General features: G+C 39.8%; 1 protein-coding gene and 1 non-coding gene across 2 annotated transcripts; one reads left to right on the plus strand and one right to left on the minus strand.

Moving 5' to 3' along the window:
• Positions 1–14,489: 14,489 nt before the first annotated feature.
• LOC124802486 (protein DEK-like) lies at positions 14,490–52,366 on the minus strand. The gene is made up of 9 exons (XM_047263297.1): positions 52,221–52,366; positions 51,297–51,513; positions 51,013–51,179; positions 46,394–46,548; positions 46,077–46,262; positions 22,067–22,286; positions 18,499–18,693; positions 18,185–18,337; positions 14,490–18,099 (listed from the first exon to the last, which is right to left on the minus strand). The coding sequence occupies exons 1-9, from the start codon at positions 52,296–52,298 to the stop codon at positions 18,085–18,087; spliced, it is 1,386 nt and encodes a 461-aa protein (XP_047119253.1). The 5' UTR covers positions 52,299–52,366; the 3' UTR covers positions 14,490–18,084.
• On the plus strand, positions 44,509–44,583 carry Trnat-ugu. Its single transcript has one exon. It is a non-coding gene; the product is annotated as a tRNA-Thr (tRNA).
• Positions 52,367–72,089: the final 19,723 nt, after the last annotated feature.

Raw genomic sequence — 72,089 nt, forward strand, 5'->3', positions numbered from 1 at the left:
GCAAAACTTTCAGTGTGATTCCTCTCACTGTCCAAAAGTTCTGATGTGACTCTTTATGAGGTTTTTTTTTTTTGTTTTGTTTTGTTTTGGGATCCAAAAACAACTAAAGTCATACACGCCCATGACGTAACCTTAGAACACAAATACAAAAAAGGAGTTAAAGGCGGACTACACGTTACGTCCAAGCAATGGAAGGAAAGAGAGCTAAGAACAAGGACTTCCTCTTGAAAAAAGGTCCACAAAATATGCCATAGAGACAATGGAGGTCCCAAAATAAAGATTAAATGTCCTTCACCATATTGCTAGGACAGATAAAAAGTAAAACACGGTCGTTTGCTAAAATGGGCGACAGCGCAGACGGTGAACATGCTTTTGAACATAAATGGTTAAAAAAAAGGGCATTCAGTCAGGAAATGGCAAACTGTCGAAGGTTGATGACGATGAGCACAAAGTGGTGGGGCATCAGCACTTAACAAATGGCAATGGCTAAAACGACAGTGCCGAATAGGCAGACTAGCTAAAATGATCTCCTCATGGTGAGAGAGCTGAGAGGAAATCAGCCAAATTGCTGGGATAGGTTTAATTCCCCTGGGAGCTTGTTCCTATGAAGGGAAGACCAATGGCGATGCTGAAGTGACACCACCTGCTGCCAAACAGCAACATGGAAATCATCGAAAGAAATGGATGAACTAGCGGGTTGAGGAACGAGGACTGCAGCCATGGCAGCAGCGTCTGCAGCCTCATTTCCTGTCAGACCAATGTGACCAGGAGCTCACAGAAACATCAAAGTGGCTCCCTCAAGACTGAGCAAGTGGAAGCTTTCTTGGACCCATTGTACTAAGGGATGGATTGTGTACAGCACAGAGGGGCTCTGAAGGAAATGGAGCAGGTGACACAATTAAAAAGACTGTGTCGCTGGATATACTGCATGGCCTGATACAGGGCGAAGAGCTCTGCTGTAATTACTGAGCAGTGTTCTGGAAACCAATAATGGAAATCGTCAGTGCCAATGACAAAAACATATCTGACACTGTAGTCAGTCTGAGAGCCATCAGTGTAAGCAAAGGTACTATTGCTAAATTCCGTGCCATTGTTGAGAAACTTACAGTGATAGATCAAATCTTGAGTAGCTTCCTTAGAAAGGGAATGAAGTCCATGGTGAACATGCATCTCCGCACAAAGCCAAGGTAACAAAGGCTTCACACCCATCAGGAAAGTAGGAGGTAGTGCGAAGTTAAGTTGCTGGAGCAATGGCCGAAAAAGAACTTCAGGAGATAACAGAGAAGAGGGATGTGCTCCATACTGCCGGTCATAGGAGTCATCAAAGAATGAGTATCTGGGCATGGCAGATAAATGGAACGCGTATCCGCTGAGGAGAACATCATGTCATTACAATGATGATAGTTCAGTGGCTTCTGTGTAGAGATTGTTAACCAGGCTAGTGTGAAAGGCGCCACTGGCCAAACTGATTCCACGATGATGGATTGTGTTCAGACAGCATAAGATGGACGGACGTGCATATGCATAAATGCAGTCTAGTTTCAAACAGACAAGGGGTCCGCACAAATGGAGGAGGGTAGTTTGATCTACTCCCCAGGAAGTAATGCTTAGAGCACATAGGACATTGGGGGACCTGATACAACAGGCAGGCAGGTAAGGCATGTGCGAGGACCAAGGTAATCTTCTATCAAGCACAAGCCCCAGGAATTTCATAGTTTCAGAGAACAGAAGAGCAACATGCCCAAGATGTAAAGGCAGTGGAAGAAACCCATTACATTCCCAGAAATTCATATAAAAGGTTTCATCAGTAGAAAAGCGAAAGCCATTGTTGATGCTCCATGAATCAAGTCAATCAAGACATTGCTGAAGACACTCCTTGAGAAGGGAAGTCCCTGGAGAATGCAATAGATCACAAACTTGTCGACAAAAAGGGAGCCGAAAATGCATGATGGGACAAAGGCAATAATAAGTTTAACAGCTATAGAAAAAGAGGATGACGCTCATGACGGAGCCCTGAGGCACCACATTTTCCTGGATAAAGGTGTCTGACAAGGCAGAACACACACATAGCTCGAATACTCTGTCTTTTAAAAATTCCTGAAGAAAATGGAGCAGGCGGCCTCACAAGCCCCATGTGTAAAAAGTGAGGAGAATACCAGTCCTACAGCAGGCATCATATGCTTTCTCCAAATCATAAAAACACGATCACAGTCTGGTATTTCTGCAGAAAACTGTTCATGACATGGATTGATGAGAGTGATGAGATGGTCAACTGCAGAACGACACACACAAAATCGACATTGTGCAGTGGTTAGTAAATTGCGTGACTTGAACCACCATACCGGCTAGGCATGAATGATATGTTCCATCACTTTGCAAACACAGCTGGTAGGAGAAATGAGGCTGTAGCTAGAACACAGCTGGTGGAAGAAATGAGGCTGTACCAAGAAGGAAGGTGTTCGTCCCTTTACCAGGCTTAGGTATGTGTACAACAGTGGCTTCATGCCATTGTCTGGGAAATGGGTGCCGGCTGTTGCGGCCAAGTGGTTCTAGGCGCTACAGTCTGGAACCACGCGACCGCTACACTCGCAGGTTCGAATCCTGCCTCGGGCATGGATGCATGTGATGACCTTGGGTTAGTTGGGTTTAAGTAGTTCTAAGTTATAGGGGACTGATGACCTCAGACGTTAAGTCCCATATTGCTCAGAGCCATTTGAACCATTTGGGAAATGTGCCATCTGCCCAGAAGCTGTTATATGTATGAATGAGAAAGTGCTTGCCCAGAAGAAGAAGGTGCTGCAACATCTGAATGTGAACATTGTATGGCTCTGGGGTGGAAAGTCGGGATGAAGTTGGAACATGATCTAGCTCCCTCATAGTAAAGGTGGCATTGAAACATTTATGATTCTGAGAGGAGATGTGTATCACCTGAGCCTCCTCCAGTTGTTTCCAATGGAGGATAGTGATAGTTGGTGGAGCTAGAAATATCTATAAAATAGCAGCCTAAGGTGTTGGAGACAGCAGCGGGGTGCACAATGACATCATCTGCTATGGCCAGGCTGAAAACTGGGGGATGGGCCATGGTCCCAGATAGCAATCAAAGGTTGGCCCACACAATGGAAGAGGGAGTGGAATTGTTAACAGAATTAGTCAATGAAATCCAGCTAGCTTTCTTGCTATCCCCAAGAATGCGATGACACTGTGCACACAACTGTTTATAATGAACACAGTTCGCCACCATAGGAGGACGGTTAAAAACTTGGAGAGCACATCTTCAATGCACGAATTTCGTCATGGCGTGCCTCAGTCCCCCCAATGAACAGGAACATGGTGCGGTAAAGATGAAGTGCGAGGAATGAAACTGTCTGTGGTGGTAAGGATAACATTTGTAAGGTATTCTAACTTGTCATCACAACTGGGCAAATGGTGTTCGATGAAGATCGCCATGGAGCATTAGAGACTCCAGTCAGCCTTAGAAAGCTTCCATTTGGGTTTACACGCAGGTGTGGTAGGAGTTAGCAAATGGATAGCACACGGGAAATGGTAGCTCGAAAACTTGTCAGAGAGAACAGATCACTTGAGACAACAGGCTAGCTGGGCTGTGCAGAACAAGAGGTCCAAATGGGAATAGGTCTGCATAGAGTCTGAAACCCCCCATGAACCATGGACCTTGCCGTTGGTGGGGAGGCTTGCGTGCCTCAGCAATACAGATAGCCGTACCGTAGGTACAACGACAACGGAGGGGTATCTGTTGAGAGGCCAGACAAACGTGTGGTTCCTGAAGAGGGGCAGCAGCCTTTTCAGTAGTTGCAGGGGCAACAGTCTGGATGATTGACTGATCTGGCCTTGTAACAATAACCAAAACGGCCTTGCTGTGCTGGTACTGCGAACGGCTGAAAGCAAGGGGAAACTACAGCCGTAATTTTTCCCGAGGGCATGCAGCTTTACTGTATGATTAAATGATGATGGTGTCCTCTTGGGTAAAATATTCCGGAGGTAAAATAGTCTCCCATTCGGATCTCCAGGCAGGGACTACTCAAGAGGATGTTGTTATCAGGAGAAAGAAGACTGGCGTTCTACAGATCGGAGCGTGGAATGTCAGATCCCTTAATCGGGCAGGTAGGTTAGAAAATTTAAAAAGGGAAATGGATAGGTTAAAGTTAGATATAGTAGGAATTAGTGAAGTTCGGTGGCAGGAGGAACAAGACTTCTGGTCAGGTGACTATAGGGTTATAAACACAAAATCAAATAGGGGTAATGCAGGAGTAGGTTTAATAATGAATAGGAAAATAGGAATGCGGGTAAGCTACTACAAACAGCACAGCGAACGCATTGTTGTGGCCAAGATAGATACGAAGCCAACACGTACTACAGTAGTACAAGTTTATATGCCAACTAGCTCTGCAGATGATGAAGAAATTGAAGAAATGTATGATGAAATAAAAGAATTAATCAGATAGTGAAGGGAGACGAAAATTTAATAGTCATGGGTGACTGGAATTCGAGTGTAGGAAAAGGGAGAGAAGGAAATGTAGTAGGTGAATATGGATTGGGGCTAAGAAATGAAAGAGGAAGCCGCCTGGTAGAATTTTGCACAGAGCACAACATAATCATAGCTAACACTTGGTTTAAGAATCATGAAAGAAGGTTGTATACATGGAAGAACCCTGGAGATACTAAAAGGTATCAGATAGATTATATAATGGTAAGACAGAGATTTAGGAACCAGGTTTTAAATTGTAAGACATTTCCAGGGGCAGATGTGGACTCTGACCACAATCTATTGGTTATGAACTGTAGATTAAAACTGAAGAAACTGCAAAAAGTTGGGAATTTAAGGAGATGGGACATGGATAAACTGACTAAACCAGAGGTTGTACAGAGTTTCAGAGAGAGCATAAGGGAACAATTGACAGGAATGGGGGAAAGAAATACAGCAGAAGAAGAATGGGTAGCTTTGACGGATGAAATAGTGAAGGCAGCAGAGGATCAATTAGGTAAAAAGACGAGGGCTAGTAGAAATCGTTGGGTAACAGAGGAAATATTGAATTTAATTGATGAAAGGAGAAAATATAAAAATGCAGTAAATGAAACAGGCAAAAAGGAATACAAACGTCACAAAAATGAGATCGACAGGAAGAGCAAAATGGCTAAGCAGGGATGGCTAGAGGACAAATGTAAGGATGTAGAGGCTTATCTCACTAGGGGTAAGATAGATACTGCCTATAGAAAAATTAAAGAGACCTTTGGAGATAAGAGAACCACTTGTATGAACATCAAGAGCTCAGATGGAAACCCAGTTCTAAGCAAAGAAGGGAAAGCAGAAAGGTGGAAGGAGTATATTGAGGGTCTATACAAGGGCGATGTACTTGAGGACAATATTATGGAAATGGGAGAGGATGTAGATGAAGATGAAATGGGAGATATGATACTGCATGAAGAGTTTGACAGAGCACTGAAAGACCTGAGTCGGAACAAGGCCCCTGGAGTAGACAACATTCCATTGGAACTACTGACGGTCTTGGGAGAGCCAGTCCTGTCAAAATTCTACCATCTGGTGAGCAAGATGTATGAAACAGGCGAAATACCCTCAGACTTCAAGAAGAATATAATAATTCCAATCCCAAAGAAAGCAGGTGTTGACAGATGTGAAAATTACCGAACTATCAGTTTAATAAGCCACAGCTGCAAATTACTAACATGAATTCTTTACAGACAAATGGAAAAACTAGTAGAAGCCGACCTCAGGGAAGATCAGTTTGGATTCCGTAGAAACACTGGAACACGTGAGGCAATACTGACCTTACGACTTATCTTAGAAGAAAGATTAAGGAAAGGCAAACCTACGTTTCTAGCATTTGTAGACTTAGAGAAAGCTTTTGACAATGTTGACTGGAATACTCTCTTTCAAATTCTAAAGGTGGCAGGGGTAAAATACAGGGAGCAAAAGGCTATTTACAATTTGTACAGAAACCAGATGGCAGCTGTAAGAGACAAGGGACACGAAAGGGAAGCAGTGGTTGGGAAGGGAGTAAGACAGGGTTGTAGCCTCTCCCCGATGTTATTCAATCTGTATATTGAGCAAGCAGTAAAGGAAACAAAAGAAAAATTCGGAGTAGGTATTAAAATCTATGGAGAAGAAATAAAAACTTTGAGGTTCGCCGATGACATTGTAATTCTGTCGGAGACAGCAAAGGACTTGGAAGAGCAGTTGAATGGAATGGACAGTGTCTTGAAAGTAGGATATAAGATGAACATCAACAAAAGCAAAACGAGAATAATGGAATGTAGTCGAATTAAGTTGGGTGATGCTGAGGGAATTAAATTAGGAAATGAGACACTTAAAGTAATAAAGGAGTTTTGCTATTTGGGAAGTAAAATAACTGATGATGGTCGAAGTAGAGAGGATATAAAATGTAGACTGGCAATGGCAAGGAAAGCGTTTCTGAAGAAGAGAAATTTGTTAACATCGAGTATAGATTTAAGTGTCAGGAAGTCCTTTCTGAAAGTATTTGTATGGAGTGTAGCCATGTATGGATGTGAAACATGGACGACAACTAGTTTGGACAAGAAGAGAACAGAAGCTTTCGAAATGTGGTGCTACAGAAGAATGCTGAAGATTAGATGGGTAGATCACATAACTAATGAGGAAGTATTGAATGGGATTGGAGAGAAGTTTGTGGCACAACTTGACCAGACGAAGGGATCGGTTGGTAGGACATGTTCTGAGGCATCAAGGGATCACCAATTTAGTATTGGAGGGCAGCGTGGAGGGTAAAAATCGTAGAGGGAGACCAAGAGATGAATACACTAAGCAGATTCAGAAGGATGTAGGTTGCGGTAGGTACAGGGAGATGAAGAAGCTTGCACAGGATAGAGTAGCATGGAGAGCTGCATCAAACCAGTCTCAGGACTGAAGACCACAACAACAACAACAACAACAACAACAACAGAGTCTGAAAGGAATGTGGGTGCTCCAGTGTTAAGGTATATGAGGTAGAGTTGATTGAGGTCAGTCAGTCAGACAGGTTCTGGAAGAGCCCAATGGGGATGGTGCGCATTAAAGTCACCAAGAAGCAAAAAGGAGTGAAGGAATTGATCAGTAAGCTGGAGGAAGTCTGTCCTGATGACACCAAATGATGGAGAGATGTGGATGGTACATAGATAAAAGTGAGGCGAGGAAAGAAAATATGGAGTACAGCAGCTTGCAACCAAGTGTTCAGTGAGATGCTTTGACTTTAAATATCATCCTGGATAAGCTGAATAACCCATGACATGGAATGCTGTCCTGCAGGGAAAGGTCAAAGCTGACTGCAGAGAAATGTGAGAGGTCAAAACGATCGTGAGGATGTAATTTTGTTTCCTGGAAGCAGAAAAAAGTGGTCACTGCAATTCAAAGAGCAACCATAATTTTTCCTTGTTGAATCTCATGCCGTGAACATTCCATTGGAGGAGGTTCATGAGAGGGAAAGGGGACGAGGGAAAAAATGTAAAGTCATCACCTTGGCGGCTGCCGAGTGCCAGCCTTCAACGACCCACAGCTACAGGACCCAGAGGCTGGAGGGTCCTGTTACGTGAGATCTACAGAGGTGTTGGCATTCTTACTAAGTCAACCTGCAGATTCCAGGGCAGAAAAACGGTTGACAGTGCGCACCAGCAACACAGAGGTCGGAGGACACTCCCGAGTCGGCAAAGGTGAAAACCATTTGTCTTTGACTTCTTTGAAGCCTTTGCAGTTGGCAGATGGACTCAGATGTTTGTTGGTTGGAGGGACATTAAAAGTCTTTGCAGGGGCATTCCTTCTGTCCTTTCCGGACTGCCAGTTGTGTAGCAGGTCATTTCACTGCTGTAGGCAAAGATTTGGTGGCAAGTTGCACAGCTGGAGTAGAAGGAGATGGGGATGCTACCGTGATGCTGGGCAATTTGACAACCACACTGCTGAATTCGTGCTCACAAGTCTGCATAGTCGTGTTCTTTGTGGAGCAAGATGTAGTAAGAATGGTACTGTTAAGTGCTAGATGGTAAAACCCAGGGCTTTCGACTAACCAACAACTTGCAAGCAACAGGGTTAAGCACTTTTTCTGTCACCTGGATCTCCTGGGTCATCAAGATATATGGGACATTTTGAGGATTAGGCTGCATGGTCTCCATCGCAATTGATACAGATGGGACAAGGAGACATACAATCGCACTCTTGAGCATCCCTACCACAAGTAACACATTTGGCTGTTTTTACACGATATTTGTATGTGATTGTAGCATTAACACTAGTAGAAGGGCATCGGGTTTGGAATGTATGGTCAGAGGATGGCAGATTCATAGCCTGCTCTTATCTTAGATGGAAGGACTTCTCTGTGAAACATGAGAAAAAGAGTGCGTGTATGCACTAAGGTTGCATCAACCTTCTTCATTACCCGATGGACCACAGTGATGTCCTGATAAGAGTGATAAGTTTGGGTTTCTCCCTCAAACAGGCCAGTGAGCAGCCTAGTGTAAATAACAGCAGGCAAAGAATTCAGCATTCGATGCGCCTCAACATGAACAGGACAGCCGTCGAGGAGCAAAGCTGCAAGCAGTCATTGGACTAGAAAATCACAATTGGTCTCCAAAAGGAAAGTGCTATTACTTAAACGAGAGCAGGATTTCACAGCACCTGCAATTGCATCAACACCTTTCTGAATAATATACGGATTAATGGTAGCAAATCACTGACCTCCTTCAATACATGATATACATGATGCCACAAGGAACTGAGGTGCTGCTGGGAGTGTCTTGGAATCTTTAGCCTCATTCTGTCTACATTTAGTAGATGTAGAATGAGATGGTGATTGGCTCAATGCGAGGAAATACCCCATGATTGCGTGTCTCTGATGGCCAGCTCATCTGCCTTAGCTGACTGTTCACACCTCAGGTCACAAGTCCCAAACTCCTGGCAGAGCGACCAGTTGGCAATGTGGGAAGGTAAAAGCTCAGGCAATCACCCCTCTTTGGGCCTGGCCTGTACCTGGGAGTATGTGTAAACCCTACCTGCCAACCTGGGGCTGGGAATTACGCGTCACCTACTTTGCAGCAGACACATGAGCCAGCCATCAGGAGAGCACAGGAAGGAAGAAGAAGCAAAGAGGAACCTCAGACACTGAAACAGAGGAAGGATAGGAGATGGAGAGCAAAGAAAGAAAGAATGAAAGAAAAAATACCGAGAAGATTGTTTCAATGTCAGGCTGCTAAAACTTCAGAACATATTCCAAAAAATATCCCAGATATGTTCCCCAAGGGTGGGGAAAAGGAATAGCAAGAGGATACACATGCAGCACAGAAGGGAAAAAGTGCTGCATAGGCTGGGGTCCCATGGTAGCCAAGCATAAACTCAAAGAAGAGTGGTGAGCCTCCTGGGGATGACTCTTTATGTGATGGCCCCTTTTGTCTTCTCACCTGGATTTTCAGATGTTCATTGCTTTATCCACAACACATTTACAAATTACAAGCATATTCAAAAACATGGTGTTACAGACTTCTTCAGGGCAAGTAGAAGTGAAGTTTATTTTTTTATTTTTTTTCAATTCTCTCGTGTTTTGGTCTTTTTAATATGTCTACGTTAAACTTTTTTCTCTCATATGTCTGTAATTTATAATATCTTTCAAAATGTTCAGCCTTTCTGCATTTGTAAACTTCTTGTAACACTTCCGTTTTGCAGTTGTCTTTGCATGAATCTTTCATTCAACTCCTTGAACATGTACTTGACTGCATGAAACATAGGATTCTTTGCACTACTGTCTGATTTTGGAAACACTGTCCTGGATGTTTTAATATTTTTCTAGCATTACTTGTTCTTGAAGCTGTTCCTCCCATGCTATCTGAATTCTGTTCTTGAAAGAACTGCACATCAGCAATGTCATCTTTGGTTGTTCTTTCCAATGGCTGCAGTTCTACCTCATTATCATCAGCTAGCTGTAAATTCTTTAGTTTACTATTTGCTCTCCTTTGTAGCTCTTCATCTGATTCGTCATCAAATAATGGTTGATATTCTATAATAGAAGGAGAGAGATCATATGGCGAATCTGAATTAAGAATGTCATCAGTGACAAGCAAAATAGGCAAAGTGGCTGTGTCAGGTGATTTTTCCCTTGTGACATGTAAAGAAACAATGCTAATTACAGAAGAACAGAAATAAGTTTTGGTACACTGTCTATTTTATATTTTAAAAAAATTCTTACTACTCAGCTTACTCAGTAAATCTTCTAGCTTACGGTTATCTCGTTATTGGCATTTCACATTACAGCACAGTTGGACTACTCAAGATATCTATTTGTAGCACAGAAACATTACCCGATTTAATACTCACCTTTTATTCAATTGAGTATTGTATCCAAACAGTAAATCCTGAGAATATCCAGCTGTAATATTGAACAGAGCACATCAAGTATGCAAGAGTCACACAGGTAACTTGAAAGTGCAAAAAATCGGGTTATCTGATTGTTGTACTAACGCAATGATATGTTCTGATCCAAGGAACATCATTCATTCTCATCCTGATGATCTTGCCTGAACGATGAATTAGTAAATATTATATGAAAATATGTGACATAATATATTCAATATCTAGTGCTCCAAAGAACATTTTATTTTTTCCTGTATTAAGTTACTGGCATTAGTATTAAAAACACAGTACCATATTCTACGTAGTGTGTTTCCACATAAAAATTACTGTGTGCAACCTATGCCTTCACAAATGGCAATTTAATACCCTTGCAACTGATGCATAAAGAGTAAAAACTGACCAACAATTAACAACAACCAGATAAATCAGTTACATAGAATATGGTGAGTACATTTTTATATTATTTTTCTCACTAGGATGATTGTTTTTCTCTTGAATTTTGCCTTCCTCATTCCTTTGCCATATATGTTGTGTGTTGCTTGTAGTAAAGTTAAGCAACATTTGTTGCAGGGTTGTTGATTTATTTGTGAGTAATACGTTCAAAGTAGTAGTACTTTTTGTTACGCCACAGTTGCCATTAGGACATGATAGGTTTAGAATCTGCCAATGGGAGAGTAAATGTCTGATGGCAGCAATATTATGGATATTTGTAATGTATTCACATATTGGTGTAGGAATCCTTTCACTGGCGACAATATCTAGCCATTGCGTGATGTTCCACAGTGAGGTTTATAAATGCTGGGAATCATTTGGTGAAGTGCAATTCTGGGAAGAGAAGAGAGACACATGACAGGCATTTGAGAAGGGACAACCGTATTTACCCAATTATAAAATGAAGTTTTTATTTCCAATTGGTCATTCAAAAAATAATGGGCCTCTTATATGCACAAATTAAGCTACTGCTGCCAACAGATGAAATTTTGGCTACTGACATGTCTAGATTTATTTTTAAGAACTCTATTGGGTAGGGCATTTTTAAGAACTCTGTCAGGTAGGGCTGGGCAAATTAGACTCTCCTTCAAACAGGTTCAATTTTCCCGATACGCCGTGGTGTTCGATACAATATCGGTGTTGCTCAATCAATCACGTAGCATTTGATTCACCACTAGTGCAAGACATAAGCAAGAAACAATAAACTAACCAATATAACAATCTATTGCTCTGCTTAAAATTTGACAATTTTGTTTAACACTGGAGGAAACAGCACCAAATTCTATCATCTTACAAACTCTTGTTATGTTTGAAAACATTTGCAATAGAAGTTCTCAGACACATATGGAAACCATGTACAACCATAATGCTGCTTTTTAATTGTATTTCAAAGTAAAAATGTTGTCCAAGAAGTGGTACTTGTTTCTGAAACCAGATCAGCATTTTATTTGATTATGAGAGACTAATGATTTACTAAGTAGGTTGGAACTAAGAAATTCATGCGCTGTTCGTGTATTAGAATACAGGGTAAAAACGTTACCAGCTTTTAATTAGCTTTAGAACAAGATACCGACATTCAGACAAAATGAGGAGGGAAAGTTATTGAGAATGAAATGTCTAACAAACAAAATAAACTGACCGTAGTACTTGTTGCACGAATAAATAACAGTGGCACGACCCGTAGTAGGAGATAGAAACACGTCAGTAGATGGCGGGACGAGAACATATACGCGAATTATATTGAATTGTGACTGATCTTTTATTTACATATTTGTTGTTACATATGAATTGCACACCAGAATTTATTATTGCAGTCCTCGTCTCACAGCTGCTCCAGCTTAGCACTACGAAAAGTTTGGAGGAGGAACAGTGATACCAGATTGGCTGAGGGCAACGAAGTGGGAAGGGGAGTAGTGAGTGGGCAGCAAATTACACTGTCTTACCAGCCACGGTAATGTATACCGTGTCCTACTGCTTTTCAGGAACAGGTAATATTTAAGCTACAGTTTGATTGAATCCATTTGTAGTCTGAATTGAACCGACTTTAAAACTCAAGAGTATGTATTTCTGCAGGTGACGGTAAAAGTCTAGATGAGGGCCAAGTGTACTTCATGCTGCAATGTTCTCAATGCTCAGCATGACATATGGGAAGGAAAGGGAGGTGGTCAACTGCTGGGCAGACACTGTGTTTATAACCAAGAGACATCAATTTCTCACGCTAGTATAGAAGCGAAATCCAATATGTATTTGGGTAAAACCAGCTGTGTTCTCAGGTCCCACCATAATCACCTCAACATATTGTTAAAAAAAAAGGCAAATATTTGTCACAATGAAGATACAAATTTCACAACTGTGAAATGAGGATGATGATGGTGAGTGTGATTAAAAATAGTGATACAACAGACTGCTGCAATTACGTCACTGACCAGAGTTTGATGGCAGGTGCCTCCCATAGCCTGTGGAGACCCCTGTCAACTCAACGTAAGTTCCTAATGAGTTAGGATCTTTGAAGGTAAAAAAACCAGTGCACGGCCCATTTTGAAACACACATCCTAAAGTCCATTAGCCCAACTGACAAGGACAGCCCACTAATCCCACACAAAGGACCTCTATTCTTTGGCGCCAGCACCTTCAGCATATTGTTCACAGCTTACTCTATTACATTAAAGACAGAAGCCCTCCATGGGCACCAGGTAGTTCTTGTCAGTTATAACACCTGGCACGCCTGACCCTCTACACACATGCATCCCCAATTTCCATGGGCAAACTTCCACCAAGCATGATCTCTCAACTCCCAGCTACTCCAAATTCTCCATTTCCTTCTTGGTAACTATTGTCAGTCATGTTCACCTCTAAATGCCAGAAGTTTGAAGGTAACAAAAAAGCCTACAGCACTGTGTTGCCCATTTGAATAGCTGTCCCATGTCTATTTGTGTATTATCAGGTTCTAAGGTACCCACAAACCTGCTCTCTCTTTCAGATACACTGACCTCACAATCTCTAACAATGGCGAAGGAACCACGCATTCACTGCTCTAAAAATCAGCATCTTCCCAATTCATTTCACTTGATTCTCCATGGCACTGCAAAAATATTCCTGTATGACACCAGCCTGCTGGTAGCACCAACCTGTGTTCATATTATATCTAACAATCAAAAAAATAACTCAGCATAACGACGTCCCTCATATGCAGCCTTCCAATCTATAGCTGGCTTATCAAGAAGCCTCTCTCCAGTATACCCAATGGCTTTCGAAGCCCTGCAGAGTATGCTGCCACTTTCTCCAGAAACAATCTTGCATGCATTATTGCCGCAGACCGGCCTACTCAACACTTAAGTGTACAGCCTTTAAGAAGCTTCCATGACCACTACTCAGGAGGGTAACAGTGGAACCACATTCTTCAGCTATCTTCTGTGATGCTCTGAAATAATATTCCCAGGCTCTAAATTGTAATTTTGTTGCCACCCAACCAGAGCAAAGTTATTCTCTGTTTATGACAATGATTCTTCCACCATCATGTTTCACAGGTCACATCTGTGGATGGACCCAAGCATGAGAAGAGCCGTGTATCCACGTTTTCCTGCAGTCACCGACATTTCTTAACCAATCATAAACCTTTGAAACAAACATTATCTACCTGCTCACTGTAATCAATTCATACTTTTCCATATGAGTATGAAACAATTGTCCAGCTGGATATATGGCCACTACCATACTGTGGCCAAATAATGCAACATCAACAGCAGCTTCACAGCCTGTGCCACATGTTTACATGTTCTTTAAATCTCCACTCTTGTTGTCCCTCACAACCACTGAGCTGGAATGCAGGGACAATGAAATAGCACAAAACTGAAAGCATGTGCATCAGCCCAGTCCCAGTAGTGGTGTCTGTCTCAAGTCTTCCACTGAACATTGATCAATTTGGATTGTAAAGCAGATGTACTGATTAATTTTTCCTAAAATTTTGAAATACCCAAAAAATTCATTTCTTTAACATATAAAGTAATTTATCACAACATCCAATGTCAATTTCGAGTTTTCCATCCATTTCCTGATTTATGTCCACGTGTAAATTAGGGATTTTTCTGGCAAAGTTACAACGTACCAGGCAAACACGACATCACTTTCAGTAAAATTAACTTTATTTTTAAAAAAGATATACAGGAAAGGGTTGTGGTCCAAATGTTAACTCTAAAAATACTACCACTTACAGTAAAACTTTTATACAACCCTCAAGTTAGTTTGAAAACTATAGTAACTTCATTTACACTTAAACAGAACTAATTTCTTGTTAAATTTTCCACCACAGTTCACAAACCATAACATTAGGCTTTAATACACTGTAGAGGAGCTTCCTGGCAGGTTTCCTGTGTGCAGATTTTACCTTCAAAACTCATGCCCAAAATGCTATAAAAATTACACTTCACAATTGAAATTTGCCATATTCAAATACACTATACAATTAAAATTCCTTAGACCCCACAATTATATAATTTATCTTACTTAGCATTAATTATATATTGCTTTCAGTATGGGAATGAGACCATTGTCTACAGACTTTGTACTTTAAATTCTCGTTCACACATTTACACACATCGGTTGCTCGTTTAAGAGCTAACAAACAAAAGAACACAAAAAGATTCCCAGCACATTACAGCCAAAACTGAACCACTATGGAGTATAGGGCTTGCATATACCATAAAAGTAATATACAAACAATGGAAAGCCCAGGATGGAATAACAATAATATGGATAGGATAGATGCTAATCACCATGGAGGTGGCACTGAGTCACAGGCAGGCACAATGAAGAAAAGACTGCTAAAATATTCAAACTTCGAGACAAAGTCCTTCTCCCTAAATAGAAAACACACATTCACTATGGCCATGTGTATTAGAGACAAATTTGAGTTTGTGTGATTAAGTTTTTTCTGTTTTCTAAGACCTTTGTCCAAAAGCTTGAATATTTTAGCAGTCCTTTCACTGTGCCTCGGCACCACCTCTACATGAGCGTAGCAATCTACCTTTTCCATAAAAGTAATATACAAGCACACTGTCTCTCAGATTAATTAAAGGCAGCTCGTCTTCATTAAAATAGCCAATTATAATGCAAGTAAAAATATTTTTACACTGTTCAGTGTGGTACATAGATTTCAATTCTAAGATTTTTTTTACGTTACTGTAAACGCAAAGAAAATACCCTTAAAAGGTGGAGGGTGTATCGGGGGAGGGGAATACCATGTGATACACACACAGAATGAATAGTTTAAGGAGGACTGTCTCCATATTAACTACAGTTTTTGTATCAACAGACACTTTCAACCAAAGTCCACTAAACAGTAGTAAAGGAAACAACTGGCAACACAGTAAATGAGTCCCTAATTTCAGTACAAAATTTATTTTAATATTTGCTCCAGGAAAGTTGCAGATAATACTTCATCAAGCAAAAGTATACGTTTAAGAACAATAGGTACCACGATTCCTATTACAAGATACACGTATTTTGCTAAATGCTATTAGCTAGTTATACAAGCATGTCTCAGATGCAACAAAAACCATTACAAGTCCCTTTTACTCAAAGTCAATTTTAAGAGTTTCCTGATAAATTTCAATTTTCACATGCTGAGAAATTGTGAACAAGCTTAATGGATTGGTCATGTGTACACACCATTAATCTCACTTGAATCTGCACATTTTGAAGAAGATCAGCATAGTGCCCTTAAAAATCTGGAATGCTGTATTTCCATTACCTCCAAAATTAATTAGAACCTGGTATGTAGGCATAGGACGATAAGATAGTTATGCCCACAAAATGCCACTATAAAGGATCATAATCTTTCAAGCATCTCACTAGCCAATGTCCCTTTTTACACATTTGCATGAAACACCAAATCATATCACAGAAAAGTAAGAAGTTACCGGCCACTTGGCATTTTTGAGTCAAATGTTACTCCTTCACATGAGTTTATGTGGCAGAAATACACATTACCGGAGTGGATTTTTTAAAACTGCGTGACATTAAAAGGCATCTTATGAAACACTGCAAAGAGATACATACCCTTGAAATCACCAAAGAAATTTAATTCCTTGCACAATTTTCAAAGTGGCTAATCCACGTTCACTTAAAACTTCAGTGTGGCTTCAGGCGTAAGTAATTTATGGTATGAATTTTATCAGTTTATATTTTACTCAAATATTATTCTTTAAGCCACCCATTAAACTGGCAAGTTACGTAAATAAATTACGAAAGTAATCCTATGATAAATAAAACCTTACTTGATAAACAAGATAGAAATGAGCTGTCTGAATAGCAGTCTTACTAGCTTCACCTCTCCCTACATGGTGATACGAGTTAATCACTATGTAATCATTCCATTAACTGTGCAAGTGATACAGGAACAAAGGAAAATTGTACTCTATTTACATGGTTATTCAAATGAATTGGCTTACTTACTTTCCTCTCTCTAAAAGTGCCCAATTTTCATGCATTTATACATAATGAAAATCAGTAAAATTTTAACAATTATAAAGAACAAATCAGATTCAACCATTGCATAAATGAGAACACACTAAATTTACTTAAAAATATTTATTTTCAGTAATCTTCAATATAAAACATATAAAGTAAGAGTAAAATTTCAGACAATCTGCACATTTGAATATCTGTTACATGATTGTGTTTCTCTTTACCAAAAACACAGCACTACAAATGTGATGCATTACTCTAGAACACTTATCAGTCAGACTGTAAAAAGAGTTCTCTTATTGGAGAAGCTGTAGAAACTGTGATAAAATCTGATGTCACAACGAACAGCCAAATCACAATCCTTAAGGCATCCAAACATTTTGCAAGTTGGCTTTCAAATGTCAAGATTTTACAACTCCATATGCCTGCTGGTAATTACTGGAGTAACAAACTACTAGTAGCAACTTGCACACTATTGCTGTGCAGCCAAATCCAACAGCAATTCCAATTTCAAGTTGTCATATAAACTGCCACACTATCATCAGAATCAAGTATAAATCAAAGTAAGAATTATTGTAAAAGACATCACAAAAGCTTATTACCATCTTAGCAACCAAATGTGATACAGACATATAAATTGAAATATAAACTGAACAGAAAATATTTATACAATACAGGACTCAAAGACTGTTTGAAGCGCCACAAAAGTTAAAATACTGCAAGTATGAGTACCAATATTTACAAATGCAGTCATACCTATTATGGTGGGTTGCACAAAGCTCAAGATGAACGGATCAAAATGAACACTGTATTAGCGAGACTATAAAAAAATATCTCAAAGTATGAAACGTCAAGGTCTGAAGAAACTGACAAGATACAACTTCTCTGGAATATTATGTTAATAATAAGCTTCTAAAATTTATCAGTAAAATGAAAAAGCTTTCACTACTGAAGATAATCTAACACTGCTCTTAAAAGTATATGGTTCTATTAATGTAGACTGTTGAAACATTGAAACAAACATGCACACTTCAGTAGACATCTGGACTCATTCCCATGGTATTTCTATTAATGTTTTTTGGTTTTTTTACAACTGCAAGAGATGATTCCTTGTTATTTTATAAACCAAAAAATTAAGTCAAACAACATTCTCTTGATGTGGTCATTTTTATTTAAAATTGCATAGTATTCTGCAAGATGCATGTGAAGTGCAGGTACAATAATCACTAAAACTTGCAGCAGCATATTCTTCATGTAGATATCAACTGAAATAAAACAGGAGACGTTATTAACATCACAGCGCAATTAAATGGAAAAGTAGCAGTGCAAAAGTACCTTTTAGATACTTACTGATTTTACTGTTACTTTAATGAAATCCTTCTTGTGGGCCAGGTCAAAATCTGGATAATGAGCATATACTTGTTTACAAACAGTCTTCATTGTTATTTCTTCGAGGTTAGCTCCTTCCAAAATTTCTTTGACATACGACTTTATCTCTTCATCCTGTACAGATAATTAAAAAAACATCATTCGCATACATTACACAAACAAGCAAAAAGGTCTTCAAAAGGTGAAATACGTAAGAAACAATTTTAAAATTTTGCTAAAAACTGCAGACTACGTTCAGTCTAGGTAAGAATAAAAAACAGCAAAAATTTACTTACTGTGGGTGGTGCTTTTGTCTTTTTTGAGAGGGGTTCATCTTCAGATGAAGACTCGTCATCACTCTTACTAGAGGTTTTCCGTTTTTTAGCTGAAGATTTCTTCTCAGACTTTTTGTTTGGAGTCTTTTTAGCATTCGCTTTCTTGGATGTCTTTTTAGTTTGGCTTCTGCGACCTTTCTTTGATTTTGACTTGGACTAGAAAGAAAAAATAATTTTAAAAATCAGCTGCTAAAAATTAACTACAGAACAAAGTTCAGGTGTATAAATTTAAGAACTGTGAAACAAATATTGGTGAAACAAGGACACATCTATCTCTCTCAGAGCAGCAGTGCTCTGTCCCCTCCTAAACTGTTGGACAAAAATTGCAAGTTGTCATAAATCACAAGCCACCCATGCTTATTCTCGCATATTTTTGGCAGTTTGGACGTTGTTTCTTTTTTTGTGTGTGAAACCAAGTGTCCAGATATATTAACTATTACACCTGTTGGGACTGGTGCTTTGTAATAAGAGGATACCCCCAACAACCTTCAGTGAAGTGGGGTGGCTTCTGTGCCTTATTAATATAGACAGCAGGGTACCACAACAGAGGTATTTCTGGAGGAGCCACATAAACCCGTGGTTCCTGAAGAGGGACAGGGGGCATTCTGGTACCTGCAAGGGGGGGGGGGGGGGGGGGTCATTCATGTGGATGATTCACTGATCTTGGACTTGTAGCACTTAGCCAACAAAGTCTTGCTAGATTGGTACAGCGAAAAGTTGAAAGCAAGGGGCTTATTGCTGTTATTTTCCCCACTAGTGCTTGCAGCTCTACTGTATTCTGTTGGTTCTGGAGATAAAGAGTCCCCTATGCAGATCTACAGGGGAATTTCATCATCAGGGAAAACAAAATTAGTATTCTACAGGTTGGAGCATGGATTGTTGGATTCATTAATCAGGCAGGGAGGTTAAGAATTTAAAAAGAGAAATGTAACAACAGAAACAATTTTTGACAAAATAAGATAATTTGATAAAATCTACTCAACACACAGCAAGAGAACACACACATAAACAATTATAATTAGGCAAGGTTTTGGAGCCAGTGGCTCCTCCAGACAGAAAGGCTGAAGGAGAAGGGTGAGGGATGAAGGGAAAGGACTGGAGATGTCTAGGAAAAGGGGCAGATTTCGGTGAAGTCATCCAGAACCGCAGGTCAGGCGAGACTTGCCGGACAAGATGAAAAGGACATTGGTTTAACACTCATGAAAGAAGATAGTATATGTAGAAAAATCTGCAGACCCCATAAATTTCAAATTGCCTTCAAAATATGTCTTCCCATTATATAATTAGATTTTAAACTGCAGATCATTTCCAAGAGCAGATACTGGCTGATCATAATTTGCTGATTATGGTCATCAGATTATGGAAGAATTCATAAAATTAAGAAGATGGGCTCTGGATAAATTGAAAGAAGCAGGGATGTTAACAGTTTAAAAGGAAGCCTTAGAAAAACTAACACAAACAACAGAAGGAAATACAATAAGAGGAATGGGTAGTGCCAAGAAATGGAAGTGAACACAGCAGAGTATCAAATACGTTAACAACAACAAAAACAAAATAAGGGTAATGGAACATGATCCAATTAAATCAGGCAATGTTCAGAGAATTAAAATTGGGAAATGAGACACTAGAAGAAGTGTTTGCTATCTGGCAGCGAAGTAAATGCTTATGGTTAATTAGGAGAGGATTAAAATGCAGACTGGAAATAGCAACAAAATTATTTTTGGAAAACCAATTCGTTAACACTTTACACTTAAATGCTATGAAGACTTCTCTCAATATTCTTCCGAGTTAGCCTTTTATGTAACTGGTATGTGGACAAACAGTTCAGACAGAAGAGAATATAAGCCTCTGAAATATTTGGCTACAGAAGAATGCTAGAGATTAGTTGGGTATATCAAGTAATGAGGTAGTACTGAATAAAACTTGAGAAAAGGAGACACATCACTGTCTAAAAGAAGGAACCTGTTTAAAGGATACCTTCTTGGGCATCAAATACCGGTAAATTTAGTAATGGAGAAAAGTGTGGAAGGTCAAAACTGTACAGGCTGACACATACATCACAAGTTCAAATGAATGTAGATTCAGTAATTACAACACAGACACAGTGAGGCATACACAGGACAGACTAGCATGGAGTGTTGCATCAAACTGGTCTAACTCTTCCTTTTGACGAGTACTGATAAAAGTAAACACTTCTGCTGACCACACTAAACCCAATGACTGGCCTCTTATAGGCCTGGCTCTTCCCAGTTTTGTTAACTGGTAAGGCACTGCATGCAGAATGTTTTTAAGTCCCACTGTGGCACACCATTTAAACTAGTCGAACTGGTGTTTTAGTACACACTCCACTTAGGAATAAATAGGAGCATAGCCACCTGATATTTTGTTCTTATCCACTCAGGGACTGGATGTTGTGTTGTCCTAATCATCATCATCATCATCATCATTTCACCCCCATCGATGCGCAGGTCGCCGAAGTGGCGTCAAATCAAAAGACTTGCACCAGGCGAGCGGTCTACCTGACGGGAGGGCCTCGTCACACGACATTATTATTATTATTATTATTATTAATATTATTACTACTACTACTACCTGGGATAAGGTGGAGGTGATTATCATCAGTCCAAAGACTGGATTCATGCTACTCTCCACATCAAATCACTATCTTCTGCAAGTCTCACTGCTGTGTTTACTGCACCTTACATTCTTGGAACCTGCTTGTTGTAGTGAAACACTGTAATTTTGACCCTATTTTCTGGTTGCATCAGGATGTTTTCTAGCAACATATTCCTTTCTTTAGTCAAACTTTGGAATAAAGCTGTTATTTCTCAAACTAAATTCAGTGCCTTTCGTATGTTACTTTATTTATCCACCTGATATTTAGCACACACTTCTGTGGCACCACATTTCACAATACTCTAGTCTGTATTGTTCACTGTCCACATTTCTCTCATGTACGAGGCTCCACTATGGAAAACTACCTTTAGAAAAGACTTCAAATTAAATTTATGTTCATTGTTAGCGACATCATCTTTCAGAAACTTTGCCATTTGCAGTCTACAGTTTGTATCCTCTCTACTTCTCCAATTGTCAGTTATATTGTAACCCAAACTGCAAAATGCTTACCACTTTTAGTAGTTAATTTCCTAATCTAATTCCCATAACATCACCAGACTGGACTCCATTACACTCCCTTACCCTTATATTACTTTCACTGATGCTCATCCCAAAATCTCTTTCCAAGACCTAACCATTCGAGTCAACAAATCTCCCAGAAGTTCTTTGTTTTCTATGAGGCAGGTATACTTTTTCACATAGAACAAAATTGAGAATTCATGATAATCATGCTTCATTCTATCTCACGTAGAGATAAAACACTGATCAGTTACACTCTAATTTATGGCACCACTGCAGATTAATATAATTCTACATAATTGGTCATTATTTTCGGTCCTTTACCCAACACCATAAAAGACCACTACTTGTGAATATAACATCTGCCCAAAATTTAATTAAATTGTTTAATTACCTCTGAATCATCACTGCTAGCTTCTTCATCAGGTTCGTCTTCCTCATCTTCCTTATCACTTTCATCTTCTTTGTCTGTTGCTTTATCTTCTGATTTCGAAAGATCCTTTTTATCTTCATCCATGTTGTCTTCGCCATCCGATGAATCTTCCTTTAAGCTCTTTCTATGCGCTTTAGCCCTCTTTGAACGTGGCGTTCGCTTCTCTGTTTCATCTTCCGATCTGTAAAATTGAAAATTCACGATAAGCATGTAACCAAAAAAGGTTCTTGTAATGATACCACTGATGACTTTATTTACCCAGTGGTTCGTTTTAACTAGTGACAATAGCACTTAAGCCTGCATTTAATCAATGTGAGACAGGGAAGGGCACTATCTTGTGAGTTCTAATATGAATCCAATAATGCCACGAAAGAAAACCACTCCAAGCGAGGCAGCAACTTCGTAAAACTGTGGAGATTTAAATTAGAATGATTGGATTAGGAACAGTTTCAAATTAAAATCCTTTTCAGAAGACAGTATCTAACCACAGTACTGTCTGTTTGGACAAAAAAGTGTGTGTGTTTCATTGAAGTTAAGGGCTATACCGGCAGAAGTGTAGCTGTTGGTTGGGACTACCAAGCTTGCCAGGCCTCTGCATAAGACCAGACAAAGAGTGTCTTTCCTTCATACGGTCCTGATCTCTCCCTCCCTTGTTTTTCAGTCAGGTAAAGATGGAAGCCCTAGGAAGGTTGTCTGCCTCAGGAATAGCAGGGTGTATACGTGGACAAGGAAAAAAATTCCCGGATTTTTCCCGGTTAAAAATACGTTTTCTCCCGGGTGACAGTATATTTTCCCTTATCAATCCATTGAATGGTTACGGTTTTATACGTGGGCGTACAATATCCAGGCATTTTAAAAAACGAAACTCAGGGAGAAAGACACGTTTTGGAAACATCTTTGATGTGCAGCAACATGTACGCTACTTATTTTCGTATTACGAAGTATACACTGGAATTCCACCAAACACTGCATGTTACTTCCCGAATCATTGAAATCGAGATTTCGATGCGCTTTTGTAGGCCGTTCGTAGCTCATGTCACGTGATCTCGCCAGCCGATGACAGCAGATATTCAGAGCATAGGACACGTGATGTAGTCAGCCAACAGCAACATCACTGTTAAGTAGCACGAACACAAAAACAGGGAAAGTTAATAGTTTAAATTAATATACGTAGTGTTGCTACAAGAAAAGTGAAGTTTTCACATATAATATTGTTCTCAAGCTGCAAGAGAAGCTAAGCTTTCACATATACTGTTGATCTTTTTTGCGCGTGTTACACTTAAAAAGATAGATCACACAAATGTGCCAATAAAATTTTTAATAATGACATAAATTTCTGACCTTCAGGGTTTGAAATTCTTCTAAATGGCGCGTCATCAAAGAGTTAATTTTTAAATGAGACTCAAACGCTCTGTGATTTAATAAATTCATGGAACATTCTTGCACATAGTTCAACTTACGTAAAAGAATATTTACTTTGAAAGGAACGTTTTCAAAACCACAATTCACAATATTTTCCCGCGACCAGTTAGAAATAGGTTCGTTTCAGCAGTTGCCAGAAAGCGCAGATAACAGGCGACACCGAGCTTGGGTAGCTATCACGACATAGGAAGACCGTATGTACGTACGTGTAAAATATTGAAAGATCATATATTATGTCATAAAAGAAACAAGACATCAGAGGATACTGCAAGAGCATCGGAATTTCATGAACAATATTAAAATGTGCACATTTAAAGTGCATACTTTAAGTGCACATTCGTATGTCCGGATTCCCAATGATGTAGATCTCGACCTGATATTAAGCTTTCCAGTGTGGTTTTCGGGTTGTAAATTTTCTTGGAGCACCAGTACTGTATTATATCATGTTTGGTTCTTTATTATGACATAATGCCATCTGTGCTAGAAAATGAAAACATGCACTTCAAATGCATCGAACAGTTGAAATTAGCCAGTACTGTGGAAATAAACATTTCGTTTCAAATACATTGATTGCCTCTGCGGAAAAGATTAACAAAAGTCAAATTTCTTTAGCAAACAGACAAACAGAGTAAGGCGATTAATGCTTGACTGCCAGAAAGGTGGAAATAAAATAAAATCTGTAACTAATGACATATTTTAGCCTTTCGTAATTAGGTGAATGTGTTTTAATCCACTTGATATCTCCCGGACATATATCCGTTTTGTTTTCATTTGACGTGAGAGTAAACGAAGGGGAAACAGCAAAATCACTAAATGTAAACACGGGGCATGTGGAGACTACCCACTATAACTCAGACTGCTCTGCGCATCAGCCCCGGATCTACGACATTTGCGAACCGGGTCAATACTAAAAAATCGAATTTTCAAAATACGTTCATCTTGTAGCGCACATCTTTCTGAAAAGTCTAAAACATAAAGCATATGTATTCGAGGAAATGTAAGACATATTTGGTCTTAAGTACGCAAAAGTGCAGTGCCATGCCTCTTCATAAAGCATTTTCTACCGCATGTCCAAACTATATTCAGGCGAGTGGAAATTGACATGTCTTGTGGTGCCTCTCCTGTTCCCAGTCGGCCGGTTTGACAGCCTGCCCCTCTTAAAAAAAATATCGCGATTAATAGCGGATGGGATTATTTGTAATAAAACCAATACTGACAAGAGATAAGCAACAAATTACAAATTTCTTCAAACCTTAGCTCCTAGGGTTTTTGTCTCTAATCTTGCTACAGGCAATGACCTTGCCGCAGTAGATACACCAGTTCCCGTGAGGTCACTGAAGTTAAGCGCTGTCGGGCGTGGCCGGCACTTGGATGGGTGACCATCAGCCGCCATGCGCTGTTGTCATTTTTCGGGGTGCACTCAGCCTCGTGATGCCAACTGAGGACCTACTCGACCGAATAGTATCGGCTCCGGTCAAAGAAAACCGTCATAATGACCGGGAGAGCGGTGTGCTGATCACATGCCCCTCCTATCCGCATCCTCAACTGAGGATGACACGGCGGTCGGATGGTCCCGATGGGCCACTTGTGCCCTGAAGACGGAGTGTTTTAATCTTGCTACAGCTTTACATGGCATGCTTTCCTTTCTGTGACATAATCTATTATCTCAAAGTTCGTCAAACGTTTTGCTACATGAAAAATCGAAATGTTATCTAATACTGAAAACGCCGTCAATACAAATAATACCCAAGACTGGTGTGGTTTCTCGATCTGATTACGTCTATTTTGTCACTGTCTGCTACATAACACAAAATAGGCCCTTCTAATATGGCAGCAATTTTGTAACACACCAAATAAACAAAACTGTTTTGGCACAAATGGCCATTTTTATAACACTACAGAATATAATCCACAAAGTACCAATATCAAATGCCTATTAGGCCTACCACAAGCAAAAAGCTTTATCTTAAGAAATAATTTCACACTTCATTCATACGCACCAGCTTCTCAAGCATGACATCGAAAAGTAATATTACGAAATTTTTATATAAATATGGAATCGTCTTATTCTTCCATAATTTGTGTCATGTCCCTGTTTCTTCTCCTTCCTCGTTCTAACAATCTTGTCATCACCAATTCTGCAGCTATTGTTGCCATTGTCAAAATTTGTTCGCCGATTAACTTCACTAACCCTGTCAGAATCAAGGGTTTAGTTAACCCGCGATTATTTTCCAGTTGGACGTTATTACGTGTTCGAACAACATGTTTTCCACGTTACTTCCAGAATAGAACTTGCGCGTATGCTAGTCGGGGACTGTACAACTGGTCCTTACTAGTGTAGCGATCTGGCCAAAAATTTTCTGTCAAAATTTCATTTTCTTGGATACACGGAGAGGATAATACGTAATCTTTCTCACCTGTTATTCCTGTAAGTCGTTTATTTCCATTCTGGTAGTCTGAATCTATGGATTTCTCTAGTAATTATAACAATGCTGATCATTCGCAAACCCAATCAACCACATAATCAGAGAGCAATTGGCATTCATCCATTTACTCCCTCAGCTCGTATTGCCCCGCCCCCTTTTGTCTGCGGAAAGTTTATTTCTAAATGCGATGAGGATTCTCCTGATAGAGACATCACGTACACTATGCATGCATTCAAGCCAACTTATGATTCATTCAGAAATCAACTTAAAATGTGTTCAAAAATGTTCAAAAACCAACGGGAAAGTGTTTCAAAATCATATGAATAATCGATAGACAAACGTGCGCTGGATGCTAGGTGCTTTGTGAAACAAGTTTTCTTTCCTCAAGAATATGAATTTGGCGACCCCTTTTTCCGGTAGCATCTAGCTGCTTGCTGCGACTACTTGCACAGTCAACAGCCACATTCCTGTAGCCAGAAGCGGGAGAATCTACTGCTCAAACGTGACTCAACTGCGCATGCGCATGAGCCAGCGCATAACTGCTAAAACAAATCGAATGTAAACTGTTACGACTTCACACTCATTGGAGGCAATTTGTTGTTATGAAGCACTGCATAGTCTTCCTAAAGCCTTTGACACATTTTCAATTGGCAGACGCTTGCATGAGCACTGTGTCGTCGTCATATATGGCGCATTTCCTTTGCAATTTAAGTTATTTTCGTTTTCTCTCTCTTTTATGTTTTATTGTTGAAGAATTATTCTGCAGTAGCGGGATACAGTAATATCCTTTGTTAGAGATCGGTTCTTACTAGTCAAAATTACAAAAATTTAACTAAAAACTCAAACAATGAAAAATTCCCGGAATTCTACAAATATCCTGGGGTTTTCCCGTTTTCTCCCGGATGAAAAAATTCCCGGGTTTTTCCCGGATCTCTCAGTTGTCCCGGGTAGTATACACCCTGAATAGCAACCCAAAATACTGCCCAGTCCTCCAGAGTGAGAATTGACTCGTTGGACCAAATCCCAGCACTTGTAAAAAATGTTTTCCCCATTTAAAATCTGTCAAAAGCCTAAAAAAAATAAAAAAAATAACAGGACTGTACCATAGCTAGAGGAAACTACTGTTTATAACAATGTGGAATAGGCCAGGTTTTGAGCACAAAGGAAAGAAGTATTCCAGAAATGAGGGAGGCTGAAGACACGTGTGTCCTCAATAAAATGAAGGTCAAGGTGGAAGGGAAATAAAAACGTGACAGATCACCGATCTGATGGAATTACATTTTCCTGAAAACCTGCCTGTCAACCTTATCTTCAACAACAGAAGCTGAAGCAATGAATTAAAATTTGTGCCCTGGCTGGGACATGGACCCAGCCTGCTCTAGGCAGTTGTGGTAATCACTACATCACTGTAACAATGTAGCTGCCACAGTTCCAAGGATCACCTTAGTCTAATGCCCTCCCTAAAACAAGCTTACGACTCACATCTTCGGCCCTTTTTCACCACTTAAATCATCAGTATTGACGAGGCTCTCCGACATTGGAATAGCATCCCAGCTTTGTACGCAATAGGGAAATCGTGTCTGTACCTTAGGTATAGATGATCTATTGATCCGACAGAATTACATTTTCCATTGAAGGCATAGGAGTCAACATTATCTTCACTAAATTTTAATTCATTGCTTCAGCTTCTACCCTCAAAGATAAAGTTGAGTCTCCAGGAAAATTTAATTCCTTCAGATAAATGGATCACCTACGCCTGAGGTACAGGCACGATTTGCCCATTATGTACAAAGCTGGGGTGCTGGAGAGCCTAAACAATACTGACAATTTACTGGGAAAAATGGGCTGAAGATGTGAACTGAAGTTAGGGATGGCACGTACCCACAGTGCTACAGTGGTGTGGTTGTTACCACATTTGCCCAGTAAGCAGGACACTCAGTCGATTGCTTGTAGCAGATTACACTCCTTTTTACACTGACATAAAAATGAGGAAAGGACCAAGACAGGATGTGTACGGGGACAAGGAAAAAAAATTCCCAGATTATTCCCAGATATCCCGTTTAAAAAATATGCTTTTTCCCAGGCGAAAATACACTTTTTGTGTGCTAAGTGACAGTAGGTTTTCTGTAGATTTTCCCTTGGAACTGTAAAACTTATCAATCCTTTGAATGGTGAACGTTTTATACAATCGCGCAGAACTTCCCGGAAAAAAAAAAAAAAAAAAGACGGGCAGAGAAGTTTTGGAGAGACTTTTAATTTTAAAAAAAAGGAGAGAAGTTTTGGAAAGACCTTTGATTTGCAGCAACATATACGCTGCATATTTTCGTATTACGAAAGTATAAATACGAACTGCACCAAACACAGCGCGTTAGTTTCCAGAGCGTTGAAACTGAGGTTGCGATCATATCTCAAGCCACGAGATCTCGCCAGCCGATGACAGCAGCTATTCAGAGCATAGCACACGTGTTATAGTCAGCCAATAGCAAGATCACTGGTTACATAGCGCGAACACGCAAGAGGAAAAGTTAACGGTTTACATTAATGTACACAGTACCGTATATCTACAAGAAAAGCTAAGCTTTCACATATAATTTCTCCAAGATTAACATGCTACAACAGAAACTAAGTTTTCACATGTAATACTGATTTTTTTTTTTTTTTGCGTGTGTTGAAGATACATCACACAAATGTGCCAGTAAATTTAAAATTCTGACATAAATGTCTCGGCTCTAAATTCTTGTATGTAGCTGGTCCTCAAACTGTTCAGTTTCGAATGCTCTGTGATTTAGATATCCATACCACTTTCTCATACATAACATAATTCATCTTGCATAAAAAGAAATTTACTTTGAAAGTAACGCTTTTCTAACCACCGTTCGCAATATTATCCGGAGACTGTTAGAAATAGATTTGATTTACCAGTTGCCAGAGAGTGCCAGAAAAACAGGCATTATTGTGCGTGTGCAACTGTATTGGTGTAGGAAGCCCGCATCTTCGTGTGTATTAAGCTTGTCAGTGTGGCTTTTGGGGCGTAAATTTTCTTGGAGTACCAGTACTCTGCGATCTCATTTTTGGTTCTTTATTATGGCATAATGCCACATATGGCAGAAGATGATAACGTGCACTTGAAATTAGCTTCGCTTGGAACTAGGCAATACTGTAGAATGAAAAACTTCTTTTCAAATAAAATGACTGCCTCAGCGGAAAGATTAATAAAGCCAAATTTCTTTAGCAAACTTGCAAAATTAACTTCACTGTTCTGCAAGGCGATTAATGCTTGACTGCTACAAACTTAGAAATAAAATAAAATCAGAAAACTGAAATTAATAATATATTTTTGCCCTCCGTAATTATGTGAATGTATTTTATTTCACTTGATAACTTCCGGCCACAGAAATCAGTTTTCATTTGATGTGGGAGCTGTACACGAAGAGAAGCAGCGAAATCACTTAACGTAAACACGGGTCACGTGGAGAACCCCCTCCCCACTACAACTCTGTGCAAGCGTGAATCTGGCAGCTAGGGCGCGGGAGAAAAATTTTTCTCGTTTGCATCTGGCTGCTTGCTGCTACTACCGATACAGCTAACAGCCAAACTTCAAGTAGCGGGAGAAGGTACTGCTTATACACGAGTCAAATGAGCATGCGCAACAGACCGCTGGCAATTGGTCAAACGAACCTTACGTGAACAGTTGTGACGTCATGCTCATAGCAAGCCGTTTATTGTTACGAAGAATTACAGTCTGCACCCTACGGCCTTTGACATATTTTTGCTATCTGCAGACGCTTGTGCGTGCACGGTGTTTTGTTGTTGTAAATTGCACATTTCCTTTGCCACTAAAGTCTTATTTTTTTCCTCTTGTTTATATTTTCTTGCTGCAGTATCATTCTCCAGTAGCAGGATGCAATAACATTCTTTGCTAGAGAATCAATTCTGCAGTCAAAATTACAAAAATTTAACTGAAAGCTAAAACAATGAAAATTCCCGGGTTCTTCCCGGATGAAAAAATTCCAGGGTTTTTCCAGGATTTCCTGGTTGTCCCGGGTCGTAGACACCCTGCAAGAGATGGATTTCCATAGCTGTCCATAATAGGCATATAACAGATATACAATGCTGGGATGAAATTGATGAGAAGATAATCACTGGAAATAAAATACGGACACAAAATCATCACTATCAGAGCTTACATCCCTACAAATGAGGTTTACTGTAAATTTGAAGATCAGTTTTATGATATTAACAATGGTGCTAGAGGAAATAATTGCCCATAAGGAACATATTTTAATGGGAAAATAGAGGCTGGCCATCGATAAGTCTACATGTGTATAGAATGTTGTTCAGACCACTTCCTGTTAGGTGCAATGATAGTAGTTACATATACAGGGCCCAAGACAAATTAAACAGGCAAATATTCCCATGATGATAGTGTATGACATACAACTCAGTTAATCTGAAATAAGTCTGTATAACTTCCTAGTAAATTACAATTAGCAAACAAACAAGCACCTAGAACAAGAAACAGCAGAGCACATGTAGCAAGGAATTTAAAAAAAATCAATATATGAAACAGTATTCGAAGCATTGGGACAGAAAAAAGGAAAATGGCTCCTACAATGGTGGACTCAAAGTACTGAAGAAAGGTTAAATCTCTAAAAGGTTGATGTATAGTAATGACTGAGGACACGAGACAACTTGTACGCCAAGATGAACAAAGCACTAAAAGTGGACAGGTGTAAAAGGAAAAATGAAATCCGCAAGGATAAATGCGAGGAAGCCAACCAATGTGGAGAACAGGTCAAAAGTGGCAGCAGCATGGAAAGTAGATGCAGGGCTGATGAAAGAAGTAGAAGAAAGAGCATAGCTGCCAATTATTTGTCTGATAGAATGGGAGAAGCATTTTAAAGGCCCGCTAACAAGGACACAGTACAAGGAAACAAAGTGGAGAAATTGTAGAAACCATGATGGTGAAGAAGTATAGAAAGTAACCACTGAACGAACAGTAGACAGCCACACAAATGAAAATGGGGGACATCACTAGGGCTTGGAAATTTATCAGTGGAGTAAGCAAAGTGTGGCCCAAGCATTATGCCTGAACACCTAAGCAAGTTATTAAATAAATGTATGTGGTATGTGGGGCAGGGATTCCAGCAGAGTGAAACTTTACATATCGAAGCCCCATACATAAAAAAGGAAGCAAGACAGTGTGCAGCAATTTTAGTTGCCTAAGTGTCACAAGTTCAATCAGCAGGCTGCATGGGAGGGTTTTAAAATAAAAAAGGAAGAAGATTATAACAGAGTAGCTTTCAAAAAGGAATGTCATGATTAGGTAATATCTTTACCCTAAGACAGATCATGGACAAGAGATTGTCAAGAGATATAGGCAATAATTTGGTCTTCACAGACCTTGAGAAACCATACGACAGAGCCAATAAAGGTATTGTTTGTTGTGCTGTGATCAGGTGACTTGCCAAAAATGTATGTAAGAAGTATCACAGACTTTTAAGTCAGCAAAATGTGTCATTAAAGTGGGGAAAGAAATATCTAGAAAGGCCTTCAGAACCAGTAAATAATGAAAACAATTATGCTTTCTGCTTGCCACACTAAGATATATGAGCAGGAGGCACTGGATCTCTTGTTTAGAAAGTGAATGAGCATGGGGACTGAAGAAGGGAACCAACATTATGAACACATTCTTCTACACTGAAGATAAGGTCATTGCAGCAAACAACGAAGAGAATATATCTTACAGGCTTAGGATGTGGACACTGGCGTACATCAAATTAAAATGCGTAAAGGGTTCAAGTATCTGGTCAGTATCTTGTCATATAAAGGAAGATGTGACATATCTAACAACAGATTAGGCAAGGAAGTGAAGCTATCCAAAAATTAAATCCTGTACTTTGGTGCTCAAAAATGAGTTTAAAGGTTAAAATGCAATTACACAAATCCATTGTGAGCCCAAGAGAAATTAATGGGAGTGAGTTTTGGGAACTCAAGAGAAATAAAAAAACTTAGATCTTCAGAACAAACCATTTGGTGGCAGTAGTAGTTGGGGAGTAAAAGTGGAGGGTTGTAAAATGGAAGTGGGGACAGAAACTGGGAAGACTGTTCGTTCAGGGAAAGGAAGGGGTGTTAATGGACTAAACAGTGAGGTCATCAGTCCCTTGCTAGAGAGGACATCTGGAATTAGTGAAGTCAGCCAGATTTTTTATAGTATCCACCATGGGTGCTAAAATCAAGACTATGAAAGCAATATTGATGCCAGAGAAGAGAAATAATTAAGAGAGAGGTAAAAGTATTTGGGGTTGGGCCAGTTTACAGCTCAGAGAGCAGATCTGACACCCCTCCCCCCAAACACACACACACACACACACACACACACACACACACACACACCTGTAATCTATCTGATAGCACACAGAAGAGGGGGCAGTAGCCAATCAGCTGTTCCAACTCAAGGTGGATAAGGTCATCTGCATCCACAAATCCATGCCTATGACAAAGTTAATGTAGGGCAAGTAATGGCTTATTTAGCCAATCCACTCCCTGCCACACTTAATGACTTTGAACCCAGAGGTAATGTATGAGAGTAGACCACGAATAGCAGATACTGCGGAGTGACTAGTACCATTGATCAATAGCATGAGGACAGTTTACCGAGTCACTACAAATTACAATATGGTCAAAGGACATCTGTTTAATGAAATGTAGGGCTCTGTTAATAGCTATCAGCTCCACCATAAACAGAGCACATTCCTAGCAACAAATGATACTGCGACTGGTGGGAGATGTAAAATTATATCCCATCCTACACTCAGTTTTAGAGCAAGTCATGTAAATACTATAGCATCCTGATACTTAGGAAGATCTGAGGAACACAACCACAAAAGGTCATGTGAGTGACAAACTTTAATAGATCGGTCCTAATTGGTGGTCTGGGTACTAGCAAAGGAGCACACAGGAATATACAGGGAGCAAACTCAAAAGATGATAGGTGGAGGTCCCAGCAGAGGATCCTAAGGGAAACTCAGCCAAGGGCAAGTGTCACAGGTCAACATTCATTGTATGAATAAAATATTTCATAAATCATATGACTAGGAAATTGTGCGGTACTTGCATAACTAAGCAAGAGCTGGTACTATCAGAACTGAAGCAGTAAGGAGACTGTCTATGGGATTAAACTGTAAAGTGTCAGTGACCAGTCCTAGTCCACAATAACATACTGGCATCAACGATTTCAAAGCTGATGGTACTGTTTAGCCATAAACCTGGCAAACATGCTCCATTCAGGATGAGACCAGGATACAGTAAATACCAAGTAGAGCAGCACAATATGAATACTAAGAGGTGTGGGGTAAGCACGCAGTTAATCTATTTACCAAAAATGGGACAGCCCTGTCAGTCAATATCAAAAGTAAGTACCAAAAATCCGGAGCGCAAAGAAACATTCAAGCACTTGGTACTCAAGTAAGAGTTCTAGATCAGGATGAACCAGTGCGATGACCAAGCAAGACTCATTTTTGTGGGTGAAACCTGTAAACCATGGGAGAGGTTCCAAGCTGAGGCCCTTCAAGTGGCTCTTTGGAGCCGGCATTCGGCCAAGAGTACATATTAGTAGCTACACTGAATGCTAAAGTCGCCATCATACAGTGTGAGTGTAACCACTCGTCAGACACTAAGCAAAATTGGTATGAAACCTCGAAAGCTCTGGTCATAAAGGGTAAGTAAGGGTGATGACATCAAGCAATGTAAATACTCCCTGTGATTGGGTCAATGACACTATATTGTGAGAGAAAATCACCTTCAAACCAAATACGATAAAGACCTTGAGTAAATGGAGTCCGAGTTAGTTTCAGAAATTAAATCATCTGATAATAGATTTAAAAACTGAACCATCTGATAATGAGGTTCAGGGCCTGGGAGCATATCGTGTGGCAGGTCAAGAACCTGAAGTAGTTATCAGCCAGTGAAATTACAATGTATTGCAATCATTTTAGTTGAGCCAAAAGATCAGTGGAGATAATATAAAGTAGACGACAGTTGAGGTTGAGCAGGTGCCTGAAATGGGAGAGAGGGGGAGAGAGGGGGAGAGAGGGGAGAGAGGGGGAGAGAGGGGGAGAGAGGGGGAGAGAGGGGGAGAGAGGGGGAGAGAGGGGGAGAGAGGGGGAGAGAGGGGGAGAGAGGGGGAGAGAGGGGGAGAGAGGGGGAGAGAGGGGGAGAGAGGGGGGGAGAGAGGGGGAGAGAGGGGGAGAGAGGGGGAGAGAGGGGGAGAGAGGGGGAGAGAGGGGCATTTAAAGTGCCACGTCATCAGCGAAGAGACATATAGCTTTACATCATGTTGAGAAGCAAATATCCATCAAAAATTAGTATCAATGGTCCACTGTTAAGCTTGCTGGCTGGCAGGCCTCAAGTACACACAACATACAATGTGGACCCATACTTAAAAGTTTTCTTTCCCACCGGCTTGCAGCATTAAATCCTGGTGAAAAATAACCCCTGTACCATGTCCAGGCTATTATGGAGAGATACAGTAATAGATACACCAAGGTTTTTTCAGGAAGTGGGTGCAGTAGGTTTCACAAATCTGCTTGATTTTGCTCTCTTTCATGGTGTAACTAAGAAGGCAATGTTGTTTGGGTCATAATCTGAAATGAAGAATTCAGGTCGGGAGGGAGGGAGGAAGATGCTGCCTACTCTCAATGAGGGCTCTCCCCACAGGCACCACACAGAGCATTGGTCACTTGGTTTGATGGCCATCATTCGAAGTCCTGGTGCCCCCAAAGGGACAGGCGCCTACTCCTCACCATGTGCAGGACAGTAAGTTTCGGCATCAACACCATTTTCTGCATAATCATGAGACTACCACCATTTTGTTACATGTATTATATGTTCCTTCCACTTTTTTTTGCTCAAACTAATCCAGAGACCAAACATTAGATAACTGAAATAAGTGGTTGAGGATACATAAACAAAATGGGAAAATTCATAAATGTTTCCGACCGACAAGCTATGTTGTCAACACAGTTGAGAAAAGATACAATTGGAGAGTAAGATTTCGGCATAACAAAATAGTATTGCAACTGTTTAAGACCCCAGGCTTGTCTGTCACACACAGAGTTGTAAAGGCCCCTGGGGGAGGGGTAGTAACAAGATGTACAGAGCAAGGTGAAAGTGGGAGATAATTGGTAGCCGGCAAAAGGGGACAACAACTACCTCTTAGTGTCAGTAGTGAGAAAGGCTTGAAAGAAGTTACAAGACAAAGCTGGAAACGGAAATGGATGGGGGTCAGGAGGAGTGGCAAAGGGTAGGTAAAGTATAACAACTTTTACAGCCCAAGGATTATTGTTTTCCTGTTTACAACATTTTTTATTAGTTCCTTCAACTTTTCTATGTTGACAATATTAATTCACGTCCCTTTTTTCCTTTATAATTATAAACTTCTCATTGATTACACTTTAAGAAATGTCAATGGAAGGGAAACACTGTAAGTGACATAAAATGATGCAAAACATTGGCTTCTAAGTAATGTTTTGAAACATTATATAGTTATAACTTTCTTTAGCCCTGGACTCATTTGTTCTCAATCAGCATACGTTGATACAAACCAGAAAAATTTGTGCTGCCAGTGCTTTGTCTCCTAACATTGTCAACCTAAAAGTAACTATATTGTATGTAGCATTCTTTGCATTTACATTAAGCCACACAATTACACAGGCAACGAAAGTTTGCACATGCAACCCTCAATCATCACTCTTGAAGGACACAGTTCCCCTACACACAATCCAATTTCCTAAGGGCACTGTATTCTAAGTTAACACCAACTGAAGTAAGTGCAGGTGTAAATGTGTATGTGAAGCTTGTAGTGTAAGAGATCACAAGAACAAGAATGTTCCTGTTCCAGAAATATCGGATACAAATATAGATTTCTTGTTTAAATCCTTTACGAGATATCAAACATACTAATAAAGGTGACAGTGTTGTTCGAAAGTGAATGAATGAAAGGGGGATGAGTTTGAAAAACATTTCCATCAACTTTTCCAGCTACTATCAGATTGCTGATGTTTTCGCAGTGTTATGAACAAGTTTTCTAACTCAGAAAAGCTATCTATGGCAGTGTCAGTAAGTTCAAAAATAATTTTTTCTGGCCAGCTACTACGTACCACAGCTACATCGCATTTCCAACAATGGAAAATCCAGGATGGAATGTCACAGTATTATGAAAAGGACGTTGTTACTCACCATACAGTCTAGATGCTGAATCACAGATGCGCACAACAAAAAGACTTTCCGAAAATGAACTTTCAGCCAACACGTTCTTCACCGGAGAGAGAAACACAAACACAAACACACAAACACAAACACACACACACACACAAAACCACAGTCTGGCTACTGAGGCCAGACTGTGAGCAGCAGTGCATGACAGGATATGCAACAGGGTGCTGGGGCTAAGGAGGATGCTGACAGGACAGGTCTTGCTCTCTGGGTCTTCCTCAGAGATATGTTCCCCGTGGCAATGAGTTAGGATTGTGATTGGCATTACAATTGACTAGGATGTTGTTAAGGTTGGATGGGCGATGGAACAGCACTTTAGGAGTGTTGGAAAGGATCTTGGGTAGGATGTCAATTTCAGGGCATCGTGATACTCAAAGCCTTGACGAAGGATATAGTTCAGTTGTTCTAGCCCAGAGGGCACAAAGGGGGGCAATCCTCTGTATTTGGTTCTTATGGGTGGGGGAGGATTTGGCATATTTGGGGATATGGCATAGGAAATCTGTCTGCAGACTAGGTCTGGGAGATGGTGCTGTCTGGGAGATGGGAGATTGTGCCATCTGTGAGGCCTTCGTGAAACCACCAGCATACTGTGAAAGGGAGCTCCCATCACTGCAGATACACCACATCCAGGTGACCAGGCTGTATGAAGAATTCTTTTGGTCTGGTACTGTTGCTGATACGTGGGTTTAATGTGGGCAAAGGTGTGGATGGAGCCATCAGATAGGAGGTGGTCCATATGCCAGGAGGTGTCAACATTCTAGGAGATAGCAAACTGGACTGAGGAGGATCAAGTGAAGTGGATGGGAGAGAAGGTGTTGAGATTGTGAAGGGATGAGGATACAGTGTCCTGGCCCAGCATCCAGTTCATAATGTCTCAATGAATCTGAGTAGGAACAGGGGTTTGGGGAGGCTAGGAAGGTTTCTTCTATACAGATCATAAACATGTTGGAACAGGTGGGAGCCATGAGGGTGCTCTTGGCCGTGTTGTTAATTTGTTTGTATCCTTTCCCTTGAAAGGAATAAATATACTGTACGTGTTCAACAATGACAACAAGCAAAACTAATTTTAATTAATTTTAAATAAAAATACAAGAACTCCATAAGAATAACACAGACCGGAAGTGAATTCCTCTGCAACACGGGTTAAGTAAATATACTGGACGTGTTCAACAATCCGAAATGTGAAATGATTTGGGTGAAGGTCACGGTTAAAGCAGGCTCAGACATGGTAATTGGATGTCTCTATAGGCCCCCTGGCTCAGCAGCTGTTGTGGATGAGCACCTGAAGGATAATTTGGAAAATATTTCGAGTAGATTTCCCCACCATGTTATAGTTCTGGGTGGAGATTTTAATTTGCGGATATAGACTGGGAGACTCAAACGTTCATAACGGGTGGCAGGGACAAAGAATCCAGTGAAATTTTTTTTTAAGTGCTTTATCTGAAAACTACCTTGAGCAGTTAAACAGAGAACCGACTCGTGGCGATAACATATTAGACCTTCTGGTGACAAACAGACCCGAACTATTTGAAAAAGTTAACGCAGAACATGGAATCAGCGATCATAAAGCGGTTACGGCATCGACGATTTCAGTCGTAAATAGAAATATTAAAAAGGGTAGGTAGATTTTTGTTTAGAAAAAGTGACAAAAAGCAGATTTCAGAGTACCTGTTGGCTCAACACAAAAGTTTTGTCTGAAGTACAGATAGTGTTGAGGATCAGTGGACAAAGTTCAAAACAGTCGTACATTATGCGTTAGATGAGTATGTGCCAAGCAAGATCGTAAGAGATGGAAAAGAGCCACCGTGGTACAACAACCGAGTTAGAAAACTGCTGCGGAAGCAAAGGAACTTCACAGCAAACATAAACATAGCCAAAGCCTTGCAGACAAACAAAAATTACGCGAAGCGAAATGTAGTGTGAGGAGGGCTATGCGAGAGGCGTTCAATGAATTCGAAGGTGAAGTTCTATGTACTGACTTGGCAGAAAATCCTAAGAAATTTTGGTCTTATGTCAAAGCCGTAGGTGGATCAAAACAAAATGTCCAGACACTCTGTGACCAAAATGGTACTGAAACAGAGGTTGACAGACTAAAAACCAAAATACTAAATGTCTTTTTCCAAAGTTGTTTCACAGAGGAAGATTGCAATGTAGTTCCTTCTCTAGATCGTCGCACAGATGACAAAATGGTAGATATCGAAATAGATGACAGAGGGATAGAGAAACAATTAAAATCTCTCAAAAGAGGAAAGGCCTCTGGACCTGATGGGATACCAGTTCAATTTTACACAGAGTACGCGAAGGAACTTGCCCCCCTTCTTGCAGCGGTGTACCGTAGGTCTCTAGAAGAGCGTAGCGTTCCGAAGGATTGGAAGGGGGCACAGGTCATCCCCGTTTTCAAGAAGGGACGTCGAACAGATGTGCAGAACTATAGACCTATATCTCTAACGTCGATCAGTTGTAGAATTTTGGAACACGTATTGTGTTCGAGTATAATGACTTTTCTGGAGACTAGAAATCTACTCTGTAGGAATCAGCATGGGTTTCGAAAAAGACTGTCATGTGAAACCCAGCTCGCGCTATTCGTCCACGAGACTCGGAGGGCCATAGACACGGGTTCACAGGTAGATGCCGTGTTTCTTGACTTCCTCAAGGCGTTCGATACAGTTCCCGACAGTCGTTTAATGAACAAAGTAAGAGCATATGGACTATCAGACCAATTGTGTGATTGGATTGAGGAGTTCCTGGATAACAGGACGCAGCATGTCATTCTGAATGGAGAGAAGTCTTCCGCAGTTAAGAGTGATTTCAGGTGTGCCGCAGGGGAGTGTCATAGGACTGTTGCTATTCACAATATACATAAATGACCTGGTGGATGACATCGGAAGTTCACTGAGGCTTTTTGCAGATGATGCTGTGGTGTATCGAGAGGTTGTAACAATGGAAAATTGTACTGAAATGCAGGAGGATCTGCAGCGAATTGACGCATGGTGCAGGGAATGGCAATTGAATCTCAATGTAGGCAAGTGTAATGTGCTGCGAATACACGGAAAGATAGATCCTTTATCATTTAGCTACAAAATAGCAGGTCAGCAACTGGAAGCAGTTAATACCATATATTATCTGAGAGTGCACATTAGGAGTGATTTAAAATGGAATGATCATATAAAGTTGATCGTCGGTAAAGCAGATGCCACACAGATTCATTGGAAGAATCCTAAGGAAATGCAATCTGAAAACAAAGGAAGTAGGTTACAGTACACTTGTTCGCCCACTGCTTGAATACTGCTCAGCAGTGTGGGATCTGTACCAGATAGGGTTGATAGAAGATACAGAGAAGATCCAACGGAGAGCAGCGCGCTTCGTTACAGGATCATTTAGTAATCGCAAAAGCGTTACGGAGATGATAAACTCCAGTGGAAGACTCTGCAGGAGAGACGCTCAGTAGCTCGGTACAGGCTTTTGTCAAAGTTTCGAGAACATACCTTCACCGAAGGGTCAAGCAGTATATTGCTCCCTCCTAAAATCAGAGCCCACACAGAGGCATACCGACAATCCTTCTTTCCACGAACAATACGAGACTGGAATAGAAGGGAGAACCGATAGAGGTACTCAAGGTACCCTCTGCCACACACCGTCAGGTGGCTTGCGGAGTACAGATGTAGATGTAGATGTAGATATTCAATAATAAATATGTGAATGTTTTTTCTAAGTACCAAAAATAGAAAACGTATAAAAAACTCTTAATTTGGCTTTTTAGGTACTTGATACTGTGATATGACAAGGTACCAATCATGCTCTATGAGGGGGTCCTTGAGAAAATTTTGTTGGGAACCCCTGTTCTAAAACATCTGATATATTTAAATTTCCCCATTATCAGTGGAGGAAATCTCACCTCCATCACTATTTATTTAAACATATGGCACAGTCATTCTTTCTTTTCTTTTTCCACTATGGTATCTTCTCCCTTAACAGAAGATGTTTAAGCAGGAAGTAATTGTAAAAGACACCAAAATTTTCAACACCAATCCAGTGGGGAATTTTCTGAACCTTCCCTTGAATCATGCTTCTGCCTATAGGAATGCTTTTCCACTTTTAAATGTTGACGTGCAAAAGTTCTTCATTTGCATCCAGAGGAATCACAAGCTTCAGGATTCAACAATGCTTCACCATTTTTGAGAATGCAGCATAATGAAGATTGGGCCAAGTTTACTTTATCATATCTGAAAGCTTGTGGACAATCATCAGTTTTTGTGGAACCAATAAGCTTACTACAATTCTGGACCACAACTCCAGTAACAGAAAACCAATAAATTCAACATTACAATGCTTTGTGTCTCATGCTTCGTAAATCAGTGAGTGTGACGTCAGATCATGTGACCAGGGTGGCAATTTAGGCAGGGTGGAAATTATTTCTGATTCGTTCGATGCTTCTTCCAGTACCACCACAAATAGAATTTGACCCAGATAAGTGTTGATCGAAAGAATCTTTGCACGACACAAAATCTGTGTGTGAAACAAAAAGAAACTGGTAATTCACTTGACTGTTTTAGGAATTGGATAAAAACTGGATTTTTAATTTGTAGAATGTATCATTTATGTTTAGCCCTCAAAAGTGAGTAGGACAACATTGTTCCTATGGGACGTTGAGCAACACCAATGGCAATATTTGTTAAAAGTGGTATTTCCTCAAAAGTGGGTTCATTAATTTGGGATTTTACGGTATTTTTGAGGTTAATTCTGAGTTTTACTGTACTGAGGTGTTGGTTAAGTTAGAACCTTAACAGCAGGCCTAAAATTTAAATGTATATATTCCATCCTAAGCAATTATATTTCATTATGCTACCAAATATTTATGAGACACACTTTTCACACTCACCACAATTCAAATTCATTGACCAAGTGTGCTGCCACATGGCTCAACATTATTACATCAAGCATCAAAGTCCATCTGCAATGATTGTAAGTTTCACCTGACTCCAAACTGTTAGCCCACATTTCACATTTTCTTAACATCTTTTTTAACTTCTTTAGTTTGAAGGTAAATATATTTCCTGTCTGAAGATTGGTACCATGTACACACTATATGACTAAAAATATCAGGAGCCCCTACATAATGCAGAAATGACAACCAGAAGTCACAATAGGCAGACCCATCAGCATGTTGGGAAGCGGGGAATAGTGTTCTGTCAGTAGGGAAACAGTACCGACAGAAAAGCTTGGTCAGCAAAGCTCAGTGACATCAAATGTGGCCTACTCATTGGATTTTGGAGGAGTAACAAATCCATTATGGCCATTTAAACCTTTCCAAAGCTGCCCAAGTTAACTGCTGGTATCGCAACACGAGGAACAACCATAGCTAAACCAACAGCAGGTGGACTTCATGTACTGATGGACTTTGACAGTCAAGCATTGTGAAAAACAGTTGTAGAAAATGCACTTAAATCACTGGAAGGAATTAGTTCCAAACTGCTACCAGCAATCCAGCTAGAACAATGATTGTGAGTGAGGAGTTAAAAACCATAGGGTACAATGGTCGAGCAACTCCTCGTAAGTGGGAAATAGTCAACACAAAGTTACACTTGAGATGGTGTAAGGGTGATGCCACTGGATAGTAGATGACTGAAAACTTCATTTGGAGTGGTAAATGTCACTATACACTGTGGCAATCTGATGGAAGTATTCAAGTCTGCCAAATGATTGGAGAACGTTATCCGCCATGCCAACACTGAAATATGGAGAAGGTGATGTTACAGTATGGTACTGTTTTTTGTGGAGCTGTTTCTTGTGGATAGTATGGTCTCCTCACTGCACTTACGGAAACACTAAATGTGGAAGAATACAAAGACATTTTACAGCATTGTGTAGAACATAGGAACAGTCCCAAGACGGTGACTTCATCAGCATAACAATTCATCCTGCCACAGCAGCATCTGTGAGGCAACTGTTTGTAGCCCGTAACATTCCTGAAATGTACTCGCCTACCCAGACATCCAACCTGAACCGAACACCTATGGAATTAGTTAGAACACTTGACTTCACTCCAGGCCCCAGCATCCGATGTAATTACCTTCTCTGGTTTCGGCTTTTTATGAAGAATAGGCTGTCATTCCTCCATCAACATTCAGACATTTCACTAAAAAGTGTCCCCAGCACATAAACATTGTAGAGGGGACCAGCATTATAAAAAGGATAGAGTGCTACTCAACATGCACGATACAGACTGTTACACACACAGAGCTTTCCACTGAAGTCTTCTTCAGAAAAGAAAGAAACAGAACCCCCCCCCCACACACACACACACACACACACACACACACACACACACACACACACACACACACACACAGAGAGAGAGAGAGAGAGAGAGAGAGAGAGAGAGAGAGAGAGAGAGAGAGAGAGAGAGAGAGCGCTCTTGCTCAAATTACTACTAGCTCTGACAACTGCAGCAGGAACATGAGTCTCTCATTTAACAAAAGCAGCAATCCGGAGTGGGGTGGGGTTGGGATAGGAGGGTATAGGTGGAGGGAGAGAAGAGCACTATCTCGAGGAATGCACAGAGACTAGAGAGCAGCAGGACAAGGATGCCACATGCATTGCCGGGAAGACGGGATGGCGGGAGCTGCGGTGGGAGCAGTCAGGGAGCCATGGCCCTACAGACATACGAAACTGTACTACATTACTGGTTGAAGTTGGTCCACAAAGCTGCTGTGTCCAACCCAGTGCAATTGTCAGTGATCAACTACACCTGCTCAACTGTAGATTGGGTTAGTGATGGAACACCACTTTAGGAGGAGTGGGAAGGTGAAGCTGGACACATCCCATATGGAAGCCCACTAATAAGCATTTGGTGGAGATCAGAAATTAGCTATGTATAGTTGCTTTAAGCTCACCAGCGGGTCCTACAGTGTGATCTCTGAAGCCGCCATTTCCGCACTCAGAGGCACGGCTTGCAAGACTCGACTGCTAACCAATTTAACTGACAACTTCTCACCTGAGCATGCTATCTTGTATGAATTAACTATACCAGCACACACAGGAGAGCTATTAGATGAGTATCCAAACCATACCCACATGGATAGCAGAAGTATTACATGATTACTCAAGTGTAACAGAAGATTCTCTGCAATACTCAACTAGCTCTGGGAGAAGTTGCTATCACTGCAGAACTGATGAAAGACCTTGGACAAAATTCCCTCAAGAGCTTGCTCATATCGTGAAACTCCTGCACTACACAAGAAGGGCGACAAAATAGATTTTCATAAGTTTCAGGGAATCTTCCTTCTGCAATTCAAATACAAAATTCTGTCAGCACTTCTGCTCCTAAGAATTCAAGAGCAATTATCACAAAACTGGCGAATAACAAGTTGATTTCTGCACTGGGCAAAACTGTATAGAGCAAATATTCAATTTAAAAAACATTAGAAAACAAAGTGCTCCAAGAACAAGGAATCAACGTGAAAACTTAAGTATCGTCAACAAACTCACAGCAATACGACCTCCACAGTAAAGTTCATGGGTATCAGAACCATTTCAGATGAAAACTGGTGTTTGGTAGAGGGATGATCTCTCTCCTATCCTACTGAATCTGGTTTTGGACAAAGTCATCCAATGGTGGGAAAACGCAACTAGCCAAAACTACTGGAAAGACATATGGCAACAGCAATTAGATAAACTCGAGAAATGCGCTGAAAGAATTGGCATTCAAACATCCTTAAAAAAACTGCATCGGCTGACATATCCTACTCAAAAACTGATCACCAAATTGGTCAAATAAAAGATGTTCATACTTCGAGCACTTGAGCAAAATCCTTGAACCTACTGGCAACAGAAAGTGACACAAAATTTGTATTCACAAACTGAAGATCTTACAGTGAAATCTGCAACAACAACAACAACAACAACAACAACTACTAAGACAATATGTCCATACACAAAAAAAAAAAAATCAGGAATTTTAACAGTTATCGAGCCTAAAGTCTAGTACATTGGCATAACACACTCCACAGAAAAGGTTATCTGGAAGAAGCAGAACTCTAAACTCTAAGAAATGTACTCAGCACAAAAAAGATGGATACAGACTACAATCCTGGGAAAAAAACTATTAAATATTGTGGCAGATATATGAAAGGGAAGATTATTTGAGCATATCCACCCACCCACACACACACACGGTTGCAACACATGTAAAACATGTCAAAACCATACTCTGGATCAGGCAGGTCGAAAAGGATTTAGAAAAGGCTCAGTAAGTCCAGCAGACTATATCCAGTTATGAGTGCCCGCGGTGGCTCAGATGGATAGAGCATCTGCCATGTAAGCAGAAGGTCCCGGGTTCGAGTCCCGGTTGGGACACACATTTTCAACATGTCCCCAATGAAGTATATCAACGCCTGCTTGCAGCTAGGGTGGCCATTTAATTATCATTTCACTTTCAACAGAAGCTTATACAGACAAAAATTAGTATATGTGGAAGTACTGCCAGAGAATGAAGTCACCACCACACCAGTGACAACGAATTGAAGGCATAAAAGAATGCCCAGGGGGAAAAAATTAGAGCTGCTTGGAAACTGAAGTTTGAAACAATACTGTTACATGATCTGACAGTGTCCAACCACACCTAATAATAATAATAATAATAATGATGATGTTTGAAGCAATGGAAAGTTATCATGGAACAATAATACAAAAAGGACAAAATGAGAGGCACTGAGTATTTAGACCAGTACAATGACACAGACTCTTCTAATATTACAGCTTTCTGAAAAAATCATTCTCCTGCAGTAGAACTCTCATTCACACAACCCACACACTCAAGGTCAATGTTACAGGACATTATTGAACACTGTCATTCCAACACACAACTGACTATAAACCTAAAACATCATTCCTGGTAATCATGATCAACTATATCCTCAGTCATAACTGCCTTACATCTGAAGGCATCACCTACAAGCAAAACCATGATACAGTAATGGGCACCGAAGTCACTGTCCTATGCTGACCAATTCATGGGACATCCAGAGGAATCCTTTCTAACCATTCAGGTCCCCGAAACCCTCTCACGTGGCTCAAATAGATTGGTGACAAGATAAGACTCCCTCCACATTCTTCCACAACCTGAAACGCCTTCTGCCCTATTTCTTCACCTGGTTCTCAGCCCAAAAGCTACCTTCCTTTATGTCTATCACCTCATGGCAACATCAGTACCTCTGTCCACATCAAACTTACCAACTGCCAACAATATCTCCAATTCCACAAAGTGCTTACAACATCACTGGTGTGGGGACTGTGTGGAAAAATAGTGTAAAGTACAAAGAATAGGATGTGTATGTCATTGTCTGTATGTACCTTATACTAGCTAATAACAAACAGGGGCAAAGACTTTCTGATATGCTCTCATACTTTGGGCTCTGAACCTCAGTTAGAAAATAAATGTATAAAAGGAGTACTCATCAGTGACCAGTTCACAGTGGTGTCGACATGTTTCGTTAGTAACTCTTTGAATTTTGTCTGCAAATACCCTGGCAAAGTTATTGGTCTAGCAATTTGAATGGAATACCTGTAACAACAATTTTAAAAATCCACAAAAACAAAACTCTTTTGTAGATCATGGTGACACTTGATTAGTGTTATTGCAGATATACCAATATAAAAAATGTTTCACTGCCATCAGTGGTAGAAGGCTTCGTAAATCAAGATACATAATCAATTTTTATCTGCCGTATTTCAACAACAGTATGTTTGCAACAACTTTCAGTTAATGAAATATTGAGAAGTTATTATATACTGTTTCATATCATTTTGAAAAGCTTTGATCTGTTGTCAAGATTCAAGCAGTAACTTACTCTGAATATCCCTTGTTGTTGGCCTTTTGGGCTGTAGAGCGCTTTGGTCTACTGTCAGGAACAGGCGCTCCAGAGCTTTTGGGTTCTAACAAAAATGTTAAAATTCTCTCTACAAGCTCATCACGTTTTCCTTTTTTCTCAACATCTAAAATACAACAAATTGTTTTCAAGACACTCACTTCCATCCTGAAAAACAGTAAATGTGGGTTTGAGAAAGAAGTATGCATATTTCTGAAAACATCAGCACAAACAAACAAGAATAAGATTTTTTTTATATTACTTTTGCAAAGACAGCTTTCTAATACAAGCTAACTTACTTGCTCAGTATATGTTTCTTCTTTTCATACTGATCTGACCCTTTGTCAAAGTCAAACCCACAGAATTTCCGTATGTTGTTTCTCACAAGAGTGACCTTCCCAACTCTGTTGAACAGTACTCTGTGAAGCGGCTTTAGAGCATCAGCCTTGAATTTCTGTTTGACAAAAACATATCACCGATTTGGAAAGCTGTTGTTGTAATTCACAGACTAAGCAAAAGAATGCATTATTCATTTTTTTGGAATTAAATGTTTGCATTTTAAGACACTTTCTTTTATAGTGGATGATTACATTTTAATTCTCAGAATATTAATGACTGACCTACAACAAGGAAATAATTTTGTTTTATTATTAAGTATTATCAAAACATTTTAAGTACCAAAACTACACTAATTCATTGTCTTACAATGTGAGTACTCAGCAACTTCCAACAAAATCATAATTTCAAACCCTTTCTTAATTTTTTGTTGCTTACACACTTAATGTCTAAACTTCTTTAATGGATTAATGCCTAACTATCTGTTTACATTTGTTTTGTATTGCGTATTACAACTTTTCAACTTTCATCCCTTGCTAAACTGGTTATCTGTGTTCAACTTTATATGCAGGCATCGACTTTCAAATTACTAAAACTAAAACTAGGACCCCCACCATGTGCGATACATGCCAACGTTATTTTTTTATTTCCACAGGTTACCTTTCTCACCCACAATTATAACAAGCAAAAATCGCAGCAGGTACACAAGCATGTCTTCACATCAATAAAGTAACTAGGCCTACGTGTACAAAATTATATCAACAAAAATAACCCATTTTTGAAAGTATAATGTAACTGTATAAATAAAAAATTTACTCACCAAGTGTCAGCAGGGGGACACACACATAAAAGGCATTACATACGCAAGCCAGTGGGTGCTCCTTCTGGCAGGAAGGTTGAAGGGGAAGGGTGAGAGGTGAAGGAAAAGGACAGGTAAGGTTTAGGGAAAGGGGTAGAGTTAGGAAAAGTCACCCGGATCACTAGATCCACACTAACTTATGGGATCAGAAGGAAAGACATTGTTGGGGATTGGACTGGGAGACATTAAGCTCTCAGGTTTCAAATCTCATCCAGTGCAGTCCCCAACAATTGGTCTTACATTCTCATCGAGACCTGAAAGTCTCCCACGACCGAGCATTCTGGGCGACTTTCCTGAAACTCACCTGTCTTTTTCCTTCACCCCTCTTCGTTCCCCTTCAATCCTCCTGCCACAAGAAGCCACTGGGGAAATACGGAAGCGTCCGATCCCACCCGTCTGCTTTGACCCATGACGTCACAAATATGGCAGAAACAAAAACAAACACACACACTTTCCACAAGAAGCCTAATGACACTAACGGGACAAGAGCGGGAAATGGGGTGTTTTGGGTGGGGGGCAAACTAAATATAAACAAATTTAGACGCCTTGCGTACCTACAACGTGTAAGTGAAGACAGCCATGCATGAATACCGACCCACCTCCCCAGGGGTCGTAACCCCTGCAACCCATAGAAGATAAAGATGCTTCAGTAGCTGATTAGTGTTTTTAGTCTTAAAAAAAAATCTCACGGGATAGAACGAACAGATCAAAGATAAATATAATAAACTAAAACAGAAACTCGAGGAAACATAATTAAAATAAGTAATAAGTGTTTTTAAATATAAAAAAATCTTACGAGATAGAACGAACAGATCAGAAAAGTAAATAAAATAAGATAAAACGGAACTGGAGACAGCCACACTCAAACCAAATTCCGCGCTGTCAAGACGTCACACACAACACCCTTACGTCACGGGTCAATGCCGACGCGTTGTATCGGACGCTTCTGTCGACCCGCCACTGGCTCTGAAAGCTTGCATACGTAATACCTCGTTATGTTCAGGTTCTCCTGCCACCTCTTGGTGAGCATATTTTTACCAGTAGAACAAAAACAATGTACTTGTTATTAAACCTTAATGAAATTTCTACCAAGCAGTAAAAGAAGAATCCATAAATACAATTTTTATCTATACAATTAGATTATATTTTCAAGAACTGATTATTTTCGTTGATATATTAGTCCTTGTGGCCATCATTTGTTCTTACAGAACCCTCATCACTATTTGCCGTCTGTCTTGTTCAAACTGTCATCTGTTTCCTATGTTATGTGCTATTCCACTCTTATTTGTACCAACTAGATTAACCAATAATTTGCCCTAAATCTTTTCTAGTACTGATTTTTGCTCACACAGATGGGTCCACTGTTATTTACAAATTTGCCGATAACAATTTGTCTCTAGTTCACTATACTGCAGGGCCTTCTCCCAGTCACATTTCATTAATTTATTTGCAGATTTGACAGCTATTTTCTCTCTCACTCTCCACTTATTTATACTTAATTCTTTCACTTTTTGCGTGTGTTTTTCAACAAACCCCTCTGATTCACCACTATCCCCTGCAATACTCTATTTGCCGAACACAGTGGTATAAATTTTCTTCGATGTCTACTTCTTTCTGTCCATCCAGTTTTTAAAATTCTCTCTCTTTTTCACAACATTCTTTATCAATTTTTTTCCTGTATCTTACAGGCCACTTTCCTGGTGAGAAAATTTTCACCCACTCACTACTTTCTTCATAACCCTTGTCTTATGATTTTCATACATATTTTCTCATTTTTTCTGACCCTTTTCCTTTCTTCCATTTTTCTATCTTGTTCCACCCTCTGCTTCTCTTTTTTGCCATTATCAACAATAAAATTTTACTTCTAGTGACAATACAACTTTTAATCTTCAAGTGGGCGTACCTATGTATAAAGTGCATCAACCACAAAACAGTGAGTGAGGTGGCGCTCACATTCGGGAGGACGATGGTTCAAACCCCCCCCTCCAGCCATTCTCATTTAGGTTTTCCGTTATCTCCCTAAACTGCCTCAGGCAAATACCAGGATGGTTCCTTTGAAAGGGCAAGGCTGACTTACTTCCCCACCCTTCCCTAATCTGTTGGGGCAGATGACGTTGCTAACACCCAACCCTCTGGATGTCAGACACTCAGATCAGCATCAAACATTGTGTGTCAATAAGAGTATCAACTAAAACTTCGATTCAGATCACACTATGTGCTGTCATCCAGCAGAATGGGCGCATTAATTAAAAGCAACACCAGACTTACGGAGCTCATCAAAGCATAACTCCGAGTAACTAACACATTGCTTCCATGGGGAAGTTGGCAGGGCATTAGATACTCAAACCATGGGAACTGGGTTCAAATCTCAATAATGACAATTTTTTTTACTGTGTTATGCGTGAAAGTGTCAATATGGGAAAACTTGTTTGACATGTAAAAGGGCCATTTGCAGTTTAGAGCAATGTTCTCTTGGCAGCCTGCTTTCGTTTCATTTCTTTAACAGCAGTAAACCTATGGAGTATATGTGTAGTTTCATACACTGTACAATCAGAACAGAAAAATAAAGAAACAATTGCACTATATGTGCGGAAGTAGTAGTAATAGTAAACAATGAACAAACTAATAAGATCAATAATAAGTGCGTAATGTTCAGTTAAAGCGAAAACAGATTTCCAAAAGAACATAGCTACAGACTGAAAAGACCTTTTACATGTCAGTAAAATGTCCTCCCTTGCTTAAATAGGTAAAAAGAATTGTCACCAGTGGGGTTAGAACATGGGAACAGTAGTACGATGACCGAAAGCTCTACCTTCTCACCCACACGAGATCTATGATTCAGCTACTCACATATACGCTTTCCTGTGCGCCACAGCTCTGGTGATACTTTTAATTCCCATTTACACATTCTACTGGACGACAGCAAGTAGTAAAAACAAGATCGGCGTTTTGGTTCATAATCTATTGACATACAACAATTGGTACCAATCTGAATGTCTGACATCTGAAGGTTTGGGTGTAAGAAGCATTGTCAGAAAAACACCGATATTCCTAATTGGTGGTCTCTTCACTGGAAAAAGAAAAAAGACAAATGGTGTTAAGCTAGACCACATAGGAAATAAAGTGAAGTGACTGACAGCTAGGTGTTAACAGGAGAGTTACCACAACAAACCAACCACAAAATAAGCTTTGCTGCTCTTTCTGCACAATCCACTGTTGTCATTGTTATTACAATCAGCTGCAGACAAATTATCTCGTTACTTTACTGTTGTGGTTTTTATACGTAGTGTGGCTTATTTCTCTGTGCTGGTTCATTACACCACACAACAGAATGCCTGATAAACCTGATGGCAGAAGGGCACGTAAGTCATCAGCCTTTGCCATCCTGCAAAGCAAATTCAGTAATCCAAGTTGATGGGCAATGAATTGCACACAGAACTGCAACAGCTATCGCTGCTGCAACTGATAACATTTCCACCTTTTATGCCCAACTGTCAATCATGTTTCCATTTTCCTTATGGGTAGTGCAGAAGAATCATACCTTACCCTAACTAATTCAAGATTTTGGCAAGTCGTTAGCAGAACACAAATGTACCCAAAGTTTGCCTCTAATTCTGCGAGTACTTTTAGCCTAAATTCTCAGTAAAAGTATGAAATACCAATTATCAAAAAGATAACACATAGGAATAAATTAATGAAGGGTTTCAATCAAGTAACACAAACCTTGAGAAATGCCTCAGTTCTTGGTATTTCACCCAGGGGGGTTCCTTTGCCTTTTGGTATTTCAATTGCCTTCGTTTCTTTCGGCTCATTGAATTCTTCTGTGAATCTTTCCACCTTCTTCCTCTCTCTTGCACCTGATATTTCCAGGGGTTGATCCAGCAATGGAACTACAAAACAGATTACATTTCACCAAATAATACAGGGAAAGAGCCTGTACGAAGGATTATGCCCTATAAATACACTTCACTGCACAATAGTTCCATTAACACATTCTGTATTAATACCTTTTTCATCCCCCGACTTGTCGTTTTCTCCGTCAACATCCTCGTCATCCTCACCATCATCCTCTTCTTCTTCTTCTTCCTCACTTTCTTCTTTTTTCTTTACATCTTTTAATTTTGCCGCTCTCTTCTTCGGAGTTTCTGGTTTCTCTTTTGAGTCTTCTGAAACTTTTACTTCATTAGTATCTATCTTTTCTTCACTTTTCACACTCACATCATCCTGTAAATAAAGATGCAGAATGAACAGTCAGCAAAGCACAGTGATCACTCAAGCAAACAGAATGAAAAAATTCTAAGACTATAAGGGGGCTCTCCATTTTTGAGAATAAGATATATCTATTCCAATCATACAACATAACAGGGGTATGGTAGTAACTAGAACAAGCACAGAAGTTACGGCGTACACACACACATCCCTGCAAAATTCCTGGTTAAACATACGTACAATGACAGGGTGCGCAGCACGGAAAAACTATTACGCAACACAAAGATTTAACACAATTTCAACTCTATTTCGACAGAGAAGCCCAGTTCTACTGAATGTTCACTGCACAGAAGCAGCGTAAACCGGAGACGACTCAACACACTTGCAGCCTGAGACCGTCCTCTAACCTTAAACAGTACATAGAAACTGAAGCTACTTAAATTCAAATGTTCGTAACATGCAGTAAAGGCAATTGAGTGCCTACATTACAATGGAAACATATACAACGCAGAGAAGGTTATCTTAACACAGGAAATCACTTCCCGCGTTTTTGGATATAAACAATCCGTCCCCGCCTACGCCATATTAACAGGAACGAACTTTCAGCTCGAAATTAAACATCAAGCACTTCAAGCAGAGTGTGAGCTTATATTTCTACAGCGTAATTAATTATGCGTTTGCAATACCTATACAATCATATTTATCATGCAACTGTGACATACCTTCATATCCTCCGTTTTCGCGTTTTCTTTCTCGGCCGACATTTTCCAGCACACGCCGCTTTGCAATATGGCGGGCATCCGTTGTCTACACACCGGACGCCAATCAAATCAAAGTATTCCTCTTCCCGCCGAAACTGGCAATTGGTTATGAAGAAAGAAAGACAGAGACCTAAGAACACGTACAAATTTATGGGCTACGTAAACATGAAGGTTAACAGGGAGTTAAAGAAATCACTAATACAGCCTGCTAATATAAGATACTCTATTTACAGTTCTAGTTCAACGCGCGTTAATTGTCAAGTTTAATGAATAACATGTGATTAAATTTTGACTACCATAAAGATTGTCAACTACAAGTGAATAAATCTACTTTAGTTTAGGTCTACAACAGTTTGAAAAAAGTTCCCACATTACTTGGCGATAGTTTTTCATATAATTAGTTATCTAGAGAAATCCACTTATAAACCACAACAACTGAGTACAAGCAAAAACTGAGCAAATGAGGACTATATTTTTTAAAAAATAATAAATATTTAAACAAGATAAAGGATAGGAGGACAAACTAGACACATAAAAAATTGAGAAAAAGAATTATTCTGGTGCAACGCACGTCAACGACGTGGTTTCTAAACGTGAAACTAGATCGTGGATGGGACTAATACCTCGTCAGGGACGTCAGCTGGAATTTGAGCTGCACCTTGAAAGCAAATTTTTCGTGAACTAGATGAGCTAGTTGCTGTACATTTGAGTTATCTTTGTGAACAATCGACGAGTTAATGGATATTGTCTGCAACACTGATGCATACACTGTAGTGACGCAAATATCCACAAACTGAAAAAAGCAACTGACATTTAATCATAGACAAATTTGAAAACTAGATTACATAAGAATAACGGACTGAAACATCTTTCTGAGGACAACTATTATACAACAGCTGTTTTGTTTGCGTATAGACTACTCTGCCGAGAACGCAATACCTTATATGTACTCACGAAATCATTTCTAGTGAAACAAAACAATAAAAAATTAGCCCCTTAAAATTTTCTATGATCTTGTCGTGGCCATTGCGTTTCATAAAGTTTTCCTAGGAAAACTAAAATAGTATGGCATTAAACGTCTTATTCTTGCCTGGGAAAGTCATATCTTAACAACAGAAAACAGAGGGTCACCTCAGGAAATGAAACTACAGAAATAAGATTAAATTGAGACAGGAGGAACGTTAAATATGGTGCACCACAAGATTCTGTGTTTAGCCCACTCCTATCGTGCTTATAAAATGACACTGAAGCACTCTTCAAAAACTGTATAGTTTGTTGGGGATACACATATTAATTTGGCCACCACAGCCTGGAGAACAATAGAACAGACTAACAAGCGGTTCACAATTAAACTCTTAATGCTACAATAAACCATATTAGGCAATTAAAAAAAATGTCTTACAGTGCCAGAAATAAATATCAATTGATGTACATTGGATGGGCTACATGTGTGAAGATCGTAGACACTCATGTCGATAGTGAACTGTGGTTGCACTGCATTATGGATCACTTAACTGAAGATCTCAGTTCTGCTTGCTTGACAACAGAAATTCCTCTCACTGTGTGTACGTTACAGCTAAGATGAAGAATGCATTTTTTCAGCCAGACTTTTCCTCAGGAATGTTGTGTAAAGTTGATAACCAATCATCTGCCAGAAACCACCACAGGAATACAGAAATACTTATATATACATCCCAATACATAGGCTATACTTCCTAACGGTATTTGTGGTCAGTAATAAGAGTGTTTTCAGGATGAACTCAACAATTCACAACCACAATAAAAGAAGTAGAAATAATTTCCATTCGGACTACACAGTCCCCTCTAGATTTCAGAATAAGTTTCACATCTAAAACGGATTGCCAGTAGACATAAGACTGGTAATTGAAATTTTTCAATTTGTTAAATTTGCCACAATACTCTGACTCAGGAATGTATATTTTGCGTAACTCTAATTTTGGTCTGAGAAAGGTACTGTATTTCCTGTATATCAGTGATGTGTGGTGACCATTCAGATAGCTGCAGCACTGAATATTCAAATTATATTATTATACTATTAATTATGTTATTATACATTAATTCAAACTATATTATTAATTAATTACTGAATTCGTAATTTTAATGTTATAATTTTAAGAAAACAGTAGTAAATCAAGGTACAGACTCAGCTTGATAACACACACAATGGGTAACATTCTACATTAAAAAAACAATATTAAAGATTGAAATCACAGCTAGTGACAGTTAAAGTTAAAATAACTGACAATGAAATAGTTAGAGCTAATATCAATCTGTGTTACTACAAGCAAACTTGTATAAGAAGTAACCATTTTCTGGCCTGAAAACCACCTTTGACAATAATGAATTAAGGATGGGTTCTCCTTTTTGCAAGTACACTAATTTGTTTTCACACCCATTCTTGTTTCACCACAGATGTGACATCCTCAGTGGGTTTTTTCTTTTATTTTACATTGTAAGTGTGTGTCCTGTGACTGCCAATCAAAATCTGCCACAGGTCTAAATTAGTACAGCATACCATTTGGCTAATCCTGAGCTATGAAAAGTTTGTTTTTGTGTCCCAACATGCTTTTGTGTAGTTGAGTTGAAGCTTTCCTCCTGCTCATTTCTGAATACTGCATCTTGCTAGGTTACTGTGACTTGGACACATCTTGACACTTTGGTAGATCATCTCATCACAAAATTGAAATTCCATTCTTCTCTCCTGGGAAGCAAATTTCTTAAGCACCTCTTAAAAGAAATGTTCCTTCTTCCTGAATTCTTCTAGTAGGTGAGCTTTAATTGAAATAATTCCAAGATGAGACAGTCTCTCTTTGCCAGTAGAATTTTGAGAGTAGCTTTTGAATTTCTTTGCTACTGAAAACAATTTTTCTACTGAAGATTTATTCACAGGAACTGTATGCAGTAATGTTATTAACATATTAAACTGGTGAAAACATTTACCAAGCACTGAATTGATGCTCTGTAGTTCTGCAAGTTCACTTATAGTTTATGTCTAAATTCTTCAACACTGTACATTAGTCACCTCATTTTTCAGTCAAATGGTATCAAAGAACTTTCAGTATCCATTTAATGGACTTTGGAAGCTGCTTTCAAGGAACTGTTTAGATTATTATCCAGTTTCATTATGTGACAAAAAATTTTAGTTTACAATAATATTCAAATCTTCAATCCAAGTGGCCATCAAGTTATCACACGCTTTACAACAGATACATTTACAGTTGATATTTAACCGACTTGAGACATAGATTCTTGGAAAACTTGTTCACAGCCATCAGATAAAGGCAAGTTTATCACTTTCTTTCTCTCATACTACAAAATATCGTTTCCTTGTTCCTATACGGTGTTGTATAATGTATCATGGAAAGTAAATATTTTGTCAAATATGGTCAAGAGAAAAACAAATTTCAAATCTTCTAAAAGTGCCAAAGAGCCATTAAATGTTGCTAAAATATCTGAATGAACTTCTGGAGGATGTTCTAGCACGACACTATACAAATCACAAAGTTAAGGTATTTTCCTGGACACATTCATCACTGTTCTTGATGTGTTGGAACAATGTGTAGAACACAATGTTGCAAAAACTTATTCAACAATGTAACATATTTAGGAGACCCTGAAAAAAGCTTCAGTCCATTAAGCAAATTAAAAAAGTTTTACACTCCAGTATTTGGCTGCTGCTTTGACACAAAACTAAATTTGGTATTTGAACACAAGTGAAAAAATATGGTTTCAGAATTTGTGACTTTGATAAATGCTTGAACCTCATTCAGAACTGTCGCCATGATCGCTGCACTGTCAAATTTTTCATTTCTTCCAAATTCTGATTAAGTGTCAGATAAGGCCTGTAGTAACATAGGTATGTTTGTCAATATGCATATTACAGAACCCCAAAAATCGTTCTTTTATCTCTCCTTCATATACCTAACCGAGGATAATAGAAAACTTTACTTCATTTGCCACATCTGGTAGCTGCATATATCTTAGAAAGCTCCTCCCCCAGCTGCAGTATGAAGTTTCTGCGTTTCAACTTTTACTTCTATAGAGCATTGCACAATACCCAGGCATTTATCCCAACCAAATCCAGGAAGTTGTAAAACGTATGAACAGGCCAACGACTTGATTGCGCTTTGACACGGTATTTTTGAGCCATTTGGTCAACCACATTTAGATCCGTTATAAAATGTAACTGTATATGGTTTCTTTTTCAAACTATCTTCATTTTTAACATAAGGATGCATAGTGCTGAGAATCAAGACATTCTTGTTGCTGTTTCCTGGTAAATTGTCAGTGTGGTATCATTTTTCTTCAGCAATACTGTGCTGTATAACATTTCTTTTGCCCTCTTGATACAGACTGGAATTTCCTTGCAAGATCGATTTATGTGCCCTTTAGATTGTACCATTTATTTCGAGGTTTCAGAGAGAGCCAAGGAGGTGAAAAAATTGTTCCATATGACATTTCTTCCTTTATTGAGACAAGGTTGCGTCAATTTTTCCCAACAACATCGCCAAGACCCTCATCACTTGGCATACTGTCATTCTCTCCTAGATAAGGGAAAGCATTCACAGTACATTTGTAGTCTTTTTCTACTGTCATACAATACTTTTGCCCGTATTTGTCTGGTTTTGAGGCCGTGAACCCTGTGAATCTCCAGAGGCACTTTGAAGGAAAAAGCCGTTCATCAATTGTTTTATATGGAACTGGTATGTGGCTACACTGTGCATTCGCATTGAACTCATATCAGATTCCTGATATCAAAGCATACTTGTCTTCTTTCAGTCATTCTCATCTTGTGGATCTAATGTCTAATCTGAGATAATGCATTATCTCTCTGAATGTGTCTCATGAGCCATTGTTGACTTCACAAAAATATTTCCCCACTTCATTGACCACAATCTGCCTGGTTCTGAGCTCTTTGCTCCTACAGCACCACAGACGTACAACATAGATACACAAGCTTCCAGTCCTTCAACGTTCATAGTCCAATCATCTGAACCCAGTACTCGACATACCTCACTCAGTCCCAGTGCATTTTACAGCTTGTTTCAAAATTTTGTCCATTATCATAAGATGCCAAGCACTGTAGCAAATCTCATTCACGTTTCGTTTTTCACGCAGAGATGGTCCTGCATGGTCTTGGAAAACATTTTGTTATCCATGTCTGCCAGCTGAATAGTTACCTATAACTCTCACTTCCCAGGTCGTTCCATTTCGTGCTACGCTATCTCTACCTGAAGAAAACTGAAATAGTCCACAACCTTGGTCATTTCGTAGTCCATGACACCCAGGGCCATGAGTTGACCTACCCTTTTTGGCAGCTGTTCCTGTAATCGTAGTAATTAGTATTATGACATATATTGGTTTATAAGTGTAATGTAAGACTTGTAAAAACTCAAGAAAGCAACAATGTACGAGGGCTATCTACAAAGTACATTACGTTTTCGAATTAAAAATAAATAAAGTATTGGAAATTTTTTTATTATATACAGATGAAAGCCACACTTAAATACTACTTTTCTACATAGTTGCCATTTAAATTAAGGCTCTTATTGTAGCGATCGACGAGCTTGGAAATTCCTTCGTCGTAAAATTCGGCCACCTGCGCCTTCAACCACGTGGTTAATCAGTAACCCGGTAGAAATACGATTTTTGTGGATTTCCTGGAAAGAGGCACTACAATAAACTCTCAAAGGTATTGCCAAACACTGCACAACCTCAGAAGCGCGATACAAAACAAGCGCAGGAGAAAGTTGGGCTCAAAGATCTTGCTGATTCACGAAACGTCCGGGCCCACACGGCAAATGCTACTCATTAAGTTCTCGAATCTTTTAAGTGGGAGTTGTTTCCTCATCCGCAGTACAGTCCCGACCTGACACCGAGCGACTTCCACTTTGTGGATTTCTTGGAAAGAGGCACTACAATAAACTCTCAAAGGTATTGCCAAACACTGCACAACCTCAGAAGCGCGATACAAAACAAGCGCAGGAGAAAGTTGGGCTCAAAGATCTTGCTGATTCACGAAACGTCCGGGCCCACACGGCAAATGCCACTCGTTAAGTTCTCGAATCTTTTAAGTGGGAGTTGTTTCCTCATCCGCCATACAGTCCCGACCTGGCACCGAGCGACTTCCACTTATTGCCAGCAATGAAGATGTGATTGGCTATGCAGCGTTTTGATGACGACGCACAGCTTCAAGAAGAGTTAACCACGTGGTTGAAGGCGCAGGCGACCGAATTTTACGACGAAGGAATTTCCAAGCTCGTCCATCGCTACGATAAGTGCCTTAATTTAAATGGCAACTATGTAGAAAAGTAGTATTGAAGGGTGACTTTCATCTGTATATAATAAAAAAATTCCAATACTTTATTTATTTTTAATTACAAAACGTAATGTACTTTGTGGATAGCCCTCGTATAAACATAATTGTTGCAATTGAAATTGGTGTCTCTGCAGCATATATGTAAACAATAATTATTATAAAAACAAAATGCATAGCTTCCTCATCGGTATTCAGTAGAACATCCTGAAGAGTAACATCTTCTTTTGATGAAGAATCTGGAACTAAAGGTGATGGTAATTCTTCCTCAGATGCAACTCCAGCGGCTCGCCCTCACATTCAGAATCCAAAATCTCACTTAGCGCATTTATAATGTTCTCTTCTGTTCATAGAAGTTTGGCCATACTAAATTTGTATGTTGCAAGCACTATTTACAGTTTTACATAGTCAGAATGCAATACTAAACCCATATTTGATTAAACAAAGCACTGGATGTGCAACACCTGCATGGTCAGACATGTTTCAACCTGCTCTCCTTCTCTCCTCCTGGAAATTTGCAACATCATCAGCCAGAGAGATATAAGGGTGTTTTGCGATTGTTGACCAAACACAATATAACAATAAGCATGAAGCTACACGAAAAATGTGATTGTTATAGCGCCTGCAGCAGAGGGATCACAGCTGACCCGTCCATGGTGCTAGGTCAATCTTCATATTTCTCTTTTAAGGTTTCCCCATTAAATGTCAAATTAAGTGTAGTTGCTAATTATCTTATTTCTTAAAAAGTCACAGAAATTCAGCTCTCTAGGCAATAAAGCAAAGCAGTAACAAATGAAAGAGTTCTGGTGTTCTAGTGTTAAAGTATGTTTTTACAGTTAATGTTAGTGAAGCACTGCTACAGCTGTTTCCCCTGACCCCAGTCCACTGCTGTGACACCTGACAGTGGTCTGTTTAAAGTTACATAAACGCTTTGTTTAACATATTGAATGAAAACAGTAGCTGATTAGACAGGAGGAGGCTCTGTGGCTCCTAATACACGCATATAAAGTATTATCATAACTAATTCGTGCTTATTAGCCTAGCCATTCTTTGTTGTTACTATACTTTACTTAAAAAGCCAGCAGTGGTTTCTTCTGTCTGTTAATGTGTAATACGACATATGTCACAGCCCTGAAAGCTCCTTCATGGTATGGAACATGTGTGAATGAATGAATGAAAAGTGTCAGACTCTCTCCCCTTTTAAACCTTAGATAGGTGCATGCTGTGGAGGTCCACTTATAGGCATCGGGGATCATTTATGTCCTCATGTACAATATGTGCTTTGGTGCTTTCAGTAATGATAAACATCGCTGTATGGTCTTTGAAATATTCTTCCAGGATAAGGGAAACAAATAAGTTATTTAGAAAAAAACAATAATAAATTGTTTTATTTAATGCAGTTGAAAATAACAGTAACACAAATGTAATATAGTGAATTTATATTAAAACTGATAATACAGTTCATTCTAAATCATCGATACGATCTCGATATACTATGTTTCTATGTACTCCACTAAAAGAGGATAACACTAAGCAGTGTACTTCAACAATACCATATAATTTCACCAATTAACTGAATTTGCTGTCTCATCATGTCATTGAAAGACCAAGTCTTGTTTTCCCAGAAAACATACTGCATTAATAAGGCTTTTAAGGAAGTCCTTGTTCCATCTTACCTTTTGATTATATAGAGATATTTTACCTTTAAGCTGGCCATCAAACACAGATTCTATTGTATTTTCGTTGAAACCAGCTATAGCTATAGACGACCATAGATGGTTAACAGCAAGTCCATATTCACCTTTCCCAAATGCATGAACACAGTTTTGGTCCAAGTGTTATTCCTGGTGTTTCCAAACATTGGACAATAAAAAGCAAAACACCACATTTACATCAATGCAACTGGCTAACCAGACAGAATACAATTGAAATGTCTAGTGAATTTATTGGTCTTTTGAGCCAAGTTCGGTAGTCCTGATGTTTGTCAAACATTTTTAAATATCTTCACCTATTTTGAGAAAGAATGCATGATAAGTGGCTTAAACAAAGGCTATTTTATAATACGTGTAAACAAAGTCCTATATCATATTACTAGATACTAACTGGCACACTGGTACTTTGATGAACAGTCATACAGATTCGGCAGAACCACAGACTGAGCAAAGGAATACTGTACTAGTACTGTTACTCTCCGTTAGTCTGTATTATAAGCCTGTCTGAAGCTTGTGGCTGAAAAACGTGCAAACCACCCATAGCCAATACCAGTGTGCGCGCATCCCTCACTGCCTGAAGCTAGCTTCAGTTGTAGCAGAAAAATGTGCACACAGTGCATGACCATCAGAACTGTGTACACAACTCTCTTTCTTTTACATGGGCATTGCTTCAGCTCAGCTCACAATGCTCTATTAATACAGTATGAGACATATGTACTTCAGAGAAAGGTAACGATAGTATCTAGATATTGTTGAATAAACACATGGTTGTAACTGCATAGTATGTTTTTACAGTTAATGTCAGTGAAGCACTGCTACAGTTGTTTCCCCTGACCCCAGTCCACTGCTGTGACACCTGACAGTGGTCTGTTTAAAGTTACATAAACGCTTCATTTAAAATATTGAATGAAAACAGTAGCTGATTAGACAGGAGGAGGCTCTGTGACTCCTAATACACACATATAAAGTATTATCATAACTAATTTGTGCTGATTAGCCTAGTCATTCTTTGTTGTTACTATACTTAAAAAGCCAGCAGTGGTTGCTTCTGTCTGTTAATGTGTAATACGACATATGTCACAGCCCTGAAAGCTCCTTCATGGTATAGAACATGATGTGTGAATGAATGAATGAAAAGTGTCAGACTCTCTCCCCTTTTAAACCTTAGATAGGTGCATGTTGTGGAGGTCCACTTATGGGCATCGGGGAACATTTATGTCCTCATGTACAATATGTGCTTTGGTGCTTTCAGTAACGATAAACTTCGCTGTATGGGCTTTGAAATATTCTTCCAGGATAAAGGGAAACAAATAAGTTATTTCGAAAACAATAAAACATGTACAGTTTTATTTAATGCAGTTGAAAATTACAGTAACAGAAACGTAATATAGTGAATTTATATTAAAACTGATAATACAGTTCATTCTAAATCATCAATACAATCTCGATATACACTCCTGGAAATGGAAATAAGAACACCGTGAATTCATTGTCCCAGGAAGGGGAAACTTTATTGACACATTCCTGGGGTCAGATACATCACATGATCACACTGACAGAACCACAGGCACATAGACACAGGCAACAGAGCATGCACAATGTCGGCACTAGTACAGTGTGTATCCACCTTTCGCAGCAATGCAGGCTGCTATTCTCCCATGGAGACGATCGTAGAGATGCTGGATGTAGTCCTGTGGAACGGCTTGCCATGCCATTTCCACCTGGCGCCTCAGTTGGACCAGCGTTCGTGCTGGACGTGCAGACCGCGTGAGACGACGCTTCATCCAGTCCCGAACATGCTCAATGGGGGACAGATCCGGAGATCTTGCTGGCCAGGGTAGTTGACTTACACCTTCTAAAGCACATTGGGTGGCACGGGATACATGAGGACGTGCATTGTCCTGTTGGAACAGCAAGTTCCCTTGCCGGTCTAGGAATGGTAGAACGATGGGTTCGATGACGGTTTGGATGTACCGTGCACTATTCAGTGTCCCCTCGACGATCACCAGTGGTGTACGGCCAGTGTAGGAGATCGCTCCCCACACCATGATGCCGGGTGTTGGCCCTGTGTGCCTCGGTCGTATGCAGTCCTGATTTTGGCGCTCACCTGCACGGCGCCAAACACGCATACGACCATAATTGGCACCAAGGCAGAAGCGACTCTCATCGCTGAAGACGACACGTCTCCATTCGTCCCTCCATTCACGCCTGTCGCGACACCACTGGAGGCGGGCTGCACGATGTTGGGGCGTGAGCGGAAGACGGCCTAACGGTGTGCGGGACCATAGCCCAGCTTCATGGAGACGGTTGCGAATGGTCCTCGCCGATACCCCAGGAGCAACAGTGTCCCTAATTTGCTGGGAAGTGGCGGTGCGGTCCCCTACGGCACTGCGTAGGATCCTACAGTCTTGGCGTGCATCCGTGCGTCGCTGCGGTCCGGTCCCAGGTCGACGGGCACGTGCACCTTCCGCCGACCACTGGCGACAACATCAATGTACTGTGGAGACCTCACGCCCCACGTGTTGAGCAATTCGGCGGTACGTCCACCCGGCCTCCCGCATGCCCACTATACGCCCTCGCTCAAAGTCCGTCAACTGCACATATGGTTCACGTCCACGCTGTCGCGGCATGCTACCAGTGTTAAAGACTGCGATGGAGCTCCGTATGCCACGGCAAACTGGCTGACACTGACGGCGGCGGTGCACAAATGCTGCGCAGCTAGCGCCATTCGACGGCCAACACCGCGGTTCCTGGTGTGTCCGCTGTGCCGTGCGTGTGATCATTGCTTGTACAGCCCTCTCGCAGTGTCCGGAGCAAGTATGGTGGGTCTGACACACCGGTGTCAATGTGTTCTTTTTTCCATTTCCAGGAGTGTACTATGTTTGCATGAGCTTTGCAAGTAAACGATTTGCATCTTGAACATTCCTGTGAAGGTTTTTTGTCATCTTTTCTGGGGCACATTTTGCACCTCCCATTAAATGGTCCAGGAGCAACAGTCAGCAGCTCCTGACAGTTTTATGCCTTCTCCCAAATGTATTTTTTCTTAAGTGCTTGGGAATATTATCTACTGTAATAATAATAATGGCGTGTGACGAGGGGCTCCCGTCGTGTAGACCGCTAGCCTGGTGCAAGTCTTTCGATTTGACGCCACTTCGGTGACTTGCGCGTCGATGGGGATGAAATGATGATGATTAGGAGAACACAACACCCAGTCCCTGAGCGGAGAAAACCTCCAACCCAGTCAGGAATCGAACCCGGGCCCTTAGGATTGACAGTCTGCGCGCGACCACTCAGCTACCGGGGGTGGACAGTATCAACTGTATACACAGCAACATTCTCGTGTGCTTTTCAACCAACTAGTCTCAATTTCCTTTGGAATTCCGTTATAGTAGGTTATCAATTTTTGGGCCAATGTTATACAGTAAATGCGTATTCATACCTACTACATTTAGAAAACGGAAAAATATGGCTAGTGGCCACCGTCTTGCTTGCTACCAACACTAAAATTTGCACGCAACTGATCGTATGTATAAACCCCACTTTTGGAATGGTTACAAAAGGTGATTGTTTTGGGCTTCGATTTCACACCAGTTCATATGTCAATGGCAACATCATGATGCATTGTTGATAATAATATTACCACCTTATTTTCGGCAATAACGTACGATACCAAAGTCGCATCTTTAGTGAATCCAAAAACACTGCTATTCAGTGTTTTATGCTTAGTAGGCTGAAATTATGGCGGAATTTCACGCTTATTTTCTCGTATGGTACCCACAACTGTTAACTTTATCCTAAGGAATATCTGATCGAGTTGGTAACTCGAATATCAGTTGTCACAAGTTATAGTCCCATTAATACCCACAGCAGGTTCAATCAACCTGTTCAAAATCGATAATACAGCGTTGTCCTGACGAAACAGTCCCTCTGGTTGTGTGCGCCTACATATACACTCCTGGAAATTGAAATAAGAACACCGTGAATTCATTGTCCCAGGAAGGGGAAACTTTATTGACACATTCCTGGGGTCAGATACATCACATGATCACACTGACAGAACCACAGGCACATAGACACAGGCAACAGAGCATGCACAATGTCGGCACTAGTACAGTGTATATCCACCTTTCGCAGCAATGCAGGCTGCTATTCTCCCATGGAGACGATCGTAGAGATGCTGGATGTAGTCCTGTGGAACGGCTTGCCATGCCATTTCCACCTGGCGCCTCAGTTGGACCAGCGTTCGTGCTGGACGTGCAGACCGCGTGAGACGACGCTTCATCCAGTCCCGAACATGCTCAATGGGGGACAGATCCGGAGATTTTGCTGGCCAGGGTAGTTGACTTACACCTTCTAGAGCACGTTGGGTGGCACGGGATACATGAGGACGTGCATTGTCCTGTTGGAACAGCAAGTTCCCTTGCCGGTCTAGGAATGGTAGAACGATGGGTTCGATGACGGTTTGGATGTACCGTGCACTATTCAGTGTCCCCTCGACGATCACCAGTGGTGTACGGCCAGTGTAGGAGATCGCTCCCCACACCATGATGCCGGGTGTTGGCCCTGTGTGCCTCGGTCGTATGCAGTCCTGATTGTGGCGCTCACCTGCACGGCGCCAAACACGCATACGACCATAATTGGCACCAAGGCAGAAGCGACTCTCATCGCTGAAGACGACACGTCTCCATTCGTCCCTCCATTCACGCCTGTCGCGACACCACTGGAGGCGGGCTGCACGATGTTGGGGCGTGAGCGGAAGACGGCCTAACGGTGTGCGGGACCGTAGCCCAGCTTCATGGAGACGGTTGCGAATGGTCCTCGCCGATACCCCAGGAGCAACAGTGTCCCTAATTTGCTGGGAAGTGGCGGTGTGGTCCCCTACGGCACTGCGTAGGATCCTATGGTCTTGGCGTGCATCCGTGCGTCGCTGCGGTCCGGTCCCAGGTCGACGGGCACGTGCACCTTCCGCCGACCACTGGCGACAACATCAATGTACTGTGGAGACCTCACGTCCCACGTGTTGAGCAATTCGGCGGTACGTCCACCCGGCCTCCCGCATGCCCACTATACGCCCTCGCTCAAAGTCCGTCAAGTGCACATACGGTTCACATCCACGCTGTCGCGGCATGCTACCAGTGTTAAAGACTGCGATGGAGCTCCGTATGCCACGGCAAACTGGCTGACACTGACGGCGGCGGTGCACAAATGCTGCGCAGCTAGCGCCATTCGACGGCCAACACCGCGGTTCCTGGTGTGTCCGCTGTGCCGTGCGTGTGATCATTGCTTGTACAGCCCTCTCGCAGTGTCCGGAGCAAGTATGGTGGGTCTGACACACCGGTGTCAATGTGTTCTTTTTTACATTTCCAGGAGTGTATTTCAAACTTGGCTAAATAATTCATTCTGTCATCTACTAATGTGAAAACTTTTATTCTGTACCTTTTGGGTTTTTGTGCCAAATATTGCCTAAATGGACATTTGCTCCTGAAAGGTATAAGCTGTTTGTTTATTTACAATATTCACTTGGGCTGAATTCATTTTTACAATTATAATTTAGACCACTGCTGAAGTCCCTCACAGGTGCTAATTTATCATGTTTACTCCTACTTTCACAGGTGTGAATGTCATCAAATCTGATAACCCTAAGTGAAAACAAAAATCATCTTCATGACATTGTGACACTAAAGACTTCTATATCTTCCAATAAATCCTCATTATCCACATGAGAGACTTTGTGAAGCACAACCAAAAAGAGTAACCTCAAAAGCAATAGTAGTTCTTCTCTTGTCATATGTTTGGCATCCCACTCTCTGGAATACTTATTTTTTTACCAACTCTTTGTACACATTGGTGCAATTTACAGCTGATGTCACTATATGTTCATCAAATAAAATAGAAAATGAATAAATGATAGACACTACACTTTTGAAGTACGCCTTTCTTCTAGATAAATAGGTTATGATACTATGTTTCTGAGTTTTGATGGTTACAGCTGGCATTTCCTTTTTCCGTTTCATAGACTTGCCTTTGCATACAAAAAATCTGCCCTCCAAGCACTCTACCCACTTCCTTCTTGTTCTGTGTCAGAAGCATGCTTGCTTTCCTGCTCATAGTCCTCATCTTCTGTATCTGTTCCTCCTACATGTACATCTGCTTGATCCCTCTCCACCTATGAAATTTCTCCCATATTTCTTCGGCTGTGCAGAATGCAGCCATCAGAAAACATAACGACTGGGATTGGTACATTGGCAAAAGTGATAATGAAGCACCTGCAAGGTTGTCAATTTGACTAAATATAAATAAAGGATTGAAAAATAATAATAGCGTTTATTGCATTGTACTTCATTAATAATTATATCATTTATACCTCCATATCAACTGATGCATTCCAAGGAGCATGGGGTAAGAAATGTCTTGCACAGCTCACAACAACTAGATGGTGACTGGCAGGGTGATGGAAATTCACTAATGGCTTACTGAAGTGAAGAGTGGAAAGGTGATGAAAATGTTAACAATGGTACATGGCACATGTCAGGCTGTGACAAATTGGATCATGCACATGGACAGAAATGATGGTACATGCTCAACAAAAGGCTAATATTCTTTGATAGAATGAACAGGAAAAATCAGCCATGGACTTTTCAAATAATTATCATGGTATTTGTCTTATTCTGCATAGGGAAACAACAGAAAAAACCAAATTCTAGACACTACAAAATAAATGAATATATTTGCAATGGTTGGCAACATCTGTGTTGGATGATTTGCTGCTTTTTTCTTTGGTTTCTTTTGTAATTATCACAGAATAAAATAACAGTTTCATTATCTGTGTTCTTGACAATATGGTGTATTTGAATATAACTCACCACTAAATCAACTTTATACTCTGTTGAAAGGGTTGAATGAAGTCAACATTCCAATAATTTATAAGCACCAGAAATAATTTATTAGAAGAGATTAATGAAGTATCCACAGCAAAAGAATTGAAAATTTATTTATTGAACTATCTGATTCTGTCTAAGATTGCTTTGGATGAACATTCACTGGTTAATTTTGATATGTTGACTGGTATAGTGAACTACAATGACTGAAAATCTGACATTGAAATTTACCTACAACATGAGAGATTGCGAGAAACAATCGCTGGTACTGATAATGATCCAAAGAATGTACTGGAAACCTTATCCACATAAAAAACTATGTGGAGCAACAACTGCTAAAGAAACGCAGCAAAATTTACGATCGTCATTTGAGAGAATGCTTTATCTAATTTAATTGGATTTCTACAATACATGAAGAATGTACAACGGATCTTAGTGAAAGCTCTGGAAATGTATTTAGCGAAAATTATGCAACTTGCCCAACAAATTGAGAAGTATTGAGAAGAAAATAGACAATGATTTGTCTGTGTTGATCATGCTAAGTGTAGTTCCAGCAAGTTTCCAATCTTCATTATGAATGTGGGGAATGAAGATGTCACTATTAGTGGTAATTAACTAGTCATTGGTTAATCCAAGAAAGAACAGAAACACCAGTTTTTCGAGACAAATAAAACCACAGGTTTCGCACTGGCAGCTGGTAAGCACACCAAAACTGTAAACATTAGTTGCAATTAACTGAATTCCAAGTCGATAAAATGCTACAAACATCAGAAAATTCGTCATTAGTCGAATAAGTGGAGAACTAGAAAGAAACCAAACAAACAGAATTCAGATAATTCCTTATAAAGCTGAAAATGACAATGTTTGATGGCTCTTATTGCATCCTCATGTCAAAGTGTTTGCTGGATGCACAGAGCACATTATGACTAAAGGAGACATTCTCAACAACTTAGCAGTTATAAAAATTACAAAAGTTAGAGTAGCAGATTGTAGCAGTATTGAGTAGATTTGAAAGGGTAATGTTAATCTTTAAGTTCTAGTGGTGACAATAACAAACTGATAACAATTAACAAAGTTTTTATATGTTCCAGCATTTGGAACCTAGTGACTGACAAATAGTCAACCAATAAAATGTGGGTTATGCATATTGTTCAGTGACGTACAGGATGCTATATTCTATAGGCATGATGCAGTTACCCACATATAGCGACTGCAGCTCAGGTGGTATAATATTGAGCCCTGCTCGTGATGTAATAACATACTATTTTATATTTCTATCGTGCTATTAAGATTTAACGATAAAATTTAAACACTAAGTCAATGAAATGAACTGTAAGTCAGTGAATATGTACGCCCAGAATAATGTGAGCGGCATACCATTATTGTCTGTGTTTTGTTCTACATAAAAATGCGCGCTCGTCTTTTCTTTCTTCTTCTTTAATCACGCCCATTTCTGACAGCACTTTACGCTATCAGGCTCCTATTTTGTTCCATTTTGTTCAAATGAACTAAACTTGTATTCCTTATAGGAATTTATGTAATCATTCCATTATTATCGCCAATTGCGACTATTTTATTATTGTCAATACTTTATTCTATCGATCCAGAGTTTAGCTAAGATTATTGTAATTTCCTAGTATTTCGCCGAAATACGGCACAATTCTTTGTTATGTTCAAAACTGTGAGATCTATTCACAAAATGCTATATTTCAGTACAAAAAATTATTTTGTTAAATGATAATTGTTTAATTTAAGATTTCTACTTTCATTTCGTAGTAGCAATCACAGATCCCAATTTATAAATGTTGTAGATTTTTTTACTACATTTTTTCTTACAATGCCAACACTTTACTCACAAGATTAAATTAAATCATTCTGTATCTCTCGTGAGGCGAGAAGCTAGTTAGAAATTTCCTTGAGATTACAAAAACACAAATGAAACGCTTTCAGCATGCTACAAGTCTACTGAACTTTACTTCAAGCAACGAAAGGTAAAAAAGAGTAGAATAAACTAAGAAGTAAAGTGATCATCTTATGCCCTCGATAGTATTGTGTGCATTTTCTGATAAAAATAATTTTTGTTTTGAAAACTAAAAAGTGGCTTGTGTGAAATACTTAATTCATTTACTTTTAGTTAATGATAAGAAGTGATACCTCTAATTAATCCATGTACTAATAGTTGTGTGTGATATTTAAGTAATAAAAATAACCAGTCTCATGCTCATATTTAAAAATGAAAATCAATAATAATTCGGATACATTAAATTGAAGAAATTCAGCTTGATAATCACAAAAATACTAATTTGTCTGAATTATGATAAGAACTTGAGATTTCGTCAATCTGGTATTTCAAGACATAATTAGTTTGAAATATTTATTCAAATATTGAATTATTACAAGTATATGAATATACCTACGCTTATTTTACATCCATTACAATTTATGATAGCCAAAGCATAAATTACCATAATCATATCCACCCATATTTATAAAATACTGTTGTTAAAGCTTTAGTATAGTGGCTCGAATGTATCAGATGCATAAAGTCTATCATCACGCAAATTCTGTAGAAATTGACAATATTCATTATAGGAAAGAAGACTGTGACACCTGAATCACATAGGTACAGATTTATTAATGCTAGAAATGGGTAATTGACTGTATTGGACAGCCATCAATTTAGGTGTTTATTGCACAAAAGGGGAACAGTCTCGATAAAAGTTTTTAAAAAACATCAAACAGAAGAGCAGAATGTCTACATGAAACAGATAATTCTCATGTTTGTGGACCAGTGCTCATGGCACTGGAGATAGAGCAAATGATCTTTTTACTTTTGTGGATGATATGTCAAGGAAACCACTAAATTACTTGCTAAAAATCGTCAAAAGAACTGTGTGATACTTTCATTGCGATCAAAGTATAATACAATGTAGCTGGTCGAAGAATGTAAGTACTGTACTTACATCAAATAATTTTAAAAATTTTACAGTCAGCATATGTAGGCCTTGTTTAAGAGGTATTTTATTCGACATCAGACGACAAGTACGTTTACACCAGACCAAAACGTATTTTCAGAATGCCTTATTTGGACCTTCAGTGAAAAGTAAGATTGAGTTAACTGATGCAGGACTGCAGAAAAAGTTTCGAGGAAAAGCCACCATCACTGTTATTTATCTGAAATGTAGCTCTCCAACAAAGGCTGTCCAGAATGTTACTCCTGAAGATTTATAGTGTAGTCATCACATAAATTTGAGTCATCTACAAATCTTTGAATGTCGAGCAATTTTACATTAACTGAGAGAGAAATGAATGAAGTTATAAGGCGAATCCAAAGATTTTTAAGGTCTCAAGTGCACATCCTAAGAGTCAATTCACACTTGATAGTGCGTCATCTCATATCATGCCAAAACACTCCACAGTGCATTTCAAATGGTGGCATCCACACAGGCTGTCAATGGCACAGAATGTCGCATTATATCATGTCACATCATTGGCAAGGTTTCTCGGTTAGAAAGCTTTGAAGGTGACACTGATGGGAGGAAGTGTGTCATCAAAACCAAACATAAGAAGTTAACCTATTTTCGTCACAGTATCTTATGTTATAGAAGCGGATTTCATGCTTTTATTTCTTCTTAATCTTCATTTTATTATTTTGCTTTCTTTTCATGCCAAATTGAAAATGTTCCATGAAGACTTTGATAAATTTTTCTTTGAGTGTTCTTACATAAACGAGACCAAATATCTGAAAGAGAAAAATTGTTCAAAACTCATCATTATGAATAATTATTCATTATGAAGTTTGCTTTGGCGATTAATAAAATTTGTCGCCATTAGTTCCTCAATCCTGATGTTGAACTCTGACTTTTTGTATCACTAATGGTGTGTCATAACCTCATGTTCCCCATTTGGTAATGGGCTAAGCAAATCGACATGATGTGAGATGATGTCCTTGTGAGTACACCTTGATGTTGAAGTGAAATGAAATGATGTGACATCCCGTTCTGTTGATGTATAGCGTAAGCTGGTCTTATTTCATGGGCAATCAGACCAAATGCTCATCTCTGAAACACACCATGATCAGTATACAGAAAAATGCAGACTTTGAAACGTTTTTAGGTCACACAATGCAGTTGCAACCTTTTGCCACAAAGGGATAAAAGAAGGAAGATTAGGATTTACTGTCACACTGACAATGAGGTCATTAGAGATGGGAAAAGTAATAGGATAGTCGACAGACCATATGGGACATATATTTTAGTAAACGACGCAATTGCTATCTTTAATCACAAAACTTCAGTAAATAAATTAAATTACTTCTCTAACAGTTTCAGCAGTAACTATTTTATAAGTCAACTGTTCACTATAATATAAACTTTCTCATTACTATGGGATACCAACCAATAAGAAAATCAGTTCCCTACACTAAAGTTTATGGCATGGATTTGAATAAATCGATGTCTAAAGTTGTTGAAATTAATCTGCAGATTTGAATAAGAGAATGCTGTGATTCACACAGTCAGAGGCTTTTGTCAAGTCCTATAAAATACCAGTAGCCTCTAATTTTTTATCTAATAAATCAAGGACGCTCTCACTGTAGATGTAAATAGGCTTCTCTGTATCAGAACCCCGCCACCTCCCATGAACCATGGACCTTGCCGTTGGTGGGGAGGCTTGCAAGGCGCAACGATACAGATAGCCGTACCGTAGGTGCAACCACAACGGGGGGGGGGGGGGGGGGGGGGTATCTGTCGAGATGCCAGACAAACGTGTGGTTCCTGAAGAGGGCAGCAGCCTTTTCAGTAGTTGCAGGGGCAACAGTCTGGATGATTGACTGATCTAGTACTGCGAATGGCTGAAAGCAAGGGGAAACTACAGCTGTAATTTTTCCCGAAGGCATGCAGCT

This window comes from Schistocerca piceifrons, chromosome 6, assembly GCF_021461385.2.
Source record: "Schistocerca piceifrons isolate TAMUIC-IGC-003096 chromosome 6, iqSchPice1.1, whole genome shotgun sequence".
Lineage (NCBI taxonomy): Eukaryota > Metazoa > Arthropoda > Insecta > Orthoptera > Acrididae > Schistocerca > Schistocerca piceifrons.

Bases quoted from the DNA above. Each gene is read 5' to 3' on its own strand.
- LOC124802486 (XM_047263297.1), bottom strand. From the start codon at position 52,298: ATGCCCGCCATATTGCAAAGCGGCGTGTGCTGGAAAATGTCGGCCGAG. The intron at 51,514-52,220 runs GTATGTCACAGT...CTTTATTTACAG, and splicing joins CGAAAACGGAGGATATGAAG to GATGATGTGAGTGTGAAAAG. The intron at 46,549-51,012 runs GTTTGTGTTACT...TTTGTCAAACAG, and splicing joins GAACTGAGGCATTTCTCAAG to AAATTCAAGGCTGATGCTCT.